The sequence below is a fragment of the Mixophyes fleayi genome, chromosome 5, assembly GCF_038048845.1.
Source record: "Mixophyes fleayi isolate aMixFle1 chromosome 5, aMixFle1.hap1, whole genome shotgun sequence".
NCBI lineage: Eukaryota > Metazoa > Chordata > Amphibia > Anura > Limnodynastidae > Mixophyes > Mixophyes fleayi.
In genome coordinates this window covers 116,161,429-116,233,517 of record NC_134406.1, presented here as the reverse complement: position 1 = coordinate 116,233,517, position 72,089 = coordinate 116,161,429, and the positions used below count along the sequence as shown (strand labels likewise).

Here is a 72,089-nt window from a genome sequence, read left to right as displayed (position 1 = left end):
CCCCTTCCTTTCTCCAGGGCACGTTCCCGAAAGCGTAAATCAACTTTAGTACACAGGGAAATTAGTTCATCAAGTGTAGAAGGCAGATCACGAGTAGATAGCTCATCCTTAATTTTATCGGACAAGCCACTCCAGAAGGCTGCAATCAGGGCCTCATCATTCCACTTCAACTCAGAAGCTACTATTTGGAACTGGACCAGGTATTGGCCCACAGGAAGAGAGTCTTGTCAAAGGCGTAGAATTTCTAAGGATGCTGATGTGGTTATGCAAGGCTTGTCAAAGATCTGATGGAAGGCTGCTGTGAATCCAGAACAAGAGGAAAGCAGAGGATCTGCTTTCCCACATTGGAGATGCCAAGGCTAATGCTTGTCCTGATAGGAGGGAGATAATGTACGCAACTTTGTTTTCTCTGTGGGGAAATTGCTGGGCAGTAGCTCAAAATGGATCTCACATTGATTCAGGAACCGCCTGCACAATTTTGGGTCACCATCAAACTTGGCAGGAGTTGGCAGATAAAGAGATGAGAAGCCATTGCAGGAACTTGAACAGGTGGAGCTTGTACAGAAGCAGAAGAGTCACCTGAGCTGAGAGTAGTTTGAATGCTATTCAGGCGGGAGGACAATTCTTGAAGGAACTGCGTGATTTGTCCCTGTGCGTTTTCCTGGCTCAGGAGCCGATTCACCAGGTTTTGCATTGTGAAAGCTCCTTGGGGCAGATCACCAGCGGGATTCATTAGGCCAGTGCAAACTGTCACACCTGAGGATCTGTCTGTACCCAGACTGGGTTGTGTCTCTGGAGCTGGACTGGTGACTACGTGGACAAAGCTGGGTGGCCTGATAATGTTCCTCTGCACGTAGTGAATGGACTGGTGCAGGTGGTGATTACATTAGCAGGGGAGAGCAAACAGGAATTGGATTGCTGGACCGGACTTGAACCGGAATGCTGGACCAGACTGTAAACCGAATGCTGTAACCGGAATGCTGGAAGAGGATTGCTTTAACCGGAATGGAACTGGAATGCTGTAACCTAACTGGAACCGGAATGCCGTAACTGGAATGCTGGAAGAGAATTGCTGTAACCAGAATGGAACCGGAATGCTAGAAGAGGATTGCTGTAACCAGAATGGAACCAGAATGCTGTGACCGGAATACTGGAAGAGGATTGCTGTAACCGAAATGGAACCAGAGTGGATGGAACCAGATTGCTGGAATCAGACTGGAGCCAGGATGCAGACTGCACTGTCATAGCTGGATAAGACTGCAGCAAGATAGATAACAAGACTGCAAACTGCTGGTAACCAGGTTGGTATCTGAAATACAATGTTGCACTGGCAACAGGTAAGGACTCCAGGAAGTCCTTTTACAGTTATTGTTGATTCCTGATTGGAGACTGCAATCAGCTGGGCAGAAGTAGCACTCAGAGTTGCTGGTATGAATCAGGTGACTATATCCAAGATGGCAGCTCCCATGGACTGGTTTTGGAGGGAATCTGAAATGGAGGCTGCTATCACCTGACTGACAGAGGAATCATGTGACCGCATCCAAGATGGCCACACCGACACTCTGATTTTGGAGGGATCTCTGGAGTGGAGACAGACTAGACTGCATCTTACAGAGAGGTCCAAAACCAGCAGAGCCTGAGGACCGCAGGAACAACTTGGAAAGACAGCGAAGAGGTAAGTGACAGAGCCTGAGAGCTTGGTGTGTGACAGCCTGTATGCCATGAACTGTTACCCTGTACTGTTGTCCAGTGCTCTACGTACGGCGCTGTGGATCCTTTGTAGCATCTCATAAATAAACAATAATCATAATAATAATGATATTAGATTTTGATAAAAAGTCTTGTCATGATGGAGCTGAGATAATGATGTAGAGCTGATTATATTATAGACAAGTAGACCACAGACCATATGGTTAGATAAAATAATGTATTGGGTAAAATAAACAGAAACATATTTGAAAGAATACACAGTATTTCACAGGACACAGCCCACTTCCTCAGGAGCAAAATCTTCAACTTACAGTCTTATTAGGTCTCATCAATGCAGAAAATGCACTTGCCCTCCTCAGTCCTTAGGTAACCATGAAATGTACTTTCAGGGTGGATGAAATGTACTTAAGTGTGTTTAGAATCTTTTTACTTGTAATACTATGTTTTATAGTAAATCTAATGTCATACTTGCCAACTCTCCCGGAAAGTCCGGGAGACTCCTGAAATTCGGGTCAGTCTCCCGGGCTCTCGCGAGAGCTGGCATTTCTCCCGCATCCCGGAATTCCCTTGTTAAAATGCAGTGATTCACTGAGAATCGCGTCATTTTGGCCCCTCCCCCGCGACAAAACATCATTTGACTCGTGGGGGCGATTCGAGCCACCCCACCCCCTCCCGCCCATTAGTAATGCACCTCTCCCGGACGTCGCCTACTGAAAGTAGGCAAGTATGTCTAATGTCCCAACAGCTGAATAACTCAGACACAGCAACTTTTGAATATTCAGAGGATGTACTGTGAAGGTGATCACCTGTCAACTTGTGAATGCTCTTTGTCATTCTTTCAGCAAATGCCCTGATTGACCATTATTTTAGGCGAGTTAATATTGGAAGAAGATGTATTGACCTAAACTAAGACATAAAATCTGTTGATTTTGTTTGTGCTGCCCAAAATGTCATCATGCCACAATAGTTACATTACCACAAATCACCACAATATATAATGTGTTATAGCTTTAATTATAAGTGATGCACTATTCATATTTAGGACTGCAGCATTTCAGTATTCCCCATGTTTTAGTAAATGTTATGCAACACTTCGCATATTTGCATATACTTTTTGTCTTTCAGGATCACTCCATAGCCCAAGCCCCTAGCCTTGATCTTTTGCCCATCTCTTTTCTATCCCTCATTACACTTTGTATTCATCCACCACATTTGCATTGACAGTTTTTTTTCACTCCACTATTTTTGCCAGATGAAATCTATCTCATCTGGCTCTCCTCCAACCATGGTTGTCTCCAATCTATGCTCATGAGCTAATCCTTTAGTTACTATTTTATTTTATATTTTTAAATACATTTTATTAAGCTTTTTACAAAATGTTACAGTAGAAGGACAACATTAGGAAAAACAAGAAGAAGAAAGGATAAAAATGGCAAACGAGGAATAGGGGAGGGGGTGGTAGAAGGAAGATCAGATGGATGTAATAACAATTAGGCAATATAAAGGAATCATTGGCTGAGCATCCAATATAGGAACCCAGACAGTTATGATCAAGGGTGAAATCATGTACAGAGCATGTTGACAATAGACATTGATGACAGGCAGTATGAAAGATAAAAGGTTGGAAAGTGAGAAGGGAATGGGACAGGAGAGATGAGAATGTTAGTAAGGAGAAGAAGAGGGGAGGGGGGAGGTGGGGATGGATGTCCAGAACAGTACCTGGCATATATCAAGTACAGGGTCTACCTTTGGTTCTTAAGCAACAAATTGTGGGAGAGGAAAACATTTAAGCATTGGCCTCATAGTGAGAAAGCCAGGAACTCCACTCAGTGTGAAATGTATTGTGGCTGTCGTTTATGAAACTTGTGATATATTCACATCTATAAGTCTGCCAAATCATGTTGCTCACTGCAGGAAGGGTAGGCAGCCGCTATTTCGCATTTGGCTGTGTTAAGAATATGGTCAGCTAGAGTTATTGTGTATTTATCAGTGTCTGCAACACGACAGTGTAAAAGCGAGTTGGATGATCAGGGTGATAACATCAGGGAGGTAACAGCACTGATCAAGTCTGGACCCTTTGCCAGGATCTCACAATCTTGGGACAGGTGCACCAAATGTCCAGACCACACTGTCTCCAGCAGAGTTTTGAGGAATAAGGGTATATTACATGTTGGAACCAAATACCATCTATAGAGTAGCTAATAGGCGTTCTCTTTAGTGTGCACACAGATAGAGCTCTTATGTCCACCTCCCACTTTAGTTCATAGCAATCCCTATTTGGTTGTTGGTGTACTATGAAAAGGGGGTATAAAGTGGAGATTAGTCTACCTGGAGGGGGCTTACTCAAACAAAATTATTTCAAAGGCGTCTGTAGATAAAATTGTTTAAATACAGGGACAGAACGATCTAGGTGTCTCAGTTGACTTTAGTTGCTACTTTAACATTGACGGAATTTTCTGGCACTATATAAATAAATGTTGATGATGATGATGATGTTGATGATGCTTCATAATGCACTGAACACAGTCTCACTCCAACATAGAGAGTATGCACTATCCAATTTAATAATTCAGGAGAATCTGCTATTAAAATAGGCGGATGACACCAGGGAAGGAACATGGCATTGCTGGCCCCATAGCAAAATTTTGGCCGAGCCTGACAGTGCCACTACTCCCACCTGAACTTGTGTTCCATCTGACACGTGTCATTTGGATTGAATATGAAAAGGCTGTGCAACTTAACAGGCAAATAGGAACACATAAACGCAGACCTGGGCATGCTTCTGAGTGGAAGCCTCGCAAAGGTGACCTGGCATTCTGTTTGCACTTCCTGTAGTAGTGATAGTTTTGCCACTTGATACCACCATTGTTGCATTTGTAAATTTTTAACTCAGATTTAGTTGAAGTTGGGTCATTATCTGCCCTTGATGTGTATTAGGTACAAATCAAGAATTTTGCTTAATGGGATTATTTAAATGACAATAAAGGGTTTCATAGGTATTCCATGCACAGTCTTTCCCTTCCTGCAACAGATCTGGAATTCTGAGGTCTCAGAGATCGGGTCTCATCTCTATAGCTTTAATGAGATGCCCTTTGTACTTTCCAGTTGCACTTCTGCAGAAAAGTGACTTTTTAGATGCACTTCAACCAATGTAACAAAAACCTTCAAACACACAAAAGTGACACGTAAAACAGAGGCCCAAAGTCCCATTTTTCTGATGATTAATATAAGCTGAACCAAGCAGTAGTTTAGGAGAAATGTAATTAATAAAGGGGATGTGGGGTAGACGTGTGTGATTTCTAGACTAAGTGGGATTTTCTCTCAAAGTGGACGAAAATGCACAGTTAGACAATACAGTTGGGCAACATTGGCTTACTCCCAGGAATAAGCTATATCTGCAAAGTCAAGTTCTGTAATACTTGTCTATCTATACAGAACACTGCAAAGAGGTAATTCCTTAAAAACCCCTTACTTTTTTCTTTTACTCTCATCACAATGTTTCACAAATTGCTCTTCTTGGTCTCTTTCCATGGCATTATTTTTAGGACTGTGTCATCTTTCACCCCTCCACCAACACAAACATTTGTCCACATTGCACCTTCATTACTCCACTCACCTCTAGTTAACACCCATGAACTGTTGTCTTATTTATTATCTCTAACAAGTACAGCCTCCACCTGTCGCCAGAAAATAAAAGGTCACACATCTTACAATCCCCTTACCTATCTTTCTCTCTCTCTGCTTCTATTAGCCAGTGATATATCACCTAATCCAGGTCCCCCACACTCCTCACACACACATAAATCAGAGCACTATCGCTCTATAGCAAACCTCAATTACATCACCTGCCTCCCCTCTCTTCCAAAGTCCTTTAGATGTGCCCTTTGGATTGCACACTCCATTTGTAACAAACTTACCTCCATTCATGATCTCTTCCTCTCAAAAAACCTCAACCTTCTGGCAATAACTGAAACATGGATCATGCAATCAGACACTGCCTCACCTGCAGCACTTTCACATGGTGGCCTCCAACTCACCCACACCTCCAGACCTGAAGGCAGACAAGGAGGTGGGGTTGGACTACTTCTCTCCCCACAGTGCACGTTCACAGTTCTACCAAATGTCCCATCACTCACGTTCACATCTTTTGAAGTACATGCTATTCACATTTTTTTTTTTTAAATCCAGTATTTTTATTGAAATTTTTTAAGATATAAACATACCAAAAAACAAAAAGAAAAGAAAAACAATTGCATACATATCAGAATTAAATGACGGAATTTACAAGATTACAATAAAGCATAATAATAATAAATGTGCTATATTCACTCAGGATCATACATCGTAAATGCTTATATATAAGTATGTTACACATGCAGGGTTTATTACATGAACTCAGATACTTATTATAAGAACTGCAGGAGCCATACATTTAAGTAAATAGAGCATCTGTACTAGATGACACAGGATAGAATGGAGACTCTAACCATCTGTACCATATATTCTCAAATTTCTTCAGAGCCTGTCTGCTAGTATAAACAAATCTCTCGTGCCTTATGGTAGTATTAACCAGTGCCTTCCAATTTTTAACCGTGGGACTCGTCGGGGCCAACCACAGCCTCGCCATACAGACCTTAGCCAACATCAATAACTGTGAAATGTACATTTTTTGTCAGTTTATTAACTTTCCCCTTCAATCGGAGCCCAAATAGACAAGTGGCCGGTGAACTAAGAGACACTTCAATTCCAGTAACCTGAATACATCTCCTGATCCTTCGCCAGAAGATTCGTATACATGAACACTACCATAGAAGGTGCCAAAAGTTTGCATTGATTGAATTGCATTTCGGACAGTTAGGGGTAACATCCGGGCGAAATTTTGCCAATCTAATAGGGGTAAAGTAGGCCCTGTGTAAGATAAACACCTGTATTTGTTGAAATTTCAATGATGAAGTATAACCTTTATTACTGTCTGTAACCATTCCCCACTCCTTGTCTGATAAAGCACCAATATCTATTTCCCACTGATTCCTCAAACAATCCAAATCATCTGCAGTGGATTCATACAGAAGACATGAATACATTTGAGAGACCAGACCTCTATAACCCAAGGCCTGTAATTGTTTCTTCAGTGGATCCACCCCAAACACCAATGTCTCCCCTTTAAATTGTGTGTTTAGGGCGTGTCGTAATTGAAGGTAAGAATAAAACATTGTTCTGGGTACAGAGAATTCCCCAACCAACTGTTCGAAGGATTTAAGTACATTTGTGTCATAAAGTTGACCTACTGACACCACACCCAACCGAGACCACTCCCTGGCCCTCTTCACTGTATTCAACTTCTCAAATTTCTTTGCCCCCCAGATAGGAGTACATGGATCAATGTCAGTTTGTTTCATTATTTTATTACAGATTGTCCAAATCTTAACTGCCTGAATCAGGAGCGGAGGAGCCCGCATACCAAGCCGCCCCGCCAGCAGTGACTGTAAGGGAGTGTGATTAGAATTAAATTGGTGTACCAACACCCAATGTAGCTCATGGTAATCGGGGTCCGAAACCCATGCCCTAAGGTGGACCAACTGGGAGGCAAAATAATATAGTTTCAAGTTAGGAAGTGTAAATCCACCAGAAGATCTGGATCTATACAGCGAGCTGAGTTTAACCTTAGCCCTTCCCCCTCCCCAAACTAATGAAATCAAATAGCTATCAATGCATCGGAAAATGGAGGATGGAATATATACTGGTGACTGCTGGAGTATATACAAAAACTTTGGCTGCACCATCATCTTAATTAAATTTATCCTACCGGAGACAGAAAGTGGGAGCTTCTTCCATACATGAGTTTTTTCTTTAATGTATTTGAACTGGGGCCGCAAATTAAGTTCTACATATTCAGCGGGGGTATTAGAGATCCATATTCCCAAGTATTTGAATTTCGATGCCCATTTTAACTGCAAGCCTTCTAGCATTGTCACGGGACACTCCCATCCCAGAGGGAACACCCTAGATTTATCCCAATTAATTTTTAGGCCGGAAAAAAAAACAAATCCATTAACCACCCGCAGCAAATGTTTTAGGGAAGTGTCGTGATCTGAAAGGAACAGCAGCATATCATCTGCATATAATGCCACCTTATCCTCTCTGTGCTCTGATTTAAGTCCCATAATTTCTCTACCATGCCGGATCTTACAGGCCAGCGGCTCTATTGCTAATGCAAACAGGGCCGGAGACGACGGGCATCCCTGTCTAGTACCCCGCTCTAATTGAAATTGTTGAGAAAGATGCCCATTGACACAGACCCGCGCCACTGGATGTGAATACAAAAGTTTAACCCATTTTAAAAATTCCGGGCCCACTCCAAATCGGGACAGTACCTCCCACAGGTATGGCCACTCCACCGAGTCAAACGCCTTGGCTGCGTCCAAGGACACCACAACTTCGCTCTCAGAAGAGGGTGACTGCACCTGCAGGAGAGTATACAGCCTTCTAAGATTGATAGACATGGACTTGCCCGGCATAAATCCCGTCTGATCCGGATGAATTAATTCCAGCACCACTCTACTTAACCTCAAAGCCAGTAATTTTGTCAGAATCTTAACATCATTTGACAAAAGTGAAATCGGGCGGTAGGACTCAGGGTACAACAAATCTTCCCCTGACTTAGGCAGCACCACCACTATTGTCTCTGCCATTGAAGGGTAAAGAGCGCCAGTCTCACCCAGCTCGCTGAATGTATCCAACAACCTAGACACAAAAAAGGGCTGGTGTTTTTTACATAATTCAATTGGGATTCCATCTACTCCAGGGGCTTTACCATTAGGGAATGACATAATAGCTATATCAATCTCTTCAAGAGTAAAGGGTGAGTCCAAAAACTTCCTACTATCATCGGAGAGGACAGGAAGGGAGATACCATTCACCGCTGTAACGTATCCATGTCATATCTGACCTGTGACTTATATGTATTAGTATAATATTTATGAAATACCTCAACAATATCAGGCATCAGATACCTCTTAACCCCACTGTCATCACAGATAAATGGCTACTGCCGCATGCGCCCTCTCCGCCCTTGTCAGATAAGCCAGGAAGCTACCATTTCTATCGCCTTCTGCATATCGTACATGCTTAGAAAACAGAAATTTATGTTTGGATTTCTTAAATACATACTCTACCCACTCTCTCTGGGCCAACTGCCATGTTCCCCTTGCAACCTCAGTTTTGTCCGCAATGTATTGTGCTTCTAAAGATTTACACTTTTTCTCTAATATCTGTTCTTTTTGTCTGGACGACATTTTAATTTCAGCTACGCCAGCAATTAATGTCCCCCTTAGGAAAGCCTTAAAAGCATCCCAAACTATAGGTGGCCTTGCTGTTACCAGATTATCTACAAAGAAGCCTTCCCACTGTGTCACCAATGTCGCTCCTGTACCCATCAAGGAAAGCCAGAAGGGATTTAATTTCCAAAAGGACTGGCCTCTATTAATTGCAAAATCAATAGATAGGCAGAGGGGCGAGTGGTCAGAAATTTCCCTAGCCCTATATTCCACGCTCCTTACCAGCGGTACCAGAGAGTGTGACAGCAGAGCCAGATCAATTCTTGAAAATGCATTATGTGATGTAGAAAAGCAGGAGAATTGGACATCTTCTGAGTGCCTCAAACGCCATACATCTACTAACCCCATTTCCTCAACCAGAGCAGAAAAAGCCGACTTAGAGTTGCCAACTACAGCATTTTTCTTTCGCCATCTGTTCATCTCTCCATTTATCACATTATTAAAATCCCCTATACAAATGGCTGGAACCTCTGGGAACAATGCCATGAATTCTCCACATTTCCTTAATACCTCACCATTATACGGTGGGGGTATATATACAGCTAACAGAATCACCGGAACCCAATTAATGACAGCCTTCATCAGTACAAACCTTCCCCCTGCATCCACTTGAATTTTTTCCAAGGAGAAGCAGAGACGTTTATGTACCAATATAGAGACCCCTCGAGAATTAGTCGTGTACGTAGAGTGGTATGCCCTACCTACCCATGCTTTTTTAAGGGCGAGTATTCTATCACAGTGTAAGTGAGTCTCCAATAGACAAACAATATCAGGATAATTTTTTCTAATTTGTCTTAGTACAAGAGAATGTTTCACAGCATTATTTAGGCCCCGCACATTCCAGGAGAGAATTTTCAGCTCCTTATCAGATGTACCAGAATACATATAATAGTAGTCCCTCTTATCCCACTACCCCGCATCCCACACCCCTGCAGAGCATACATTGATATACTTATAAGCACATATAATCCTTGTCTATATATTTGCGATAACATTAAAAATACCACAACTTAAATAACTTTAATACTAAACCCACACCCCCACCCTGTATAATCCACCCAACTTAAGTATGCCTTAAACCAGTGGTTCCCAAACTTTTGCAGTTCGCGGCACCCTTAGAGTCTGCATAATTTTTTAAGGCACCCCTCCAAAATAATTACCGAGCAGTCCTGTTTTAGAAGTAGTTGGGTCAAAAAATTGTAATAAGTATTTAGGTCAGGACAAAAATGCTTATTTAGTTGTATGCAAAAATGCCCCCTCTGCATCCAGACACTCTGCCCTCAGGCACTCTGCTCCCTCTGCATCCAGACACACTGCCCCCTCTGCATCCAGACACACTGCCCTCTCTCACGCTGCCCCCTCTCACGCTGTCCCCCCTCCTCTGCCCTCTCACAGCTCATCTGCCATGCTGTCCCCCTCCTCTGCCCTCTGTCCCCCTCCTCTGCCCTCTGTCACGCTGGTCCAGCTCCTCTGCCCTCTGTAAAGCTGTCCCAGCTCATCTGCCCTCTGTCACGCTGTCCCAGCTCTTCTGCCCTCTGTCCCCCTCCTCTGCCCTCTGTCACGCTGTCCCAGCTCCTCTGCCACGCTGTCCCAGCTCCTCTGCCACGCTGTCCCCGTCCAGTCACACTGTCCCCCTGCTGTCACTCTCCTCTGTCCCCCTCCTGTCACGCTGTCACTTTCATGCTGTCCCCCTGCTCTGCCCTCTGTCACGCTGTCCCAGCTTCTCTTCCACGCTGTCCTCCTCCTCTGCCCTCTGTCACGCTGTCCCAGCTCCTCTGCCACGCTGTCCCCCTCCTCTGCCCTCTGTCACACTGTCTCCCTCCTCTGCCATCTGTCACGCTGTCTCCCTCCTCTGCCCTCTGTGATGCTGGTCCAGCTCCTCTGCCCTCTGTCACGCTGGTCCAGCTCCTCTGTCCTCTTTCACGCTGGTCCAGCTCCTCTGCCCTCTGTCACGCTGTCCCAGCTCATCTGCCCTCTGTCCCCCTCCTCTGCCCTCTGTTACGCTGTCCCAGCTCCTCTGCCCTCTGTCAAGCTGTCCCAGCTCCTCTGCCACGCTGTCCCAGCTCCTCTGCCATGCTGTCCCCCTCCAGTCATGCTGTCCCCCTGCTGTCACTCTCCTCTGTCCCCCTCCTGTCATGCTGTCAATCTCCTCTGTCCCCCTCCTGTCATGCTGTCACTCTCCTCTGTCCCCCTCCTGTCACTCTCCTCTGTCCCCCTGCTGTCACACTGTCACTCCTCTGTCCCCCTCCTGTCACGCTGTCACTCTCCTCTGTCCCTCTCCTGTCATGCTGTCACTCTCCTCTGTCCCCCTCCTGTCACGCTGTCACTCTCCTCTGTCCCTCTCCTGTCACGCTGTCCCTCTCCTCTGTCCCTCTCCTGTCACGCTGTCACTCTCCTCTGTCCCTCTCATGTCATGCTGTCACTCTCCTCTGTTCCCCTCCTGTCACGCTGTCACTCTCCTCTGTCCCCCTCCTGTCACTCTCCTCTGTCCTCCTCCTGTCACGCTGTCACTCTCCTCTGTCCCTCCCTGTCACATTGTCACTCTCCTCTTTCCTTCTCCTGTCACGCTGTCACTCTCCTCTGTCCCCCTCCTGTCACGCTGTCACTCTCCTCTGTCCCTCTCCTGTCACGCTGTCACTTTCCTCTGTCCCTCTCCTGTCACGCTGTCACTCTCCTCTGTCCCTCTCCTGTCACGCTGTCACTCTCCTGTCACGCTGTCACTCTCCTCTGTCCCTCTCTCACGTTGCCCCCTCTGCCACGCGCCAGCCATAAAACAAACAAACAGAAACACTTACCAATCCGCGCGGCGCCGGGACCCAACATCCTCCTCTCTCACGCAGCCTGTCACTTATATGACAGCTGCGTGAGAGAGGAGGATGCTGGGTCCCGGCGTCGCGCGGATTGGTAAGTGTTTCTGTTGTTTGTTTGTTTTTATGGCTGGCCCGCGGCACCCCTGAGACAGTGCCGCGGCACCCCTGGGAGCCGCAGCACACAGTTTGGGAACTGCCGCCTTAAAACCTAACTAAAGTTACCTTAAGATATTCAGCAGGCCAGCACACTACCAAAAGAGGTCACCTGCCAACCCGCAAAATACCAGAAGATAGAGGAAGAAAAAGGAAGGAAGGAAAAGGGGCGAATTGAGACAAGAGAGGAAAAGAACGGCCTTAAAGTCATGGGCTCTCCAGCCCATTACATTTTTATTTTTTTCTACAGTGGACCTTTCAACATTAGTTTGAAAATCACAGACCCCACATGAGTGAAATAAAAAAAAAAATTTGTACCACAGAAGAGAAATTATATTATGTATAGCAAATACCATGCATAATATCAATGACAAATCAGCAATGTCCAAAGGACTATGAGGAGAGACATAGAAAAGTACTCATCCACCATCAGTGTCCAGCAGCAGCTAGGCGGTACAAAAAAATTGCAGCCTCTCGGGGAGTATCAAAAAAGGATGTACGGCCCTCCGAAACCACCCTCAACCGGGCAGGGAAGATCATGGCATACGGGATCTGTAAATCTCTCAATCTTCTCTTCACCGGAATGAATTGAGCCCTGTTCTTTTGTACATCCAGAGTGAAGTCAGGATACATTGCTACTCGCTGACCATTGTATTCCACTGAACCTTTCTGCCTAGCCAAGCGTAGAATGGTATCTCGGTCACGATAGTGCAACAATTTGGCTATGAAGGTGTGTGGGGGGGCTCCAGGAGGGGGTGCTTGAGTTGGAATACGGTGGGCCCGCTCCACCGCGAATTGGGCTGTAAATGAATCTGTACCAAACAGTTGAATTAATCACTTTTCCAGGAAGGATTCTGGGGAGACACCTTCTGCCTTCTCGGACAATCCAACCAACCGAATGTTGCTGTGACGCAAACGCCCCTCCATATCTGTAAGCTTTTGTTTAAACAGGGAGGCTTGCGACTCCAAACTCTCCAACCGGCCCGCAACTGGTGCAGAAGTGTCCTCCAATGTAGACACACGGGTCTCCACTTCACCCACTCTCTCCCTGATTTTTTGCACGTCTTGCCGGAGAAGAGAGAGGTCCACCTGCACCTCTCCTATTTTATCCGTAACACGCTTTTCAGATGCCCCAATGGCCTGCAGGACCTGCTGTAATGTAACTTCAGGGTCTGCCAGTGGAGCCGACAAAGGGGGTGTAACGTGATGTGATGCATCTCCTGAACCAGAGGCCGCAGTGGAGGAGCGAGCAAAGCGGTTCAATTTTCCCGCTGCAGGTGGACTGGTTATGTTTGCCCATAATTTCACAGGAAAGATGGGATGATATTTATCCTATAAGCTTGTATGCAACCCTGTAGCCTGTATAGCTATAATTACATATAGGTGTACAGCTCAGATTGTATTGCTAGCAGTGCAGTGCAGCCAGTTATCTTCACAGAGAAAGGTATATCTCCTCCAACAACACTGATAATGATAATCAAATAAGTCCAGAGCCCAATTCAGTTACTCCTCACTTGTACAAGGATATAAATGTACCTGTATCAGATGGCTATCACAGGCTGTGTTCACCTGTACACAGGCCAGTATGTGGTATTGCAGAGGCGCTATGTCCCAGCAGTCATCAACTGCCACAAACTGCCTGCAGTATTCCTCCACCCAGAGGCTCAGCACTTTCTCTCCTAGTCCTGGATAAAATGGCGTCGGAGCAGATTGGCGGTAAAATGGAGACTATACCCCGCAGGAGACCATCAGGGAGAACAACAGCCACTAAAGGATCACCTCCGCACCAGCCGAGAGCACCAGCTATTAACTTCTCCGCCGACACAGCCTTCCTCGGCGCTCACCTCCGCACCAGTCAGGCCCCGCCGATCACACGGAACTCCTCTCTCTCTCTGGAGGACAAGAGCACTATCAAAACAGGTACACTATGTACAGCAACTATTGCACAGTTTTGGGTCCAAAAGTTTCTTTATTCCACTATAACGGAGATCAACAGGATATCTGGGATGGAGAGCTTGCAACTGTGCTTGCTACTCCATGCTCGTCCAGGCCATGCCCCCTCGCTATTCACATTTTTAATCCATTCTCTCTACGTGTTGCGGTGATCTATCGTCCCCCTGGAGCACACCAACAATTTATTGAGGATTTCTCTGCATGGCTCCCTCACTTCTTATCTTCAGACATTCCCACCCTAATCCTGGGTGATTTCAACATCCCCATTGATAACCCACCTTCCAAGGCTGCTTCCAAACTACTCTCTCTAACCTCCTCACTTGACCTCTCGCAATGGATTGAATCATCTACTCATCAGGATGGCCATTGCCTTGATCTTGTTTTCTCTAGACTATGTTCACTTTCTAACTTTCTTAACACACCCTTCCCCCTCTCGGATCATCACCTTATCAGCTACACGCTCACCCCCACTGCTCTAACCTCTCTACTGTCTAACTCTACCAAGCCTCCTCATAGCCGCAGAAATCTTAATTCTATTAATATTCAACAATTTTCCACCTCTCTCCAACACCTTCTCTCCCCTATCTCTATGTTCTCCTCCCCTGAGATGGCAGTAGCTCATTTTCACCAAACCTTAGCAACAGCCATTGATCAAGTGGCTCCAGCGACACTACATACTACACGTCGACTTCAATGTCAGCCGTGGCACACTACAGCAATGCGAAATCTTCAAAAACTTTCCCGTAAAGCAGAACGTAACTGGCGTAAAATTCGCACCTCTAATGACTTCTTCGCCATATACTTCTATCTACCGCTCCTATCGAAAAGCTCTGGACACTGCAAAACAAACAAACTTCCAATCTCTTATCTATGCTCAGGCTCCAACCCCAAACGCCTTTTAAGACATTTAAAGCTCTTCTCAATCCTCCCACCCCAAACCCTCCGTCCACTATCAGTGCCCAGGATCTTGCTTCCTATTTCAAGGACAAGATTGATAAGATCAGACTTAAAATGGTATCCTCTTCCTTGACAATCAATTGGTTCAATTCCTTCCCACCAACCTCTGACACCCTCTCTTCATTTGACCCCACAAATGAAGAGGAAATTTCTACTCTCTTCTTATCCTCCTACTCTACCTCCTGTCCTCTTGATCCTATTCCCTCGCAAATTGGTAGATCCCTGTCTCCTGTGATCATCTCACCTTTAACTAAAATCTGTAATATCTCGCTCTCTATTGGCATCTTTCCGTCACTATATAAGCATACAGTGATTACTCCTATTCTAAAAAAACAAGATTCCGACCCAAACTCTCTCTCAAATTATCGTCCCATCTCTCAGCTGCCCCTCCAAGCTTCTAGAGAGACTTGCCTACACTCGCCTCACACGCTTCCTTTCCGCAAACAACCTGTTGGATACTTTTCAGTCTGGCTTTCGTTCTCAATACTCCACAGAGACTGCTTTGACTAAGGTTGTCAAAGATCTGATCACTGCTAAAACTAAACGCCATTACTCTCTCCTAATTCTCCTGGATCTCTCGGCTGCATTTGACACCGTTGACCACGCTCTTCTCATACAAACACTGCAATCCCTAGGGCTTCAAGACACTGTTCTATCCTGGTTCTCATCCTACCTTTCTAATCGCTCTTTCACTGTTAAATTCTCTGGGGCCACCTCTGCTTTGCTTCCTTTATCAGTTGGAGTATCGCAAGGCTCAGTGCTAGGTCCTCTGCTGTTCTCTATCTATACCGCTTCTCTTGGAAATCGAATAAGTTCCTTTGGATTTTAATATCATCTCTATGCGAATGATACCCAAATTTATCTATCCTCTCCTGATCTCTCGACATCTGTGTTGTCCCGTGTAACTGACTGTCTTTCATCTTGGATGTCCTCTCGCCAACTCAAACTTAATCTTTCTAAAACAGAGTTAATAATATTCCCACCCACCAACAAGAGCATACCTGACATTTCTATCTCTGTTGATAACATGACCATAAATCCCACCCCACAAGCTCGCTGCCTAGGTGTAATCCTTGACTCACACCTATCCTTTTTTCCCCACATTGACTCTATATCTAAATCATGTTACATACATCTAAAAAACATTTCCAGAATTCGCACATATCTCCCACAAGACACTGCAAAATCCTTAATTCATGCACTTATCATCTCCCGCATTGACTATTGATATTCCCTCCTTACTGGCCTTCCCAAAAATAGACTCAAACCCCTACAATCTATTTTGCATGCTGCGGAAAGATTGATTTTCCATGCAAATCGTTATTCCTCTGTTGAATTACTCTGTATGTGTCTACACTGGTTGCCTGTTTTCTACCGAATCCAATATAAAATACTCACTAACCTACAAGGCCATCAACAAAGCTGCACCAACATACATCTCCTCTCTTGTCACAAAATATCTCCCAACTCGGCAACTCCGTTCTGCACAAGATCTGCGTCTCTCATCCACCCTCATTACATCCTCCCATTCCCGATTACAGGACTTTTTCCGGGCTGCACCCACTCTATGGAATTCTCCCTCGCACAATAAGACTCTCCTCTAGTCTACAAGCTTTCAAGCGTTCTCTGAAAACCCACCTCTTCAGACAAGCTTATAATATTTCTCAACCACCCTCTTAACCTCAGTACATTACCCTATTACCACCTGTTATACAACTACCCCTTGATCACCATTGTTGTGTGACAGGATCATTTAGCTTATGAGTCACTTTTACCTTTGCAGTCTGGCTGGGCTGACTGCAAATGTAGACTTAACCTCATGTGTCAAACTCCCATTGTCCAATAGATTGTAAGCTTGCGAGCAGGGCCTTCTCACCTCTTTGTCTGTTTTACCCAGTTTGTTTATTAGTTTAATATGTTTGTCCCCAATTGTAAAGCGCTACGGAATATGTTGGCGCTATATAAATAAATGATGATGATGGAAGTAGGATGGACTTTAAAGAAGGAGTATAGATCGGCAGATGTTCCTATTTAAGTAAATGACCCTTAGTGTTTTTACAAATTTGATATAAGTGTTGTAAAGTATATATGTCTTTTATATGTTCACAATGTAACATTACATTTTTTACTTTAACACCCAGTCATGTTACAAATGCTATAACAACTTAAAAAACAATGCACCTATTTTGCTGAAATATGCAGCAACCTGTGAGACATAAACCTAAATATCCAAATAATCAACATGCCCTAATCTTTGTACATTCCCTAGCTGAAAGAAACGCACACGCAACTTAAAACTAGAAAGGAGGTAGACAACATGGTGCCACAGTGGTCAGGTCAAGGGCTCAACTCCAAAAACAACCCTCTATGTGTGTTTTTTTATGTTTTCCTTGTGTTTTTGTGGGGGTGCTCCAATTTCCTTCCACATGCCTAAATTAACCCTAGTGCATGTCTGCGTTTTAGGGAATGTGGATTGCAAGCTTCACTGGGCATGGACTGATGTGGATGATGAAATATTTTCTACAAAGAGCTGTGTAATATGTAGACATAATTAATGTTTAGCTTAGAAAAGACATATGTGGCAGATTATTTCATGGACCTTCATGTAGCTTTTTAAAAAAAAAATGTATGTGGTAACTCTTACAGAAAATAATAAAACTTAAATGCCAACTCTTTTCAAATTTTTGCTAAATAATTCTCCATGGATTGACAAACAATGGCAGAGCTAAGGATGGCTTCTCCATTCATGGTAAGAAAATCCCACATACTATTATCATCATCATTATCGTTTATTTGTAAGGGACCACAAATTCTGCAACTCAGTACAATTAGCATTTAATGCCAATTAAACATAATAAGAAAACATGTAAATATAATTTGCAAGTAGTTATAAATAGCACATGTACAAATACAAATTCCATAAGTACATATTAAACATAAAACATAACACTGTAAATACTCCCATGTCCTCAAAATAATGGCATGGGTGGTGTGGGTGCGTTGATTAGACATATGTCCTAGATTCATACCGTAGGAGGAGCCGGTAACCACCTAACAAGCAAAGAAAAGCCACATACAGTCCTCCAGTTTCAGATTTTGTATGTTTCATTTGTCTTCTTTGCTCTGAGTTTACACTTCTTGAATATCCCTCCCTATTATTTGATATACTTACTGTTCATCTGAGTTTCTTTGTAAGAGAGCCAACTAATACACTATAAATATATGTGTTGTTGTATACTATTTTAAAATGTAAATTACTAAAGAAGTATCGGTTTTGAAAATGTGTTTTCTTAAGATGTCCACACAACTGCAATTTTGGTAGCTGATTTGATCAGTTTCAACCCAACTGCTTCTACATTATTCATGTGACTTCCAAGGCAACCACAGTCACATGACACATGATGTATTGCGCAGAAAGGCTTCTTCTTTTCCCCCCTCTGCCATCATATGACATGCTGAAAGATATGAGTCTGTGTTTGTGTGACAGGCATCCATACTTATCTGCCCTCCGGAAAGATTTTCAAAAGGAGAAAATGGTTTGTAGGAAGACAGCTAAGAAAAATGACAGATGCATGATTAAAAGGTACTTAATTTAGCTATAGAATAAAACGCTTTATGGGAGTGCTTCTTTAAACTGGTCATAATTGAAGAATCATCAGAAGTCTTACCAAACCAGCACAGAATAGCCATTGTTGCAAATACATTGTAACCTGTGATACGCACTGTATACACTATATTTGACTGAATAAAACTAAAATACAGCTGTGTTAAATGATGCATATGTTCCTGAAACACATACTTACACTATTACTTTATTTTAGATAAACCACAGTGTGACGTAAATGTATATTTTACCATCGATACATCTAAGAGTGCGGCATTGAAATATCCATCTGGGAATCTTCTGGATGAAATTAAGATCTTTATTAGAACCTTTGTCACAAATTTACACGCAATGAAAGAGAGGGGCAGTAAAATAAAATGGAGGTATGGAGCTCTCCACTTCTCTGATGTTGTGAAACCTATCATCAGCCTCACAGACCAAACATCTACTTTCATCACAATGGTTAACAAAATGAATGATATTGGACGAGGCACACTTGTTGATTGTGCTTTGAAGGCAACAACTGAAGCTATCCTAAAGGATACTGGAGCAAGTGGGGGTCTGAAATTTGCTATTGTTCTAACAGACGGCCATATTACTGGAATTGCATGTGGTGGAACATTTGAGGCTTCTGAAGCTATGAGGAATGCTGGCATTAAAACATTTGTGGTGGCCACAAGCCTAAACACAATGGAAAGTGAACTACTCACAATTGCCAGCTCCCCTGCAGAAACCTACTGGAATAATTATTTAATTAATGTGAGCAAAGAGGGAAACAGGACTATCAGTAAAATCATTGATATTATGGTAAGTTTAAGTGATGTAATACATTATTAATATGTAAATAAGATGCAATGTTGTAAGTTGTGTACAAATACATATAAGACTGCAAAGAAAATTTAGCACACTTTGTTTTAGAAATTAGACAAGCATTTCTATTACTTTACAATCTAAGGGTAAGTAAGATTTTTTTTTTTTTTTTAAAGATTGATTTTTGTGAAGCTTTTTTCTTTCTTTCTTTCTTTCCTTCTTTCTTTGGGTTATGAGAGACCACTTTGTACAACTACATTGTTAGTTTCCTACATTTGGTCTGTAACATAAATCCTTCTTTTGGTATGAGGAGAATAAACTTTTTTAACCATCTGTCACTGGTTTAAATATACTGTACATACAGTCAAGTCCATAAATATTGGGACATCGACACAATTCTTATATTTTGGGCTCTATACACCACCACAATTGATTTGAAATGAAACTAACAAGATGTGCTTTAACTGCAGACCTTCAACTTTAATTTGAGGGTATTTACATCCAAATCAGGTGAACGGTGTAGGAATTACAACGGTTTCAATATATGCCTCCCACTTTTTAAGGGACCAAATGTAATGGGACAAACTAAACATTCCTACATCAAACTTTCACTTTTTAATACTTTGTTGCAAATCCTTTGCAGTCAATTACAGCCAATTGGGGCATTTTCCCTTCAGTTTTTTCTTCATCAAGTGAAATGCATGCTCAATCGGATTCAGGTCAGGTGATTGACTTGGCCATTGCATAACATTCCACTTGTTAGTCTTAAAAAACTCTTTGGTTGCTACCCGAAATTCGGGTAGGTCTCCCGGACTCCCAGGAGAGCAGGTAAGTATCCCGCATACTGCAACTTGCTTGCCAAAATGACGCAATTCACCGCGCCCTCCAACCACGCCCCCTGCCCGGGATCTCCCGGAATTCACTTTTCAAAGGTTGGCAAGTATGGTATAAAGTCAATTGATGGCACGTGTAAACTCTTTAAGATTGGCAAGGATCACTTATCGTTATAATAGGGATCGTAATATTAAGAAAATCATCAGTGATTGACCACATTGAAATGTTACAAAAGGCTATATTGCTTAATCCCATAAGGATATTTGGACAAACTTACTGGGTGAAAGTACTGCCTGAAAAGGTACGAGGGGGGTTCAAAAACCCTTGAGGAGGGGTTATATCAAAAGCGTAGTGTCAGTGACATATAACAAGAGACAATTTTCATAGTTTATTGTTGTTGCCCAGCTTGTGTATATATGGTGGTTATAGACACATAGGGTTGGATTGGATATTTATCTTCATATTAGGAAGGATCGGAGTACTGCTACTATCCTTATAATTGTGGCAAAAATAGAGTTCTAATAGTCAATCTCTTAATATGGCTAACTGTATAGTATGGATCTATCCTCATGTGTATAAATGGATAAACCAGAGAGCTATGGTCTGTTCACAGGGAGTGATCGTAACTAGATCACATAATAATGACCCATTAGGATAGCCATATTGTATATAATTAGGTGACATGTCATATCTCTCCTCCTAGTACCCTCTCCTTAATTCAGATGTCAATCGCATGTATTGAGGCACACGTATAACTTATTATTTGTCATGCCATGTATAGTAGCAATTAAGATAAATTTCTACTTTGAATGCGGCAATACACCGCGAGCGAGCCCCCCACTTCCGGGTCTGATGTCACCTTGTATGACGTGCAGCCCGACGACCGTTTGGCCTGGTTGGCTTAATCATGGGAGTTACCCATTTGTATCCCAGACATTTGTTTTATACTTTGAGCAACCAATCCTAGTAATATCTTGATTGACAGGTATTGCGTCCAATCAGAGATGTTCCATGTTATTTCTCCGTGTAGACTGTTCTTTATTAATTTTGTTCAGCATACATATAAGTAAAAGCTTTGTTATTTATCCATTGAGAGCCTTTAATTATATATATTGAGCTGTATAAAAGAGGTAGCTGTTGTAACTAAAGATCGCCAGGCAAGCATGATTTTGTTTATATATTTGAATGTATAGATGATATAGTTGTCACCTTTTAATTAATTCAAATTCTTATCTCTAATATATATCTCATTATATCTTATTTCTTATAGCAACCAATCCTCTTAGTAATATCTTGATGGACATATGTTTTATCCGTTTAGGGATGTTCCTTGATATTTCTCTATATAGATTGTTCTTTATTCCCTCTATTCGGCATTCGAAGCCTTTGGTTATATGTATGGAGTTATATATGGAAAGTTGCTATTATAACGTAAATTCGCAGAGTAAGCATGATATTGATTATATATTTAAATGCATGTATAATATATTTGCCACCTTTGAAGTATAATTAACTCCAATTCTTATTTCTAATATTTATCTAATTTAGTCTTATTATTTTTAGCTTGTTAGAAGTGAGAAAATATTGATATTTAGTGATGCTTAACTAAATATTTGTGACTTGTTAAGAATATGTAAAAAATAATCATCATTCTATATGGTTAACAATTATTATTTTAGGGCTTCTTATTGGTTATTTATTAATAAACTTATTGCTATGTTATGTTAATAAATCTCCCTTGTCACAGGGTGAAGGTGAGTATAAATCATGTTTAAGATGGCAAAACATATGTGAATATTAGATGTGACAACCTAGAACCACTGTTAATAAGGTGATATTTTGGAACATAGGTTCCCAAGGAAAATTATGTGTAATGAAAGCATACCTAAAATGATGATAACATAATTTTCCTTGGGAACCTATATTCCAAAATATCACACAGGTTTCTGTTGAACCACTTTGACATTTATTTATTTATCAGGATGGATAAAACAGACCTGGCAGTGTTTTCAGCAATCAAATCAAACATATTCACATAAATAAACACAGTCCCATAACCCTATGTCCCTAACTGGTCATTGGCCAGTCTCCCACCCATAACACAAATTAGCTAGTCATGCCTCCTCCCCAGCACTGCTGTAGCCGATTCAACCATCTCTATACCTTTAGGCTGTGGCTTCCAGGGGAAACCCTTACTCTTCCCTCCTCTAGAAGGTGGCAAAGTATCACAATTTCCACAAAATATTATATATATATATATATATATACACACACATATATACACACACTTAAACATCATACAGTATATACCAAAATATATTTGTTATCTTTCTGACTCAGAAATTCTAATAATAATACAATAAAAGGCACCTTTAACCGCATATTTCTGTATACTTAGGTATCCTATCTACACTCTTCAAACTAAATTAGCATGGTAATCTTATAATGAACCTTCTTAGAAGAGCTGTGTTCCAGTAATAGTTCTAATAGGTTTAAATATTTTCTCTTCTGAAAAAGGTAAAGACTACAGCCATGATGTACAATAATATTGTCTACTGTCTATTACAAAAATATTCAGTTAGGCACATTATTATACTATTTGTCACTGATGGCCAAGGTGCAAATGACAAGTGAGCAACTATAAATCATCCCTGCCGGATGATTTAAATTACACCGTTTACATTAGAGATTTTTTAAACACTCAAATAAATTGTTTAGCTATAATCTGCCCCCCCCCCCCACACACACACACACACTTAAACACACAACCAGCAGAGTTGTGGGATTGCTGCAGTTCAGGAGTAGTCACCCACATCATTGCAGCACCAGGTCTTCTTCATATGGTAGCAATAGGGGGGAAATAGCTTTGTATGACTAGTGCCTGTGAAAGAAACAAACTCAGAGGTGTTTGCTTTTCATATCTTCCACATTGTCATCATGTAAAGAACTGATACAGAGCTAGCAGGGGTGAACAGTCTCAACGTTTGAGAGTCCCTGGCATAGGACCTTCCTTGTTCTACTAATTGGAGAATAAGAGCTGGAGGCTCAACAAAATTGCTGGTGAAAATATCCTTTAAACACACAGTTTTTTAGATTAATGTATTACTGTGCTAAAGATCTTTTTTGGATTTCTCCAATGCGATCATAGGTTTAATTTAAAAAACAGTATTTTGCTTACTCACATACATATCTTTTATTCTTATAGGCAAGCGAAGCTGGATCACAGGTAAAGAATAACTCAAATCTATCTAAAGTTGTATTATGTAAATAGATGTGGCCAATGGTATGTCAGGATACTGACACAATATTATGTCATTTATAGTGTGAGGAAACTTTATGCTTAGCAAGAAATGGAGCTCTTGGTCCCAAAGGATTGAAAGGCTTTAAGGTACATATTTTTATGTAATATTAGAATATAAAATAAATTAATTCTTAATTTTTGCTTGCCTTAAATTATGAATTCAACAACAATTATCCTAACAATTAATCCAAATGATTTTAAATAAAAAATATATACAGTATAATAGAATGATTATACATTGTGAATGCAAATAATGTTTTCAATAAATTATATATAATACACAGGTATCTGTATAAAAGCCTGAAAATAATATCTGTATAAAAAGTTCTGATGCCATCACTTCAGTGTTCAATCTGAAAACTTGTGCATTTTGAGGAAAAATATGCAATCTTATATAAATTATACTGTAAATAAATATAGATATGAGAAGCTATCTCAGATTTCTGTAACCTATCTAAAGGTATTTGGCCTACAGTCTTGTGCATTTATATTATCACAGAAATCCAAAGTTACCTCAAATATAAATATAATTGAAAGTAGGGGGTACATTATCCCATTTGTCAACTGCTAAATGTTGTTATACATTTTATATATAATCTGTTTAAAATTCAGGGCATGAAAGGAAGTATTGGACCACCTGGCAACCCAGGACCACCAGGAGTACAGGTAAAATCATACTGTTACATCCTTGGGAGAAAATTATATTGCATATTAATCCTTTGAGTATCAGATGTTTAGGGGAAAACCCTTCCTAGAACTGCCAGGCAGACTGACAAGATTTTGAAATACATAATTTTAGGTTTTATTTCTAAACCGGGTTCATTGTGCGTGTGTCCTTTCCATGCCTGTTCAAAAGAGCAGGGGCCTCAGGAGGGTGGTCTGTCAGTGACGGTCCCTATCACCTCCTGGAAGATATAAGGGGTAAGTTACATTTATTCTTAACTGTAATTTTATTCATACCAATAAAGAAAAAACTAACTCCAGCAGGAGACGTAGAATAGAAAATAAAATTATGTCTAAGGCTGGTCTCCATATATGCCTGCCTAGTCTTGCTCTCAGGTTCAGAGAAAACATAATCCTTTCCACTTGGTATCAGGCAACAGATCAATTGGATAGTCATATGATCTATGAGGTTCACCTTTTAGAAAACACATCAGAATGTTCCACATAATATGATGGCATACTCTGAGGAACAGCAGACACAACATGAATAGTACATTTTGAAGACAATATGATCTTCATTTGACTATTTTATCTATGTGTCAACCAATTAGGATTATGTTTACACAACCAAAATCAAGACCCAGGAATAACTAGCTCTATGAACTATATTTGGTTTCTATAATAATTTAATAAATCTGAATTGTTATTTTGTGTATTTCTATAACAGTGAAGAGTGAGATATATTTTCCTTTGTGTTATGCTGGTTTTGTGTGTTTTTTATTTTATGAAAATTTTATAGTTTTAGTCATATCTTAAAAAATAACTTTTATACCATCATTTTGTGACCGGTTTGCTTTAAAAAAATATTTACCTGGTGTTCTTTTCAGTAGCTCCAATCTTTGGAGCAGCAGTATCTGTTTTTTATTGTATCTGATTTTATTGCTTATTTTTGTTTCAGTTGGCAAGGAACAATAGTCAAAAAAGCGGAGTAACAGTAATCCTAAAAACAATAGCACCCATGTTAGGAACCAAGGGCCTGATTCATTAAGGATCTTAACTGAATAAACTTCTTATTACAGTCACTTGGACAAAACAATGTTACAATGCAAGGGGTGCAAATTAGCATTCTGTTTTGCACATAAGTTAAATACTAACTGTTTTTTCATGTAGCACACAAATATCAACTTTAAATTTCAGTGTACAAACAAGCTATCAAGTATGTGTGTGCTACATGAAAAAACAGTCAGTATTTAACTTATGTGCAAAACAGAATACTAATTTGCACCCCTTGCGTTGTAACATGGTTTTGTCCAGGAGACTAAAATAAGACGTTTCTTCAGTTAAAATCCTTAATGAATCAGGCCCCAAGTTATTCCAGGCCTGGACTTAGCACAAAGCTACCAGGAATATGTGGTTGTGGATGCTCACTAACCTCTTGGCCTGTAGAGTAGTCATGCTCTAAGATCCTGAGCCACATTCCAGGGTCAGTTTAATGGAAATCAAGGAAAGTAGTTTGGATCGGAGGTTGGCACAACTCTGCAATTAAGGTCTCTCAGTTAGAGTTTGGTGGCATGTCAGATAATTGGATTTGGGGTGAATATTTAGTGAGCAGCATGATGTGCCCTTAGAAGAGGGGAGGTGGCTGCCTCCCCTGCCTCTGCCTCATTCCTGGGAGATAGCACATTAAAGTATTCACATCTCACATCTGGGAAACTGTTCTAAATGGATCTGTTATGGACAGTTATAATGAAATACATAGCATGTCATCTAAGCTTGTTGTGCAAGACTGGACCTACACTAGTTTATGAATCAACCAATCTGCAGTCTGCACAAATCAATTTTTGTTATCTTGGAGACTGTCTAGCCAATGACATAAGCTCTGGCTTTCCACTACTGTAAGATATAAAAACACCTTTTTCTTAAACAATGGCTGATTTCTTGAAAGGTTAGAAAAGAATGCATGCTGGAAAATTAGCAGTATAAATAAATCAGTTCAGATTAGCAGTTAAGCTTATAGATTGGGAAATTGTCCTAAAGTTCTAAAAATAAAAGAAACCAATGTGAATATATAAATAAGTGATGAATAGAAAAATAGAGCATTTAATTTAAAAAAAATCACATTCAAAAATAAATCCGATTGCCAAAGAAAGACTAAATAAAACAATGATATTAGGTCATTAAAGATAGATTAGGGACACAAAGGGAAAAACAAACCTTTGAAATATATTTGTCACTATAACATCAATATTATGCACATCATTAAAAATGTATGGTACTCTGGTTCATCTGTTATGGCTGGTGGCAGCTCAACATCTGTCTTCAGAGAGACGTTGCTACCACTTAAAGTAGTCTCCGGGTTAAAACTTGAATATATTTGTGTTTTATTTACAGGCAAGTAACTAGGAGTGTTTGTTTTGACTGATACCAGTTATCTAAATATCAGAAGCTCAACTGGTGTAGCTGGCTTGTTCTCCTTAGATAGGTTGGGTGTTTCAGCTGTCTCTCTCTCTGATCCTAGATAAGACACATTGTCTGCCACTGGTGTTATCTTTCTCTTGCTGACTTCTTCTCTGAACTGTTCTTCTCTCTCTGTCCTGGTTCATTATTTCCTATCAGTAGGCCCACTCTGGTTGCACCGTTTCTTATGTTCCCCTGCCCAGCCTTCACTGTATGGACTAATTATTTTTTCTGACTGAAATTTCACTAACAAATATATTATCCCTCTATTTTACTACCTTATGCTTACATTAGTAACAATGTTGATCTGTTTTAAAGAACAACTATGCCTTTTCTCTATATCAGTGTCATAACATTCTAAATATTCATATATATTTTAAATTGCTCACAAAACAATTACAATTAGAGATGTTCACTGACCCCCGTGTTCTGGTTTTGGTTTTGTATCTGGATTAATTTAGTGTTTTGTTTTTTCTAAAATCATTATCTGTCTGAAATATTCATGCCAGTTAGACCTTTTGACTTGCTAGTGGGTCTTCTGCCTCTGAAATAAGATGCAGAATATCACAGCAAGGTTTTTAAGAATTTCATAGCTAAGTGTAAATATTATTGGCTTTGCAATGCATGTAAATACATGTTTGTGTAAACAGGTTATATCCTGATGCTAAAAATAGCCTGTGTCTAAACTGTATAAAAGGCACTAGCTTCTGATTTCATCTGACTCTTGCTTCAAATACCTGGTTGGAAACATCTTCAATATTGCTATATTCCTGTGACCTGCAGATTAGACCCAAAATCTAATCCGTTCTCGGCTGTTCTGAGGTTTGGACCCAAAATTTCCAATACCACCGCTCTGCCTGCTACCCCATAGTTTGCAAGTCAAATATAGAGGATGAGGTGCCAATCAAATAGTCATTTTCTCCACCATAGTTTGAAAATCAAATATAGAGCATGAGGTGGAAAAAAGTCATTTTTATACGGTAGAAAATGCCAACTCATGCTCTATATTTGATTTGCAAGCTATACAGGAGAAAAATTACTATTTGGCACCTCATGCTCTCTATTTTATTTTAAAACTATGGTGGAGAAAATAATTATTTTATTGGCACCTCATGCTCTATATTTGACTTGCAAATTGCTAGTCAAATATAGAGCATGAGGTACCAATAAAATATCCATTTTCTCCACCATAGTTTTAAAATAAAATAGAGAGCATGAGGTGCCAAATAATAATGTCCCCACTTCCTGGAATGGGCTTTGGGCACCCCTTTTTAAAAATAAATAAATAATAATTTAAAAAAAAAAACAATTAAATTGGATTTACTCACTGTTTTTTCTCCTGAAGACTGGTCAGCAGGGTTGCTCTTCAAACTTCTACTCTCTTCTCCAATGGCTGCCAAAACACTCCTCGGCTTCTTCACACAAAGGAGGGGGGGTGGAGGGGAGCAGTGCATGTTGGAAAGAGAGGGGCGTCGGGAAATAATTTTACTCACACTGTCTGTCAGTGACAGACAGTGTGAGAACCTGGGGGGGCTGGGGCCCGCACATTGGTGGACAGAGGCGCCACCAAAGAGTGAGGTTATCACATGATCACTGACGTCAGTCAGTGATCATATGTGAATGTCTGCGGCGGACGACCCGGGCACATCGGGAAGAAGAGGACGGCCACTACTCGCCGCTGCATCTCTGACCCAAACCGCTGACTAGACTAGAAAATCTAGTCAGCAGCGCCCTGCAGGTCCCAGCCTAAGGTTGCCTAATGGAAGCGCCGGGCCTGATCCCAGCACCTGCAATCTACACCTCCAACACCAACATCATCAATATGCCCACAAGTGATCAGAGTTAGTCCTGCATCTAAGTTTCTAAGGTGAGATGACTCCTCCCCTATCCAGGACTCTTTAGAAAATTCCTTGAGCGTTAGGCCCACTGCTGCTGCTCCTGCTGTTGGGAATGTATCTTAAACTCAGAAGCAGACCAAGAAGAAGACTACTAGTAGTTTACAACAATTGACTGTTAATAAATCCTATGCAGGAGGAAGCAAGTATGAAAGCTGTCACCCAGTCGCAAAGAGGATCACAGACACCATGGCGACTATGCTAGTATTAGCTCTGCGTTCACTATCCACTATTAATGCAGCTGGTTTTAGACAGTTACTTGAAGTTTTCTGTCCCCTTTACCAAATTCCATCACAACACCATTTTATGAGAAAAGCTATTCCTCACCTCTACCACAAGGTTCGTAAAAATTAAATTATTGGACTACAAAATGCCATTCTACCCACTGTACACATAACCACAGATATGTGGACAAGTGGAACTGAGCAAACTAAAGATTATATGATTGTGACAGCCCACTGGGTTGGTGACTCGCCTTCACCAGCAGAGACAGAAGCAGCATGTACCCAAGAATGTTGCAATTCTCAGAGGCATGCTACTTTTTGTATCATTTGCTTCACCAAGAGGCATATTATTAGTGTTATTATCGTAGATTTGTAAGGCACCACAGTGCTCCACAGCGCCGTACAGTAGGGAAGACAAGGACATACATAAAACAGGACATACGTAAAATAAGAACAGAAAAGGCAGACAAAAATAATGGGGACATGAAAACAAAGGGTATGGAGGACCCTGCTTATTAGAGAGCTTACATTCTAAAGGGAAGAGGGCACAGCTGAAACAAGAGGATCGAGTGTGGCTCAGAGTGGAGATTGGGATAGTTGTGAGGGTGCATTAGTGTGAATAGTGTTATCAAGGATGAGGTCACATCTAAAAAAGAGATGGGTTTTTAAAGAGCATCTTAAGATTGGAAGGCTGTGGGAAAGTCTGATTGAGCGTTGTAGGGAATTCAATAAGTGGGGAGCAGCATGGGAGAAGTCTTGAAGGTGGGAGTGAGAGGTGGTTATCAGGGACGAGACAAGGCGCAGGTCAGAGGTAATACTGCTGACAACCTGTTTGAAAAACTAAGGGATGTCATTGCAACATGGCTTATCCTGCTTGGACTCTCCTGAGGATATGTGATTTCTGGTAACGCCAACAATATTGTTAGAGCATTACAGCGGGGGAAATTCCATCACATTCCCTGTTTTGCTCACACAATTAACTTGGTGGTACAGATCTTTTTAAAAAATGACAGTGACATGCAAGAGATGCTGTCTGTGTCCCGAAATATTTAGGGTCATTTTTGGGATTCTGCAACAGCAAGTAGGAGAATGCAGCAGTGGTAAGAAGAATAGAATTTAGAGGGAATTTACTTTAGTCCAGCGCAGTGGAGAATACTTTCCGTGTTATGCAAGGTGCTGAAACCACTCAAAGTAGTGACCTGTTAAGAGAGTGCAGACACTGTTAGCTTGAGTCAAGTGATTTCCCTAATTAGACTTTTTGAAAAGCAGCAAGAGAAATTGAAGGAGGAAATGAAACAAAGCAATTCTGCTAATTATGTTGGTCTTGTAGATTAAGTACTTTATTCACTTCACCAGGATCCAAGAGTTATCAACATCTTGAAATCATATCATTACATTTTGGCAACTGTGCTTAATCCCTAGTTCTACCCATGTTTTCCTCATTCACTACTATTTTGCTCACTCTACTCCCACATTATTCCTCTAACCTTTCATCCCTCCTATGTGGTTCTAGGCTTTTATTGGTCAGCTACCCTGCTTCAGTTCTGCTCCTGTCTCTTAAATTTATTCAATTAAATAAGTTAAAAAAAAGTTACAATATACTTTATATATTATATAGTTTAAATATATTGCACCTGAATCTTAAAAAATATATATATTTATAATAAAGTAATATATAAAAATATCATACATGCACTTGCCTATATCACATTTAATGTGATCTCTTCTTTCTTTCTTCTCTCTCTACTGTCTTCTCTCTTCTGATCTCTCCAGTGCAGCTATGAAAGTGACGCAGGGACTAGCATAGTATCTTAGTAGGGGATAATGGTGGCAGGTGAGGTATAGCAGCAGGCGACGTCTGGCAGAAGGGAGGAGCAATGTGTTGGTGGGGCCAGTGGCAGTATGGTGTATCTGGAAGGGGGAGGGATTGTGGGAGAGAGGATGTCTGGGAGCAGGAAGGCAGGGGGGAGAATTGTGGCAAATGGGCTGTCTGGCAACAGGGAGAGGGACTGTGGAAGATGGGGTATCTGGCAGAAGGAGTGGGAGTGTGAAAGTGTGACAGAATGGATGTCTAGCAGCGTAAAGGGGGAGAGCACATCACTATAAGAGGGAGCACCACAATGTACAGCCTGAGGGAGGACATATAACTGTACATATGAGGGGGAAGCACACCGCAATGTAAGCAGCCTGAGTGAGAGAACATTTAGATATAAGGGACAGACAGTGGACTGTGCATTCCCCAAAAGTGAACTCATGGATACAAAACTTTCAACTCTATTGCACCTATTATACAAAGGTTGAATCCGTCACATACCCATGCACTGACTGCTCACATGATGAACAATTAAGTTGGGGCTGAGTGATTTCACTCTGGGATGACCTATATTTTGTTCCCAGCGAGTATGAGAGTACCAGCGGGGGTCTCATTGACAGGATAATAGCATGCATTGAAGAATGGAGGGGTCATCTGAAGACCAGTAGATAATCAATAGAAAATAAAAAGTACACCAAATAGCCCAAAAAAGATGAATAATAATAAATCAGCTGTGATAAGAGATCTGTACAAGATAGTACATGGATAAAAATCAACTTTGGCCAGAGATCAATAATGATAGCTAATATGTTGAGAAATAAGAGCTAGACCTATATGTAGAGAGGGAGTGTGTTTGCATGGACACAGATTTGTGCAGTAAATACCCAAACATGCCAACAATTTTCCTTCATAACCATTACCTATTGCAATACGTCATGGCTTTTTTTTTTTTTTTGACTGGGAAGCATGCATTTACAAATAGTGACACTATTTTTTTGTTTGTTTTTTTACACAATTCTCATACATACACTCACATGTTTCTCTTATACATGGACACACAAACACAGTCCATCTCTCATAGACACACACATTTATTATACACACTAACACAAATTCATTTTAACAGTGCTTCTCTAAGGAGCTAGTTACTTATACAGTGTCGGACTGGGGCATGAAGGGCCCACCGGGGGTATTCAGTGATAGGGGCCCACTATATTGGGGTGTGGCCAACTTTAGGAGTGGGTGTGGCCAGTAAAGGGGGTGTGGTCAGGCCATGGAGGACAACTTATAGCACTATTTTAAATGTGCACCTTTTTGGATGCAATGCATTAGACCCTGCCCCCTCTACTGGTAGGGAACTACATAGGACCCATTAATAAAACACTTGTGGTTTGGAAGAAACTCCAGTACCAGCTCCTGTTGTCTCCTAATGCACCAAGACAGTTACTTATGATAAGTGCATCATTTGGTTACCTCCAACAATCGCCACATATGTTGTTATTGCCCATCATGTATTGAGCTTATTAAAAGCCATTACAAGGGCTACACAAACCAAATAATAACATCATCAATTAGAAGACATAAACTGCACAATTAATTTTTTAGTACAATGGTTACCAACCTGTTGTTGCTGTGACATGTCCTGGAATAAAAGTCAATTCATAAAAAAACAAGTGATTGTAATTCTCAACAAATCTCAGTGAAATCCATCTCATTTCATTTTAAATACAGTTGATATATGCCTATAATACTTTCACTATATCACCCCTAAATTCTAAACAGGACAACCATCAAAAAGAATGCACAATAGGCAAAAGAAAAAATATATAAATATAATTATGTTCTCCTATGCATGTGCCTTTCTACACTAACATACAATATAGACCAACATATTATATAACCCTTAATGATTATATTTTCAACTGGATGCAATTGGAATACTAGACTACATGAAAAGCTCCCTTCATTTACCAGATCTTGTATACACAGTCTGATTATTAAAATGACTCGTTATAATTATTTTTCAAGGACTCTTGCAGAATATGCCACTCGTCAAAGACCATGCACACAGCATCAGTGCTACTACGGTTGCGTACTTCACCAATGAATGCTTGTTGGGAAGGGAAATTTTAAAAAACAAAAAAATGAAGAGAATACAGCCCATCCAAAGCCTGTCACATTTATTCCATATATGCTGGTATGCTGCCAGTGTTGTATGAAAGAGAATAATAAATATCAAAGGACGGGCGCAAATGGGGGAAGGGTAAAGAAACACAAGGATTGGGTCAATGAATAAGTCAAGGGGAAAACGGTCCCAAAGTCATTAAAGGATGTTGGTCTTCTAGTTCCACCTATACCAATGTCCCAGATGGTAAACTTACATCAATGTGACCTTTTCTATTCCATACAGTATTTGAATAATGTGTCCTCTTGCTTCAAAAAGCACCACCACAATGTACTTTTACTCCCCTCTAAACCTGTTTCTTCTCCTCACCAGAGTGCACATATGGGAGACCAGGGAGAGAACAGAGAAAGATCTCATGGTGTTTTACGTTCTCTATTTATTAAGTTAAAACATGGGGTTAAAAACACTCACATTTTGTATGTTAAAACCGCTCATATAAAGGTATCTTTCAGTCCATATGTTACCTCGATCAAACGGCAGTATCCAGCTTCTGTATCCCAGCCACGATCAAACTGGCTGGGCTTCAGATAACCCGGGGAAACTCTGCAGCATCAGAGGGGGCGTGGTCTATTGCGTCCAGTGTTGTATGAACCTATGATGACCAAACTGACCTTGGATCAGTATGTTGATATCAGGACGTCCTCCTCCCCTGCTCAAACTGCTGAAAAACACACTACCGTGCCTGGGCTCTCTGCATCTGCGCGGTAGTGTGGTTACAGGAAGTGTCACCGCCGCCGCCATCTAAACAAAGTTCAACATCAAGCTCCGCCCTAACAATGGAGGGGGCGGAGCTTCAACCCCGCTGGGCCTACCGGTGGATTGACCGGCTGTCCGGCGGGCCAGTCCGAGGCTGTACTTATATACCATCCATCCCTTCCCACAACTAAATAAATATCAAATAATACAAGTACTCGGAGCTCCTACTGTTACAAAAAATCTGAGTCATTAAGGAGAGCAAGGCAAAAAAAGGAGTAAATTTGATCATGGAAAAACCATGTAACGATGCAAGGGGTGCAAATTAGTTATACGACATAAGTTAAGTACTGGTTGCTTTTCATGCAGCATACAAATACTTGATAGCTTTATTTTTATACTGAAATTTAAAGTTGATCTTGCACATCCCCTATCCCAACTATAAATCTGTCCCCACATTTTAAATTCATCTTCCCCTCAAATGCAATATGTTTTTTCCATTATGTAAAGTTATTCTTTTTTTTGCTTTGCTCACCTCTCTTTTTTTTTTCTTTTGCTTTACTTTCCTTAATGACTCAGGCCCTCCATTTCATATACATACACGCACACGTTTTTCATACACACTGACACATTTCTCATACACACCAACTCACAAACTCGCATACATTTATCTCATTCTGCTCTGCTGCCTCAATCTTCCTCTGTTGAAGTTGGGTAGGGGATGTGTCTATGCACTGATTGATTTTGTGATGTCATTCCAATTTGAGCACAGCAAAGGCAGTGAGCAGGAAACTGTACTGAAGAGCAGCGGAGGCTTCTCCTGCACTACTTCTTACACTGCTCCAGTGGAAGATTGTGGGGGCCCTGGTGATTGCATTTAGGCCCACTTTCCCTGGGGGCGGTGCTCTCAAGCAGTGGGTCCCAACAGGGTCTCCCAGGTACTCCAGTGGGCCAGTCCAACACTGCAGGTGTCAGCATTTTTCATTGATCATCATAGTTACATCATGTTGCACTAGAAAAGCTGAAAACATTGTGAAAACAGTAACATTTGTTAAGCACATAAGACAAAATCCTTAGACATTTGACGAATGTGTTCACCATAGGTTTAGGTTCGCATTCGATTTATGGTTAACTTTTACATTCAGTTCCAGGAAAATTTAGAAATGTATGTTGAAATGTGAACTAGCTGGACCCATGTCAAATTTCTACTTGCTCAAACAGTTCTAGTATCTCTTTCTTGCGCAAAGGGATTAAACTATATTACGCTGTGATCCATAATAACAGCAATCTAGATTGATTAATTATCCAATTATTTTAAAATTCTTGCAATAAATTGGTGTGTTTCATTTTCTGCTCTAATGTTTGTCAAATATTTTTCAGGGTGATTTGGGAATAGAAGGTCCAATTGGATTTCCTGGCCCAAAGGTAACATATCTTTGTTCTCTAGTATTATACATTAATTGATCCCAGTCATCTGTACATTATTCTTTACTGTTTGTGAGTGAATTTGTTTTATATATTTGTCAAATCCATTTCTCACAATGGCACCTCCTGATACTACCATATTCGAACACAAGCCAATTAGTGAGAGCGATGTTATTAAAAAGGTGATAAATAATGGTATTTTATTTAATGTTTGACAATAAATATACTCAGTGGTAATCATGGCAGATTTCTAAGGTTGAGAGAACACTATGGACTCGTCCAGCATAATCATAATTAACAATATGGATTTAAATAAATATAATATATATATATATATATATATATATATATAAACACACAAACACATTTATTAGCATATATTAAATACATAAAGATGTTTTTTAATGCATACCAGACATAAATTGCCCTTTAATAGGCTATCTTACTTGAATACACATGTTCTGTGCTATCTAGTGGCACGCATAAGTCAGTTTTCCCTATCAGTCAGCGCTTACATCTGCCCTGTAGCTGGTACAAATGATACAGCTGAAACCAAGCATACTTATGAGAAACCCAGGACTTGAATCGGCCGTAACTGCTTTGGAATACCTTCAACACACCCTAAATGTACATGCCCTACATTCATTCATCCCTACTACCTTCCCACATTCCTCCTCAAGTCATTTGCATTCAGACCAACATCAATTACACGCAATTACATTTATTGACGTAAGATCCATTTCTGAGCATGCGCCAAGCTATTTCACGGATGTTATGCTACGCAAATAGAAATGTCTGAACATGAATCAGGCCCTAAATGTACATAATAACAGTATTTTACCACGGTCCAATAAAAACCATGATTTTTGACTCAAATACAGCTTATTCTTGATTATTACCAGTAAACTACATGGACCATATATAGGAAAGCTATTTGAATCATACAAGAGAAATATTGTCATACAAAATTCCTGCAGCATCTATATATATTCAAATTATAATATAGAATAATAATGTGGAAAATGGTGGAATATGGAACATTTTGTATTAGCCTTTGGGCAATTAAAAAAATGTATCAGCTATTTTCTCCTCCTATCCACTACTGCCAAAATTACAAACCCAGTTTTGTTTAGAGATTTCAGGGGAGTGTTTGAAGGATGTGTGTATGGTTGATTTTCTGCCAGCGGCAGTTACTTGGCTGAGGACCACAATAAACAAAAGCTATCCTAATAAGATATTATGTTCTAAAACTGTGGAACAGAGATGAGTAAAAAGGGGAATTTTACTACCACAAGAGACATCCAGGAAGCATGTCTTGTGTTGTACCCCACTGCTTACCTTAGCAGGTGAGCAGTAGGGTCCGCATCCTCTCCTCCTAGAACTGGAAGTGTGGAGCTTGGCTGTGACTCCATAGGCAAGTGCCACACTCCCAGTGTAACACTGACATGGAGGAGCAGCAGCCAGGAGCTTAACATGTAAGTAGCTGCTGGCTGCTTCTACGTCAGGTCATTGGCCAGCTCTCCATGGGGGGGCAGCGCTGGGGCATTAAAAACATTGTGTGAGTGGCATTATGTCACTCATTTAATGTTTTAGTAATCTCTTAACCATTGGCACCATAGGCAACCCCCTAGGTTAAACCTAATGGTAGCGCTGGTCCAGAAAGGAAGTAGGGGAAGATGACACAGTGAAGCAGAAAGCAGAACAACAGGGGGTAGGGACAAAGTGAGAGTGTCAGCACTGGATCAGAGAGAGAGCAAGAAGTTATTGCACTTGGAGTAGACAGAGAGAAGGCATAGCAGGTGCAAGGCAGAGAGTAAGCAGGGAAAACAACTAAGTGGCTATAACAGTTGTCTTTTCCATAATATAATATTTAAAGGGAAAATTTGAAAGCCTACCTAAGTGATGACGTGCTCTTTCATAGAAGCTTCTGACATTTAAAGAGAGCATTCTAGTAGAACTAAGGGTGTTGTCACTTCACATTGAAATCATTAATTTCAGTGAATAAAAGGGAGTGGATATCACATAGTGCTTTAATCACTCAAACGTTTTCAAAATGCAGACAGCAGAGTTTTGGAGGAATATCCAAAGAGCTCAGTAATAGCGCTTTCAAATTGAAATACCATATTTTTCAGCAGCCCGCCACATGGAGCAATTTAAGAACTAATTATAACCTGTGAGTTATAAATGCACTGGGCCCTTTCAGCTGAAATAAAAATGCTAGGAAAATTGTCTGACACCACCATAGAAGTGTGTGTGTGTGTGTGTGTGTGTATGTATGTGTATGTGTGTGTGGAGGGGGGATAAAAGGTATTCTTTTTTTTCCACTGGATTTTTTTTACTAGCCATTTGTTTCTTATATCTGGAATGCTTTGTTATCTTTGACATCTAGAGAGTGCAATTTAGAGATTTTGAAAATATCCATTGTTTTGAACATTGTTAAATTATATACCTATTATAATTTTATATTTTTTAATCTAAAAGGGTTACCCTGGACAGAAAGGAGAAAGAGTAAGTTAGATTTACTCATTCTAAAAAACAAATTAATTGTGTGTATGTTTTGAATAATATATTAACAGTTTATAATGTGTTTTATAGGGAGATTATGGAGATCCAGGAGTAAAGGTACTGTAAATATTATAATTTAGTTGTCAACATTCAATACCTAAACTAACTTTGTTTTCTTCCAAAAGGGGGACCCTGGAAAACCTGGATACAGTGGGGCTTCAGGGGAAAAGGTACAGTAAAAGGCTAGAATTAAATTGCAAAACATTTATTAAAATGTTTTAATGTGGTACTTCACTAGCCAGAGTAATGCACTTCATTAAAGGCAGGCAAGAAACATAACAGGATTAGAGATGGAGGTTAACACATTTGTTATTGATGGGATAATCAACTAGTTTTCCTGTGCAGCACAAAGAAATGTTGATCTTCTTTTATTTATTAGTTGCATTTATTTCTAAAACAACTGAACCCTACATATTGTACCTGACCATGACCATGACAGTTGTGCGCTTATTTGATACCTTAAAAAGTTGTAATCATTTGGCTACTATAAAGAAGAACACTAACCACAAATCTTTAGTGATACATCTAACATGCAACATTTGTGCATAAATTTTAAAAAATCCCTAATAGTACTTTAAGGAATGTTGTTCTATATTTTACTGCGTCAAACTATTATTATCCTTTCAAACTCTGATCATTTTACACACTGACTCAATAGTATTAGTTTTCTACATATAGGATACTAACTACGTGGTCCCCCGCCTCTCTGTAGGTGGATACAACTTACAACTTTACATTTAGTACACAAAATGGCCTTTAACGTTGTTTCTATTAATACGACGTGATCAACACCACTTACAAACATTCCATGTTACTTACAACTTTACAAAAGACAAGCGAAATATTATTTCCTTACAAAAAAAACACTTTTCAAAATTGCAGGACACCCCAGTTGTCCTCTAAAAGATTCCCAACAACATTTTAATAGAGTAGCACTTTTCTTATGCAAATTAATACATTTTATGGTCAATACATAAAAAACGGAAAATATGGGGAGATTCCTTATCTTAGTCTGCAAGAAATAATTGTACCCAATATGGGTTAAACATGATTTTTCTACAATTTTTTTTTAACTAAACTAATTGAGATCCAAAAAGGATGGTCACTAATTGGAGGAGACCTTATGCTCTATACAAGTCTAGACAAAACCTATCTTCTTTCACTCAACAAATGTCAAAAGGCCTGTATGATGAGAGACAAAAATCCCTTCTCTAGAGACTATTCCCATCTATATCAATTATACTCGCTTTTAGAGATTATGGGTTGTATCCACACTACTCAAACACTCTCCCTTGTTGATATCCTCCCTAATATTTGGTCCTATCATTGAATAATTTTTGCAACATTTGATCTCCTAGAGACACTTAGACAGACCTTGCCATCTGTGGCTCTCCAGGTGTTGTGAATCTACAGGTCCCAGGATACATTGCCTGCTATTGACCGGCTATCGTCTGACAGAACATGCTGGGGATTGTAGTTTCACAACAGCTGGGGAGCCAAAAATTGGCCAAGCCTACACTAAGAGGTCTATCATGGAGCCTTAACAGATAATAAGACTCCCTTCGTTTTCAATAACTAATCTCTGATCACATGCCAAAGTGTTTTATCTATAGATGTTAATATAGCACCTACATATCACCCATTGCTTTATAGAAAATATCTAATCATTCACAACAGCTCCTGCCCCAGTCGAGCTTACCATCTATAGTCCCAATCACATAGACAAACATTCACTAGGTTAATTGGCGTCTAACAAAATGGACCCTAACAGTATTTCTTTGGACTGTGGTAGGAAACTGGAACCCTTGAGGAACACTACACAAAGGCAGGGAGAACATACAAACTTCACACAGATATAATCCTGGTTGAAATCAAACCCATGACACCAGCATTGTGAGGCAGTAATGCTAACCACACAACCATGCTGTCCTATACCTAATCCTGATGCTCAGACCACCACTATTTGGGAAGCCCATAAGACAGTAATCACAGGAAATAATAATTAATGTTGCCCCTTGTTGTAAGATACAAAATGACACAATAATTTCACTGACATCCCAGAGGTGATACACAAAATACACACTAACAAAAATTTAAAACAGCTTCTCAAAGTTAAAGAAAAATCACAATGATTACTAGCTACGAAAACCAAATGCAGTTTGTGCTGGTTGACCCAGAATTAAGTAAAGTAAAGAGTAATAAGACAGACAATCTTAGTTAACAAATCAAGAACTAAAAGGTTCACTCAAGCAATCCCAAATATAAGAAGTAAAAAAAGTAAACTAAAACTCGACCCTGCTAAAATTAACAATATATTCAAAGAATTTTATGACACACTAAAAATACAACATCTAAGACTCAGACTTTACTCCCAACAATCAACAATACTTGACATTGTAAAATCTCCGTAAAATCGAAAGTACTACGATAAGAAAACTAAATTCAGAAATGTTAGCAGAAGTAATTCCTTATGTAATTTAATCACAAAAATCATGAACAGCCCAGTCCTGACGAATTTCCAATTTCTTATTATAATAACTTCTCATTTAGCTTAGTACTTTTCCTTGGTGTTTAGGAAAATTCTAATGGAAGAACAAAACCATCCTGAAACAAATGATCAGTGTAAAAATTAATTGTAAATCTGAGGTCTTAGCATTTCATTTACCCACTCTTACTAAGCAATTATTGAAGTTGAATTTTTTGTTCTTATAGCGGGCAAACACTATCCAATAAGGCATCAATATCATTAAAATACAATAATCTGAGCTTTGCCCCATTAATTAATTAACTGCATTTATCAAGACTAAGAGACATGGGGCCTGTGTCACACACCAGGCTCTCAAGTCCTATCACTTACCTCTCCGTTGTCTTTCCAAGCTGTCCCTGCAGTCCTCAGGCTCTGCTAGTTTCAGATCTCTCTGCAAGATGCTGCCCAGTCTTCTCTTTCTTTTCTCTTTTTTAATATTTTAGAAGGTCCTTTCTCTCCAAAGTACTAGTTTTTTCCAGTGCTTCAGAAATAATAGGTTCTGGATATTTTCGTGCTCTGAACCTTCCAGCATATACCCCAAGTTGCGGATTGCACACATTTTGATCAGAACAGTTACGTTTAATTCTACTAAATTGGGATAGTGGAATATTATTCTTCCATTTTTTTAGATGGTTATTGTCACGGGCACTAGGAGTTTTGACCCAGAATTCACCAGATGTAGCTTTACCCACCAGAGGTGCGGAGTCTAACACAGTGGCTGGTCTTCACCAGGAACTCCCGCCAGGAAGTATGGGCTTTAGCGGCTTCCACTGTGCAGGTCGCGGTCCTCTGGGGAGTATGGTGAATATGCGGATACAGCCATACACAATAAGTACACGGATCTGCTCAAGCTGAATAGAAGAGGGAATGCCAGAAGATATATATCTCTGAGTAGTAGAAATAATGATGACCCGGCAAGTATGATGGCCAGTAGTAATGGGAAGAGAGAGTTCCAAGGTGCCCAGCACGCAGGTAACTTAAAACAGGCAGATACTTGACAACTGAAGGAAAGTCTATACGGACAGCCAATAACACAGTGTAGTGGAAGAGTCAGCGACTCGCAGCTATCCCTGCCGGCGCAAAACAGGCGCCGGCAAGACAAAGAGAGACCTAGGTCTTGAGCCAGAGGAACTAACAGTCCGGTGAGTGACAGTTACTACCATAGTGAATATAGCTGTTGGTATCTACATTCTTAATGAATGTTTTGGTCTCAATTTTATTTTCTTTAATTTCCAACACTAAATCTAGAAATTCAATACTTGTCTCATTAATAGCAGAGGTGAATTTAAGGTTAAATTGGTTTACTATTTATATATTGAAAGAAGTCTTGAAATAAGTCAAAGGACCCGTCCCAGATGATTAAAATATCGTCAATGTATCTACGATATATAATAAGGGAATTTGAAAAAGCATTCTCTACATAAATAAATTCCTCCTCCCATTTACCCATATATAGATTGGCAAGGGAGGGCTTAAAGATGGTACCCATTGCCGCCCCGCAAAGTTGTAAATAGAAAACTTCCAAAAATGTAAAATAGTTAAGGGACAAAATGAAGAGAACTAGATCACACAGAAATGTTTTCTGAGTCACGTCTAGATCTCCTTCACCCTCCAGAAAATATCTTATAACTTCAAGTCCCTTGACATGATTGATGAAAGTATATAAGTCTTGGACGTCTAGCGTGACCCATTTATAATCCTGTTTCCAATCCACTGTCTCCAAAATTTGAAGTAGGGAGGTAGTGTCTTTTAAAAAGGCAGGCAATTTAACCACATATTTCTTGAGGAAGATATCCACATATTGGGAGGCAGGTGAAGCGAGAGAATTAATTTCTGCTATTATCGGTCTACCAGGAGGTTTTTGTAGACATTTATGTACCTTTGGCAGGTAATAAAAAATAGGGATAGTTGGAAATTCCTGTAAAAGATATCTAAATTCGTCTTGATTCAGAACATCATCCCTCAAAGCTTTTTCTAAAATATCTCTTAGCTCTTGAATAAAGGTAAGGGAAGGGTCTCCTTCAAGGATCTTATATAAATCTTTATCCCCTAAGATTCTTTCTGCTTCCATAATATAGTCAGTTCTATTTAGGATCACAATACCCCCTCCCTTGTCTGCCTGTTTTATAACGATCGAGTCTTTTTTCATAAGGGATTCAAGGGCTTTCTTTTCCTGAAGAGATACATTTTTCTTAACTTTAGGATTTTTATTCTCATCACATAATTCTTACTTAACAAGTTGAAAAAATACCTCTATATTACCTCCTCTCGACTCTAGTGGATAAAATTTAGATGGTCGTTTGAGGCCTGATTTTGAAGTACTTATACTATCTTTCCCTATTGTGTTTTCATTTTTAAGGAAATGTCTCTTAAGAGTCAAGCGTCGAACAAATTTATTAAGATCAATGAACATTTGAAACTCATTTGGTCTATTTTTAGGAGCAAAGGATAATCCTCTATTAAGTAATTTAGTTTCAGAGGACGTAAATTGATGGTCAGATAACTTGAATATCCCAAGAGCAATAGGACTATCAAATTTATTTAGTAATTTCGCCTTCTTTTTCTTAGATCCTCCCCTACGGCCTCTCCTTCTAAAAACCTTCGTTTTAAGGGTGATGCGATCCTTATATTTTCTCTCAGACCTATTCTTTTTCCTGGGGGATCTTCTCCTGAATTTGGGGTTTTCGCTATATGTATATATATATATATATATATTTATATATATATATATATATATATACATGTATATATATATATATATATATATATATATATATATATTAATTCATACAATATTACACTATTGTGTTTGCATAATTTTGTATTTCATGTTTGGTTAAAGCATTTACTGTAGTTCTTGTTTGTTTCAATTAATAATTGCAAAGATATACACAATGTAATGCATTATGTAATTTTGTTATACTTATTTTTCATCCATAGGGGAAACTCGGTCGTATGGGCTCAACAGGTTGTAAAGGAAGAGTAGGACTTCAGGTGAGAATATTATGATAAAAGATTTTTCAAAGCACATTTTAAAAGTGTGCACCTAAATTATTGTACAGATATTAAATATTTTTTCACAATTTTAGTATTTTTTTGCCAAGAATTAAAAAAAAATTAACAATAACAGGTTACTCTGTAAATTTGCAGCGCAATTATTTTCGGAGGTTAAAGCCTACCATATAATTTGATCCATTATCAGATGTTACATTGTAATATGCCGAAAAAATTCATGACAGCTCACTTGAAATTATTCAGTATATACATTTTGTTTCATAGCCAGGTGCAATCAGTTATTTTCAGTATTCTTTACCATATATGAGTTGCTTGATTTTCTGTCTTTCAATGGGTTTACAGTATATCTTCATAAGTCATGTGACCACAAAGTAGTTGATTAATGCACCTAAAAGGGCATCTAAACTCCCAAATTAAAACTTTTATGTAGAGGGTATAAATGGAAAATGTGCTGTTTGTCCTTTACCGGACACTCTAGTACAGCTCAAGTTTAAAAGAATTGAACAAATTGATGTAGGCACTTCTGGCTCTTAGTTTAATCATGCATGCTCATTTGACTGGTATATAATCATATTGTTGTCTAGCCTCTGTATGGCGCTGCAGACCACCTATGGTGCCTTATAATTTTAGGTTATTATCAGGGACAATAGTAAATGTAGGTAGCACTCAACTCAAATAAAGTCAAGAGCAGCTATTACTAAAAGGGAATATCCTGTCCCTTTAGAATGTCTAGAAAAATAGTAAAGTAATTGCGCTCAATTGGCTTTGTAGTGAGTTTACCTTATAAAGGACTATATATAGTGTTGATGTTTGAAAATATTATCAGGGACAGGCTGGACTGGGTGGCAGGGGGGGATCTGCCCCCTGGGCCAGTCCCATAATGGGCTACCTTGGGCAGGGTCACTGGGCCACCTGCATTTTTCTCCTTTAAAATAGGCTGCTGAGTTGAGTCTTGCCCCCGGGCTGAAGTTTTCCAGCCCTCCCCTGGTTATTAATAATAATATTAATAATAATAATAATAATAATAATAATAATAATAATAATAATAATAATAATAATAATATTGGCACTCTGGGCTGTTATTTAGTCTTGTGGGCAAATTTCTGGCTGGTATAGAATTGTTTGAGTACCTCTGCTAGATACTTTGAAATACTAGATAATTGGGTGATTCTTAAGAATATACTTAAACAATACATAATACAATAAGCACCATCATTTTTTTTTATCAGGGATGTGGGATACTTTGCTAAAACACTTAATCCAGATGTCACTTAAACATCCCTTGTATTTTAATTGACATAAGGGACAAAAATATGTATTTCATCACTGATTCCCAGCCTTATACATCCACTCCTGCATAAAACATAAATATAAAATCAAAGTTCACATTGCTATTTCAATTATGAACAAATAACAAGAGAGATAATAAATAATATATGATTGTTAGGTAATTCAAGGCAAGATGAAAGCAGAGAAGTTCAAACAACTGTGAAATTATTTTGTATATGTAGAAATTATCTAGATAACAGATGATCAGATACAGAGGAAACACAGCTCGCAACTAATTAATGAGCACAGAAAAAGTCACTAGTAATGGTAGTTTTTAAACAGCTGAAGTAATAAAGCTCTTCAGAGACACTGGTAGTCTGTAGTACTTCAAACAGTATAATAGCATCTCTGATAGTAGACATAGTACTCACAGATCCAATCTTGAAAATGGAGGCCATCCAATATAATCACATGAAGGCAGCAAAAGTCTAAATGCAACTGAGACGAGCCCAGAGCCCCTTAGTGCATTATCAACAGACGGTGTGATGCAGAAAGATATATCTACCATTCATTATCATATATATCATTTCACAACCTCAATGCTAAAGGGATTTACCTAACTGCAACACGTGTACATGCCACCAGGCATATAAATGAAAGCAGGTGATACACTTGGCTTTTAACCTGTGAAGATTTATGTATCTCCAGCTATGGGTTGAGGTGAAAAGAATGGCCTAATGTATTATTTTTGTTATAGCCTTCAAGTATGCAGCCACATGTTAACCATGTACACAAGGTCATGCTGCTCTCCTGGCATCCAAGGAAGCCTAATAGTGAATTATTCATGAATAGTTAATATTACAGGAGCAGAACTAAGTACGTGGAACATTTTTAGCACTGTTACAAGTAAACTAATTTTACAACTTCTTTTAGATATGGTAGTGCATAAATGGTGCTACCTAGCTAGTAAGATTATATTACAGTCTTCCTCCAATGTTTTTGCCCACTAATAGAGCTACATAGACTATTTAAACTTATGAAAGTATATAAGATCCATCAAGCACAATGAGTGGCTATTAAAAGACTCATCCATATCTAAAGTGAGAAGGCTGCAAGGCACTGTTGTGGTTCTTGCATATTAATGATGACTGTTATCTTTCAGTCAGACAATGGTGTTCTTCCAGCTTGCAATACCACTTGCTAAGCGATTGCTGCTAACCTCAGTGAAGCAGACGTTTATGCTCCTCTCCTGGTCTCTCAACAACAGGCCAGAGTTTATTCAACAGCGCTGATTATTCTTACATTAACAGGCACATCCTTAGGTGGGTCATATTATCAGGTGGGTTGTCTCCAACCACCTAATTTGGTATACAGGCTTTATAAGGTTTCCTCTCCTGTACACCTATGCCAGTGATAGTTTGTTCTTACCCAGTCTGCTGAACCTGTGCTTCTCTGTGGTGACCCAGACTGTGCATTGCACTTTGCTTCTCTCTTCTGCCCTTTACCTTGGATTGTTTACTGGACTCTGCTTTCGTACGCTGCCTTTCCCTGACCCTGAGACAGGATCCCACTCTTAGATCTATATCTGCATATAAAATTGGAATAAATTTGAAAAACATTTTAGGAATCTGTATTTATCAGCTCAACAATTTAAGTCCCAGTGGTAATGAGGTCTTAAATTTGAATGAGACCTTTAATGCATAATAATTTGCCAAATTGTTTAATTGATCAGCTACATCCCATGATTCAGATGGCTCCAACATCTTCCGAATTTTGGAATGCATTAGTTAGATGAGGAAGATCAATCTTCCTTAATGTAGAGGTGTTACAACTCTGTCTGTTGTTTGTACCTAGCAGCAGTGCCTCATACCACCAGAGGTGCTGCTGTTCTGTCCCTGAACTCTTCTACTTGCCTGAAGGAGTTAATCTACTTGCATTATGCCTGATTAGAACTGCACCTGTCACACTGCTTTTAGTACCTGCCTCTAGCTGTGCTCTGAGCAGTTCATCCGTTTGTTCCTGGCTGCTGCTAACCTGCTCCTGTGCTATTTGGTATATACCTGCTTGACTGAACTTCTGTGTATGACCCCTGCCTGTACCTTGGACCTTGCCTGCTTGCCTGAGACCCCGAATCGTTTGCCTGTACCTTTGACCACGCTGTTTTGCCTGTTGCCCTGACCTTTTGGACAGACTTCTGGACCTTGCTAATTTGCTTGATCTCTGCCTGGCTATTTGGATTTGTTTGTCTGATCACTGCTTTATCCCTGAACTCTGTCTGCTCTGCTGGACAGCCTTGTACCTTCTGGACTGGAGTAAAACTTATAATACCTGTTCCTGCTATTTTTTCTATACAGTCTCCTTAGGAGCCTGTTCTTATCAGTGGATCTGAGTAATCTTTGTTTGTGTATTTACCTGAATATAGACACTTTGCTTTATACTTCTGTTGCTCTTCGTGAATACACTGGGATTCATAACAAGAGGAAGCTATCTGATATTTTTTTGTCATTTTCTCAAGAGAATGTATAGCTCAGCAAACTCGCCATCAGGTTTTATGCGCAAACATAGTACTAGAGAGTAAGGTTTGAACCCTAAGGTGGATTCTATTTGTTTTATTTATTGAGTTGTGTTTTTCATGATTTCTTAATATAAAATATATATTTTGGGAAATATTTTCATTTATTATACACTACAAGGCATCACTGTTATACATTAGAGGACTTCTTGGTGGTTTGATGATTTATTATGAGTGTCTTGGTGATCACTAGATGTTTCTTTATAGTACTATTTTTATGAGTAGTCATAAAAGTTGTGCAACATTATATTAAGGGAGCTGTGCTGGAATGAAGAGAGTATATGGAGATTGTATGTATCAGATTTCGGAACCAAAAGGAATAATTATGTGCTTATATGAAGTTCGATATGTTATTTGTTTTTTTCCATCAGCAGTGCCTCTGAATATTATTTTGTCATTTTGTATGTTTTTAATATGCCATATAAGTCTGTGCATAAATATTATGGGTTGTTTGTGTTGTTTTTTCATGTAAGGGGGAAGAAGGACTACGTGGTAATGTTGGACTCAGAGGAATGCCAGGATCTCCTGGAGATAAGGTACTTAACGGCACATAATATTGTCTAAACTGTGGAGGAATTTACATTTTACTGGACTTTTGTAATATTTCTTGTGCCTGGTCTTTTCTCACACATAGAATCATGGTTGTGTTGCAAGGTAAGGAAAATCTTGCTATAAACATTAATCTTGGAAGAGCACTATGGGTAAAATGTATTATAACATTATATATTATACAAAGTGGGATAATTGCCTATCACTTTATAAGGTTTAGGTGTAACTTTAGATACCCTGTATATAGATAGATAAACAAGACTTTACATGAAATATATTTATAAATCAGCAGAAAAAAATACATTTGAATGCAGCTTTATTACATTTTAGATAAGAACACGTTTTTGCTTTCCTGATCCTGTCCTGTGTGTCCATAAGTGCTCAATAAAAACCTTCACTTAGAGAATGACATTGCTCAGTATAAAAACATTCCAATTAGGTATATTTCACACATTGGAATTAGTTAAGGCATTATCATTTATATATGAAGATCTTCCTTATGGGCTGACTTTTAGTTGCCAAATTCCCTGACCAAACCATGTTGCACAGGGTACAGATGGGAACATTTTCTTGCATGCAGGACAAATACTGCGCTCGCATGTTGCACATACATACTGTACAGCTGTATTTTTACACTGCATTTTAGAGTTAGGCCCCTGCTACCTCAAAACTCCTCAACCATTCTGATGACACAGCACCAAAGGCTAGAGGGTAATATGAGGACATAGCTGTTATATATGTTCAAGAAAGGGTCAGAAAAATTCTTAGCTGAAATAAATAAATTACAATAAACTTAAGGATAATAGTGGATCCAGGGAGAAATAGGACTGCAATATTGGGTTAGGAGGGATTTTTCCTGATTGAAACAGATTGGTGGTTGCTTTATCTGGATCAATTTCAAATATAAGATAGGGATTGCAGGAGATCCAAATAGGTTGAACTTGATGGACTGTTGTCTTTTTTCTACCTCATCAACTATGTTACATATGAAAGAATGAGCAGTCGTTCTTTCTTTATGCTTTTCTTTTTTTAACCAAGTTGAGTCCTCAATTCTTTAATAAGTAAATGTTAATTCCAAGTGCATAAGTTCAGTGGAAAACAGGTAATATATGATTATACATTTTGGAATACATATGTGTATGATTAATATTATGTAGTATGTTCACTGTATTTTTTATTATAGGGGTTTCCTGGAATACAGGGCCGTTCAGGCCCACCTGGACCTAAGGGAGATGGAGGTGACATGGTACATTATGCATTAGTAGTTTAATAGGACCTTTTTACATATCAAATGCCCATTGCATTGTCCAAAGTGCTACAAATGCATTTAACAATGCACCTATCTTGACTCTTGAAACTAATGGTTTTGCTTGCAATCTAGGGGCCTTCAGGATACCGGGGAAATGTTGGCCTTCCTGGAATAAAAGGATTAAATGTGAGTAAAGGGAAATGTCTCTTCAATTATTTTTATTGATGTATTTTGATAAAAGAAAAAGTACACAAAAAGGTCTATTTGCTTTTATACCAGAATTTCATTTTGATGCTGGGCTACCAGCTTCAGCCATGAAGCTATTCTATGAAGCACAAAACTAGCCTCCCCTTGCCAACATATCACAGGGCCTGAGGATGTGGCTTTCCTACTATATGTGCTTTATTAGGCAAATGGTAGAAATGGCACACAAATCATTGCTTCCATGCAAAAATCCTTTTAATGTTGCAAGCATTCATGTCAGTCTGGGAATATGAAAAATACGGGCATGGTCAAAACTATAGGTGCTATTAGACCAGTATTGGCATTCTTTTGTATGCACATTGAAATATATACAAAAAAGATGATAGTTTAATGACCTATCATACAATACAGAGTTATAATCAAACGCATCACTTCCTATATGACCAGTATTGAATGCAGAGTCTATTCTAGTGAACAATACAGACATTATTCTAGTGGCTGATATGCAACAAAGAAATTATTCTAGTTAGAATATACAATACACAAAGTAATGACAAATGTACAATACACAGAAGTTAGTGACCAGTAATGATCTATGGATCATAATAAAATCATAAAATGTATCAAGTTGGCGTAACGTTTTCCTCCTGTCCGGCCTCCATGCATGCTATCTATATGTGAGATAAATAAAATTTTTACTTTTGTTAACCTGATTTGCAATCATTTATTTGCTAGACCGCATTCTATCGATGAACATATAATATACTGTAGAGATCATTCTAGTAACCAATACGCAATACACAGAGCATTTCAATAACTGCTATACAATATAGACAGTATTCTAGTGACTGATATTCAATATCACTATTCTAATGATGGATATATAAAATACACAGCAATGGTGAGTGAAAAGAATTTGACACCTACACCTATATATATAACAAGATTGTCATTAGTTCAGTAAACTATCCCTGCAATAGGCAGCAAAGATGAGCAAATCAGCCTTGAGAGTTATACTGGGACAAATCTGCTGGTTAGCTGGAGAACACGAGTTCAGAAAAACAGAACAGCTATGTGTGATACCTAGTGCCCAAACACCATGACAGTCTCACTTTAACTAATATAGTTACTTTGAACTTTGTACATCTAGACTGAACTGCCAATTGTCCAATAATATTTTCAGCTCTCTCCATGGAGAATATATTTGAGGTTCAGTTGTAAAAGGACACTGTGCTCCATGTGTTGTGTCAATGGAAAACTTCACTCTGGATTGTTTGCACTCACCATTAATTTCTGGGAGTGAGTAATGGAGAAGCAGAGTGGGGTAAGCAAATTTAGTTATTGCTAGTTTAGATCAGAATTTCTTAACTCCAAGTAGTCACCCACCCATAACAGTTCATGTTTTCAGGGTTTCTACATTCATATACTTGACTGTTTTAGTATATATATATTACCTGTTTCCACAGACAGAAGTCATCAAAACTTGAGAACTGGATTTAAGAAAGACTGGTTTAGATGATATGAACGCAGGCTAGGATTTAAAAATAAGAAGGTCTAGTTTAATGATCTTTTGTAAGCAAAATGACAGGAACTGTAGTTATTATTATGTTAATTTAAATGTCTGTTTTTCTTAGGGAAAACTGGGCCGTGTTGGAAATGCTGGTTATCAGGTATGCACTAGAAGTTCTTTTCATGCATATGCATTCACATAGTCTGAGGTGGCAGGTAATGTGACCCTCAATGTAGCCCATTCTTTGAGTACTTGAAATAAAGGCACAGGAAATGTACTTTCTGTATATGAGGCTGTGGCTGGGGCATGATAATTACTTTTAAATTTACAAATAAATTGCAATAATGAGCTAATATATATGGAAGCCCTAAGAAAAATACAATGAAAATAGAAGGACATTAAGAATAAATGCATGACTAACAACATAAATCTTTGAAAAATACTGAATGTTGCCACAGAAGAAATGTGATCAAAGTGACTTTGAATTAGGGATGTGCACCGGCCACTTTTGGTGTCTCGTGTTTTGTGTTTTGGATTCGGATTTGCTTGAGGTTTTGGGTTCGGATTTGTTTCGCAAAACACCTGACGAAAGGTTTTGGTTCGGATTTAAAGTTTTGGATTCGGATTTATTTTGAAAAAAACATAAAAAGTGTTAAAATCAAGTTTTTTTGGTTTATTTTCACTCCTACGCTATTATTAACCTCAATAACATTCATTAGCAATCATTTCCACTAATTCCCAGTCTATACTGAACACCTCACACCTCACAATATTGTTTTTAGTCCAAAACGTTTCACCGAGGTAGCTTTCTTGACTGCATAGTGCAGTGGTCCCGATACACAATTTGGTACCGGGGCCACAATATATCACCCTCAACTGGTCTCAATTCCACCAAAAAAGTATCTGGACTGCATAGTGGAGTGGTCCCCACAATATAATAAAAAAAATCCTTAACTGGTCTGAATTCCACCAAAAAAGTATCTGTACTGCGTAGTGGAGTGGTCCCCACAATATAATAAAAAAACCCTCAACTGGTCTGAATTCCACCAAAAAAGTATCTGGACTGCGTAGTGGAGTGGCCCCGGTACCCAATTTGATACCGGGGCCACAATATAATAAGAAAAAACCTCAACTGGTCTGAATTCCACCAAAAAAGTATCTGGACTGCGTAGTGGAGTGGTCCCCACAATATAATAAAAAAACCCTCAACTGGTCTGAATTCCACCAAAAAAGTATCTGGACTGCGTAGTGGAGTGGTCCCCACAATATAATAAAAAAAACCACAACTGGTCTGTATTCCACCAAAAAAGTATCTGGACTGCGTAGTGGAGTGGTCCCCACAATATAATAAAAAAAACCTCAACTGGTCTGAATTCCACCAAACAAGTATCTGGACTGCGTAGTGGAGTGGCCCCGGTATCCAATTTGATACCGGGGTCTCAATATAATAAAAAAAACCTCAACTGGTCTGAATTCCAGGGAACAGATGGCGGACACCGGATGGACGTCTAAAACCAACATAGCAGTTAAGGGCGCAGTTCCTCTTTTTTGTGACTGCACAAACAATTAACGTAGTAATATAAATGACAGGTTGTTTTTTTTTTAAATATAGAAAGAAAGAAGGTAGTACTAGAAATGGCAGTTATTTATTTTTTTTTAAAATAGAGAAAGAAAGAAGGTAGTACTAGAAATGGCAGTTATTTAGTTTCTTTTAAATATAGAAAGAAAGAAGGTAGTAATAGAAATGGCAGTTATTCGAATCCCCAGGAGAGTCTAAGTGGGGTGAGCCACAGAGAGATTATTTCCCTCAGTTTCTCTAACAGGTTGTCAGTGTTGTGCCTCTTCTTAAAACCTGTGATACATAACTACACACACTCGGCAAAGCTTTTACAAATTATCTGCGGCACAGGAGAGTACCACTGGACTGTACTTTAATAGCAGTACCTATTATTTTTGGGTACAGCAACAGTGAATGATCATAGTTAGACTTTTAAATAGCAGTACAAGCTAGATTTTTTAAAATTTTGTAATATTTTTTTCCAATTATTTTTGGAAAAAATTTTATTTATTTTTTTAAATAAATTTTTTATCATTTTTTTTTTTAAACTTTTGGATAACTTGGAAATAACAATGCCCTTAGCAGAACAGACCACAGGACACAGGAAACACAGAAAGAAAGAAGGTAGCAATAGAAATGGCAGTTCCTCTTTTTTGGTACTGCACAAACAGTGATGAAAATAAAGGTGGAGCTGGTGGCATGTCACGGTCCTCTTCAGAGGACAATCTCCTGACCAGCAGGTCTTTGCACTGCTGTAGACTTGTGTCCGCCGGAAACAGAGACACAACATACGCTTTAAACCAAGGATCGAGAACGGTGGGCAGAATGTATTTCTCTGACTTTAAAAGACTGACCACCCTCGGATCCTGGCAAAGCGTACGAAGGGCTTCATCCACAAGAGCTACATGCTTGGTGGAATCGCAATGGTGTACCAGCTCCTCCCTCACTTTCTCCAGCTGCTTCTGCAAAAGCCTGATCAGGGGAATCACCTGACTCAAGCTGGCAAGTTCAAATAGCTGCAGAACCTTGCACAACACGGAAATCATTCTCCAGTGCGCTTGACTCAGGCGCATCCCCACTCCTTTTCCTATGTTGTAGGTGGCTGTGTAGGCTTGAATGGCCTTTTGATGCTCCTCCATCCTCTGCAGCATATAGAGGGTGGAGTTCTAGCACGTCACTACCTCTAGTTAATTTAGATTGCAAGGCTTATAAATACTTTGAAGATAAAAAAAGCAGACTGTGGAGCTAGAAAGTGAAATTAAATGGACCACGTTACTTTGGTGGCTATCTATACACTTGTAGTTGAATATAAAAAAAGCAGCCTGCATAGACTGTAGAACTAGAAATTCAAATATACAAAGAAATGGACAAAGGCAGTTTGGTATCTGTCTGCATCAGATCCCCTCTCCACTAGGAGTAAAATAGAAAACTATTCAGCCGTTATATAATCTAGAATATAAATAGAAATTGAGAAAGGCAATTTGGTATCTGTCTGCATCATAATCATCAACATCCTCCTCAGCGCCAGCTACATCAATATCCTCCTCCCGTTGTACAACATTCACACCTTCATTAGCCAAATCTGTAACTGGACTGTAAGTGATCCTTCCAGCATATGCAGAGGGCGTGCTGCAAATGCTGGATGGAGTCACCTCTTTCCGTACAGTGATGGGAAGGCCAGGCTTCACAACCACCAACACCCTTGGACTCGCCTTGGGGATTTGTGATGTCATCTGTTTAGAAGGCAGAGTTCTTTGCTGTTTTGTTGTTGTTGCTGACAGCATAACTCTCTTAAATTTTTTGTAGGGGGGGGAGGAGGAGGGCTTAGATCCTTGGGTGAAGCTGGACCACTAGTCATTAAACACGGGCCAGGGCCTAAGCCGTTCCTTGCCACTACGTGTCGTAAATGGCATATTGCCAACTTTACGTTTCTCTGCTGATGATTTTAAGTTTCTCTTTTTGCTACTTTTTGAGAACTTGGGCTTTTTGGATTTTACATGCCCTGTACTAGGAGATTGGGCATCGGGCTTGCCAGATGACGTTGATGGCATTTCATCGTCTATGTCATGACTAGTGGCAGCAGCTTCAGCATTAGGAGGAAGTGGGTCTTGATCTTTCCCTACTTTATCCTCCAAATTTTTGTTTTCCATTATATGTAGCACAAGAGAGCGTACCCCTAAGCCACACACACTAGGCAAAGCCTTTAAAAATTATATGCGGCACAGGAGAGTACCACTGGACTGAAGTTATACAGCAGTACCACTGGACTTATACTGCAGAATCAGTGAACTTTGTAATATAGCAGTACCACTGGACTTATACTGCTGAATCAGTGAACTTTGTAATATATCAGTACCACTGGACTTATACTGCTGAATCAGTGAACTTTGTAATATAGCAGTACCACTGGAATTATACTGCTGAATCAGTGAACTTTGTAATATAGCAGTACCACTGGACTTATACTGCTGAATCAGTGAACTTTGTAATATAGCAGTACCACTGGACTTATACTGCTGAATCAGTGAACTTTGTAATATATCAGTACCACTGGACTTATACTGCTGAATCAGTGAACTTTGTAATATAGCAGTACCACTGGACTTATACTGCTGAATCAGTGAACTTTGTAATATATCAGTACCACTGGACTCATACTGCTGAATCAGTGAACTTTGTAATATAGCAGTACCACTGGACTTATACTGCTGAATCAGTGAACTTTGTAATATAGCAGTACCACTGGACTTATACTGCTGAATCAGTGAACTTTGTAATATATCAGTACCACTGGAATTATACTGCTGAATCAGTGAACTTTGTAATATAGCAGTACCACTGGACTTATACTGCTGAATCAGTGAACTTTGTAATATAGCAGTACCACTGGATTTATACTGCTGAATTAGTGAACTTTGTAATATATCAGTACCACTGGACTTATACTGCTGAATCAGTGAACTTTGTAATATAGCAGTACCACTGGACTTATACTGCTGAATCAGTGAACTTTGTAATATATCAGTACCACTGGAATTATACTGCTGAATCAGTGAACTTTGTAATATAGCAGTACCACTGGACTTATACTGCTGAATCAGTGAACTTTGTAATATAGCAGTACCACTGGATTTATACTGCTGAATTAGTGAACTTTGTAATATAGCAGTACCACTGGATTTATATTGCTGAATCAGTGAACTTTGTAATATATCAGTACCACTGGAATTATACTGCTGAATCAGTGAACTTTGTAATATAGCAGTACCACTGGACTTATACTGCTGAATCAGTGAACTTTGTAATATAGCAGTACCACTGGACTTATACTGCTGAATCAGTGAACTTTGTAATATATCAGTACCACTGGACTTATACTGCTGAATCAGTGAACTTTGTAATATAGCAGTACCACTGGACTTATACTGCTGAATCAGTGAACTTTGTAATATAGCAGTACCACTAGACTTATACTGCTGAATTAGTGAACTTTGTAATATTTCAGTACCACTGGACTTATACTGCTGAATCAGTGAACTTTGTAATATAGCAGTACCACTGGACTTATACTGCTGAATCAGTGAACTTTGTAATATATCAGTACCACTGGAATTATACTGCTGAATCAGTGAACTTTGTAATATAGCAGTACCACTGGACTTATACTGCTGAATCAGTGAACTTTGTAATATAGCAGTACCACTGGATTTATACTGCTGAATTAGTGAACTTTGTAATATAGCAGTACCACTGGATTTATATTGCTGAATCAGTAAACTTTGTAATATATCAGTACCACTGGAATTATACTGCTGAATCAGTGAACTTTGTAATATATCAGTACCACTGGACTTATACTGCTGAATCAGTGAACTTTGTAATATAGCAGTACCACTGGACTTATACTGCTGAATCAGTGAACTTTGTAATATATCAGTACCACTGGAATTATACTGCTGAATCAGTGAACTTTGTAATATAGCAGTACCACTGGACTTATACTGCTGAATCAGTGAACTTTGTAATATAGCAGTACCACTGGATTTATACTGCTGAATCAGTGAACTTTGTAATATAGCAGTACCACTGGACTTATACTGCTGAATCAGTGAACTTTGTAATATAGCAGTACCACTGGACTTATACTGCTGAATCAGTGAACTTTGTAATATATCAGTACCACTGGAATTATACTGCTGAATCAGTGAACTTTGTAATATAGCAGTACCACTGGACTTATACTGCTGAATCAGTGAACTTTGTAATATAGCAGTACCACTGGATTTATACTGCTGAATTAGTGAACTTTGTAATATAGCAGTACCACTGGATTTATATTGCTGAATCAGTGAACTTTGTAATATATCAGTACCACTGGAATTATACTGCTGAATCAGTGAACTTTGTAATATATCAGTACCACTGGACTTATACTGCTGAATCAGTGAACTTTGTAATATAGCAGTACCACTGGACTTATACTGCTGAATCAGTGAACTTTGTAATATATCAGTACCACTGGAATTATACTGCTGAATCAGTGAACTTTGTAATATAGCAGTACCACTGGACTTATACTGCTGAATCAGTGAACTTTGTAATATAGCAGTACCACTGGATTTATACTGCTGAATCAGTGAACTTTGTAATATATCAGTACCACTGGAATTATACTGCTGAATCAGTGAACTTTGTAATATAGCAGTACCACTGGACTTATACTGCTGAATCAGTGAACTTTGTAATATATCAGTACCACTGGACTTATACTGCTGAATCAGTGAACTTTGTAATATAGCAGTACCACTGGACTGAACAGGACACAGCACAGGACCCAGCAGCACCACTGAACTCAGAAGGACAGAGCACAGGACACAGCACCACTGGACTGAACAGGACACAGCACAGGACCCAGCAGCACCACTGAACTCAGAAGGACAGAGCACAGGACACAGCACAACTGGACTGAGCAGAACACAGCACAGCACTGAACAGCACAGCACAGCACAGAACTGAACAGCACAGCACAGCACAGCACGAGATATAGCAGGACAGAGGACCACCTAACACAACCTCCCTCTACCCTGATCAATGCCCGAGTGAAGATGGCGGCGACTAGCGGGGAATTTATAGGATCCGAGTATCGTGAGATCCGACAGCGGGATTATGACTCAGAGCCTCGGTTTCAGTTTTGCAATTGGCGGGAATACCCGGATCTGTCTCGGATCCGGCTCGGATCCACAACGTTCGGGTGGGCTCGGATTTCATAAATCCGAGTGCGCTCATCCCTAATTTAAAGCTGCTCTAACATCTAAAGTGGTAAACATTTTGTTCACAGCTTTAAAATGGCTGCAGTTGGATGGGGAAATCGGAGTGAGTGAAAGGACCAGAATCTATTGATCAAAAGCCGCAATGTTCACAATTGCAGATTATCATTGGTTCTCACCCTCTTACTCACTGCAAAGCCTCACACAGCCCAGTTTTCATCCAGAAAAAAACTCACTAGCTCTGGGAAATATATGCAATTGGCGGGAATACCCGGATCTGTCTCGGATCCGGCTCGGATCCACAACGTTCGGGTGGGTTTGGATTTCAGATATCCGAGCCCGCTCATCTCTACTTTGAATGTGGAATGATTGTTGGTGCCAAACAGGGAGGTTTGTGTATCTCAGCAATTGCTGATTTTCTGGGATTTTCATGCACAACAGTCTCTAGAGTTTACAGAGAGTGATACACAAAAAACAAACATCCTGTGAATGGCACTTCTATGGGTGAAAACGTCTTGTTAATGAGAATTATCAAAGGAGACCAGACTGGTTCAATCTGACTTGAAGGTGACAATAACTCCAATGGTATTTGGTCTGCTCATCAACTGAACCTCTTGACCATGACATCATGTTTTTATGCATTGAGTTGCTGATACACGATTGGTTGGTTAGATATTTGAATTGACAAACAGGTGTACCTAATATAGTGGCCGCTAAGTGTACATTTTATGCCAACAAACAACAGATGTCTTCAGTGTGTATGTAGCACGTATGTGTTGATCAGTCTTTCTATATGGAGTCACTGGACATATGCAGTACATTAGAGATATGACACTTAAAGAAAACAGAAATAATAAGCGCCATATTTGGATAATTTATTTTTTATTATAGAGGTTAATGAGTTTAAACAGAAGCTTTAACACTTGGTCTCACCAACAGTATTTGTTTTGTAGACCGCCTCACAGGGGTTTAGATGAAGTTTTAATGTATTTAATCAATTTTATACATTAACCAGTTCTCCTGTTTGGAGATCCTCAACATCAGGGGAGGGCTGGCAGACTTTAGCCCAGGGAGCAAGCACACAGCACTGGCCCATAAATAGCAGCCCAGCCTTAAAGGCTGTTTGTCGGTACAATATATATTACATAAAATAAAAAGAGGCTGTTTTAGTGTTACTTAATCAGACGTATTTTATTATTATAAATTATAAATACTGAAAATAAATAATCTAACCAAAAACATATATATGCATAAACAACCTTTAGAAAAATGCACATCATGAAAAATGTTATGTAAACATACAACCAGGGATGAGCGGACTCGGATTATCGCAATCCGAGCCCACCCGAACAGTGCGGATCCGAGGGCGATCCGAGCACTGTTCGGGTATTTCCGGCGCTGAGAAAAACTGAAAACGAGGCTATGAGTCCAAATCCCGCCGTCGGATCTTGCGATACTCGGATTCTATAAATTCCCCGCTTGCTGCCGCCATCTTCACTTGGGCATTGATCAGGGAAGAGGGAGGGTGTGTTAGGTGGTCCTCTGTCCTGCTCTTTCTCGTGCTGTGCTGTGCTGTGTCCTGCTCAGTCTAGTGGTGCTGTGTCCTGTGCTCTGTCCTGCTGAGTTCAGTGGTGCTGTGTCCTGTGCTGTGTCCTGCTCAGTCCAGTGGTGCTGTGTCCTGTGCTCTGTCCTGCTGAGTCCAGTGGTGCTGTGTCCTGTGCTCTGTCCTGCTAAGTCCATTGGTATGAAAAAATTCTAAAACAATTCTGAAAAAAAAATTATAAAAAAATTATAAAAAAAGTATAAAAAAATTAGTACTGCAATATCTAACTATGTTCACTGTTCCTGCAGTAAAAAGGAATGTCTACTGCAATATCTAACTACGTTCACTGTTCCTGCAGTATAAAAAAATACTACTGCAATATATAACTACGTTCACTGTTCCTGCAGTCCTGAAAAATTAGTACTGCAATATTTAACTACTTTCACTGTTCCTGCAGTCCTGAAAAATTAGTACTGCAATATTTTACTACGTTCACTGTTCCTGCAGTCCAGAAAAATTAGTTCTGCTATATTTAACTACGTTCACTGTTCCTGCAGCCTAGAAAAATTAGTACCTCAATATTTAACTACGTTCACTGTTCCTGCAGTAAAAAAAAAATAGTACTGCAATATTTAACTACGTTCACTGTTCCTGCAGTCAAAAAAAATTAGTAATGCAATATTTAACTATGTTCACTGTTCCTGCAGTCAAAAATTGTTAAAGTGCGCATGTCCTATTTCACCAACATAAGGGTGGGTGGGAGGGCCCAAGGACAATTCCATCTTGCACCTCTTTTTTTGGCATTATGTGCTCTTTGGGGCCTAGCTTTTGAAACTGCCATCCTGTCTGCCACTGCAGTGCCACTCCTAGATGGGCCACGTGTTTGTGCGCCCACTTGTGTCGCTTAGCTTAGACATCCAGCTACCTCAGTGCAACCTTTTGGCCTAAAAACAATATTGTGAGGTGTGAGGTGTTCAGAATAGACTGGAAATTAGTGGAAATGAATGTTATTGAGGTTAATAATAGTGTAGGAGTGAAAAAAAACCCAAAAATATGAGTGGGGTGTTTTGGCAAAACCAATCAGAACCCAAAACCTGAAGCTAATCAGAACCCAAAACCCAAAACACAAAAAGTGCCCGGTGCACACTCCTACATACAACATATGTAAACTTGAGTCAGATTGATCAGAAATCAAACATATTAGCAGTAGAAAAGAGACAAAACTGCTGCCAAATTAAATGTCTTAAAACAATGAAGATTGCTCACACAGTTAACAAAGATCTCATCAGTGGTGAACTTTCACGGACAATTTCCAGCACATCTTGAAATTGAACTAGTTCCAAAAGGTCTTGCTCTACAGACATGATCATAAATGCATCAACCAGGTCTTGTCCCATTGTAACTTGCAGTCTTGTTTTTATGATCTTCAGTTTGTTGAATGCTCTTTCACATGCCACTTGTGTGAAAGACAAAGTCAGCAGGTACTCATATGCCACAGAGAGATTCTCATAAGCAGCTGAATAAAGATTGTACTTTAGAAGTAATCTGTGACAGCAAAGGAAGCAATTTTTACACAATTTGCAATTTGTTTTGTCATCCTCTTTATCAGCAGATATACCCCATTCTTCTTCATCCCCTTCACCTTCTGGAGTTACCTCTTGTCTTCTTGTTTCATTCAAGTGTCCTGTCAGCTTAGGAAAGAGGTTAGCAAAATGTATAAGTTCACTACTAAGAGACTCTTCATTAATTTAGCCAATTCAGAAATCCTTTTTAGAGTGCCCTCTTCAAGAAGTGTTGGATCATTTTCAATATTTTCAAAGAATCTATGATCCAAATACTGGGTGTCCAGCACCAATTGTTTATTTTCAGAAAATCTCTCTGAAGACTTGCTAAAATTTGGTCACAAATTGGTCTGTACACTTCCATACGAAAACGGTTGGATGTTCATCTGAGATCTCGCCTGCCATTCATTTCTTTCTGCCAACCCTTCTCACTGGTATCTCAGTTTCAATCTCAAGGAAAGAGATTGTTTCACAATTGGCTATAAGGTCATTCATTTTTGATGCAAATTGTGTAGCCTTTTATGTAATATTATCAAAATCAATTTTCTTTAGCTGGTTAATGGCATTCTCAACCATTTTCCATGCCACCAGAAAGTCAAGACCACTGGTTTGTAAGTATTTTGAAACTGGTTCAATCACATAAAAAATGGCAAGGAATACATCTGCTGTTAAAATGGTCTTGAACTCGCACAGTTTTTTTATATAAAGTTGTAGCTTCAGAAGTGGCCCTTGAATAACAATTTCCCAACTGTGAGATTGTAAATAAAACTTCAGTAGCATCCAAATACAGGGACTGCCTCTCTCCAAATACCCAATTAAGGGCCTTCTCCTTTTCCCACCATCTTGTCTCGTCAATTTTCTGCAATCTTAAAAGCTTTCCTTGTCCTTGTCTTTTATGAAGTTGTTTGGCCCATATGTTCATAAGTTTGTGGGAATCTCCAATAAAAGATGCCATGCAATTTAACAGACCAAATAATTTTTTTGCTTCAAGGACTTCACAACAATCAGAAATGCATAGATTAAGGATGTGGCTATAGCACCAAATGTAAATGGAATCAGGCACTACTTTAGCAATCTGTGCTCGTAAGTCTACATATGAACTCCTTATGTTTGCTGCACCATCAAATGACTCACCAGCAATTTTATGGTACTCAAGCCCAAGCACTTGAAAATTAGCCATCAATAGTTCATTGAATCCTCGGCCTGATGCATCAGTAACCGGGAGAACAGAAATCAGTCGCTCTTGGATCGCTTCTTTTTTTACATACCTAATGACAACTGTTGCTTGATCTACAATTCCTGCATCTTGTGTGGAATCAACTTGAATGCTAAATATCTTTGAACCAATTTCTGAAACTATTAATTGTTTAATATGATTATCAATTGCCATAATCACTTTAGTTACAGTCTTGTATGATAAAAATGTCACTTGACTTCAACGACCAACTGCTCCGGCTTTTCCTCTTTCCTGCAAACGTGTTTTCCTTTTTTCACTCACTCGAATACAATTTTCAAGGTGATTTTTTTAATGGGACATCATAATGGGATAATGTCACAGATTTAGGGTATTTGCTTACTGATTTTTGCACTACTCACCCAAGAGGTGCGGAGTCTAACGTGTTCCTGGTTTTCACCAGGGACCCCCGCAAGGAAGTGTGGTCTTAGCTGCGGGAACACGCAGGTCGCGGTCCTCTAAGGGAGTAATCAGTGAAGCAGTAGAGGAAAGCGGTGTCGTACAGGCCCAGTCCAAACCGTGAATTCAGGAGATGTCCAAGGGAAAGTTCAAAGCCGTAGTCAGGGAAGCCGGGTCGAGGTCAGAAGCACAGGAGGAAGCGTCAAATATCAAGCCGAGGTCAAGTTCACAGGGAGCACAGAACAGGGGTAGTAAGTAACAAGCCGGGTAATACACAGGAAGCGCTGGAAACGGTACACAGGAACGCTGGAGCTAGGATGAGACCTAATACTCTGGCACTCTCCATGTGCCAGAGTGAGGTTTTTATACAGGTGCGGACCAATCACTGGCGGTGGTGACGCTAAACACCACCGCCGGAGTTACTAGGAAGCGTTCCGTTGCCTAGCAACGGAACGCGCGACCGCTGACCCGGAAGTACGCTCGGTTGCCTGGCAACCGAGCGCTCTGTCACAGAAGCAGACGTCCGTCTCTGTGCGGCAGGCATAGCACGGAGACGGCGTCTGACAGTACCTCCTCCCCTACTTTGTTGGATAGATCTTTGTTTGAAGAACTGTTTCAATAACCGTGGGGCGTGGAGATCTTCTTTTTGCACCCAGGATCTCTCTTCTGGCCCAAAGCCTTTCCAATGTACTAAGAATTGGTGTCGTCCATGAAGGATACGGAAATCCAGGATACGACTAACTTCAAATTCTTCACCTTCCGTAGTACGTACAGGAGCTGGACGATGAGGCGACTGATGAAATTTATTGAGTACAAGTGGTTTGAGAAGAGAGATATGAAAGACATTGTGGATCTTCAGGGAAGAGGGTAACCGGAGTCTGTAGGTTACTGCATTGATCACATGTGTTATAGAAAAGGGACCAATATAACGGGGAGCCAATTTTTGAGAAGGTACTCTTAACTTAAGGTTACGTGTGAATAACCATACTTTGTCGTGAACCTGTAAAAGAGGGACCAGTCTCCGATGGCGGTCTGCTGCTTGCTTATAGCGTAGGGAAGTCTCTTGGAGTCTAGCTTTTGTGTTAGACTAAATCTGAGAAAGGTTCCGCATGACATCCTCCACTGCGGGAACTGACAAGGAACTTTGGCTGGAAAAATCTGGGAGGGTGGGTTGGGAACCATAAACAATAAAAAATGGAGAGGCACCAGTAGACTCGTGATGATGAATATTGTGAGAAAACTCCGCCCAGGGTAAGAGATTAGCCCATTCTGCTTGATTATCTGAAGAAAAACATCGTAAGAAGACTTCGAGATCTTGGTTAACCCGCTCTGTTTGACCATTGGTTTGCGGATGATAACCTGATGAAAACTTGAGGTCAGACCCAAGTATTTTATAAAAGGCCCTCCAGAATTTGGAAACGAATTGCACTCCACGGTCAGAGATGATCTCACGAGGACATCCATGAAGTCTAAATATTTCTTTAATGAAGATAGAAGCTAACTGAGAAGCAGATGGTAGAGCAGACAAAGGTACAAAGTGGGCCATTTTAGAAAATCTGTCCACAACAACCCAAATAGTGGTGTATCCATTGCTGGGGGGAAGGTCTGTGATGAAATCCATGGATATGCTTTGCCAAGGGAAATCTGGAATGGGAAGTGGTTGAAGGAGTCCAGAAGGGGCCATTCTGGGGTTCTTACAACGGGCACATGTATCACAAGAAGCCACAAAACTTCGTACATCTGAATGTAGTGTCGGCCACCAATATCTCTGACGAAGAAATTCAAGAGTTTTCTTAACACCAGCGTGTCCTGCCAATTTAGAGGAATGCGCCCAGCGGAGGGCTTTAATTCGTAAATTAGGCTCTAAGAAGGAACAGCCCCTTGGGGGTGTCTTGGCCGTGGTTTTGGTAAGGGCGATAACCCTGGTAGGATTTAGAATGGGTAGAGGTTCCGAGGAAGTACAGAGATCCGTGTTGTCAAAAGATCGAGATAGAGCATCAGCTCGGATGTTCTTGGATCCTGGGTGGTAGGTCAGGATGATATCAAAACGTGCGAAGAACGATGCCCATCGAGCTTGGCGTGGATTAAGGCATCGAGCCTCGCTAACATAAAGCAGGTTTTTATGATCGGTAAGGACCGTTACTGGATGACGTGAACCTTCAAGTAAGTGTCGCCACTCCTCTAGGGCAGCCTTGATAGCTAGTAACTCTTTGTCACCAATTCCATAATTCTTCTCGTGGGATAAAATTTTTTTGGAAAAGAACCCGCAAGGTAAATGAGAACCGTTTTTGGATTTTTGGAAGAGTACTGCCCCCACACCTATAGCAGAGGCGTCAACCTCTAGAAAAAAGGGTTCAGATTGATCCGGTTGAGACAGGGCTGGAGCGGATGAAAAGGCCTGTTTCAGGAGATTAAATGCCTTTAGGGCTTCTGGAGACCAATTCCTGGGGTTGGCTGATTTTCGTGTCAGCGCTGTTATAGGTGCAATAATGGAGGAGAACCCTTTAACAAATTGTCTGTAATAATTGGCGAATCCAATAAACCTTTGGATGGCCTTGGTTCCCTGGGGAAGAGGCCAATTGGTAATGGCAGACACCTTTAGTGGGTCCATGCTTAATCCTGCTCCGGAAACAATGTACCCAAGGAAAGAGATTTGTTCCACTTCAAAGATACATTTTTCTAATTTGCAGAAGAGTCGATTAGCTCGTAATCGGAGTAAGACTTCCTTCACATGGTGTCGATGGGAGGCAATGTCTTGGGAAAAGATTAGAATGTCGTCCAAATAGACAACGACGAAGTGATATAAACAGTCTTGGAAGATTTCATTAACGAAGGATTGAAATACTGCGGGGGCGTTACTAAGCCCGAATGGCATGACTAGATATTCGAAATGTCCGTCCCGCGTGTTAAACGCTGTCTTCCACTCGTCTCCTTGACGGATCCGTACTAAATTGTATGCCCCTCTGAGATCTAGTTTGGTAAAGATGCGGGCTTCACTAATCTTGTCAAAAAGGTCCATAATAAGGGGTAATGGATAACAGTTCTTGATAGTAATTTTATTTAGATGCCGATAATCAATACACGGGCGTAAGGATCCGTCTTTCTTCTTAACAAAGAAAAATCCTGCTCCGGCTGGAGAAGATGATTTTCTAATGAACCCTCGGGCTAGGTTTTCAGATATGTATTGTGACATAACTTCGGTCTCCGGTAAGGACAGGAGATACGTCCTACCACGAGGAATTTGTTTTCCCGGGATTAATTCAATCGGACAGTCCCACGGGCGATGGGGTGGAAGAATCTCTGATCTTTGTTTGGAGAAGACGTCCTTAAAGGCTAAATAGACCGAAGGTAATGTACAGGTTTTAGAATTCGTCTGAGTATGACAGACTTGAAAGCGGTATGAGGGAATACATTGCTTATGACACTGCGGGCCCCAGGAAATTACCTCCGCACGAACCCAGTCAAATTGAGGAGAATGGTTCCGGAGCCAAGGAAGGCCCAGTATCAGTGGGTTAATAGACTGTGGTAATACTAGGAATTGGATCCACTCTTGATGTAAGGCTCCTACCAACAATTGAACCGCACTCGTAATGCTGGAGATGACACCGTTGCTGACACGGTTACCATCCACGGCAGTGAGGGTAAGCGGTTGGGGCAGATCTTGAATGGTTAACTGGAGCTCTGAAGCAAGAGAGGCCGAAATAAAATTTCCTGCGGCACCGGAGTCCACGAAGGCAGAGATATGTTGGGGTCCTTTAGTAGTCAAGAGCTGGACAGGCATGAGAAACTCGAGATTGGAGGTGGAGTAGGGAGTGGAAACGGTGACTCCTAAGGCGGCCTCCCTCTTACCGTCTAGGAGGAGGCGTTTCCCGGTCTCTTGGGACAGAGACTTAGAACGTGACCAGACTCCCCACAATATAGACATAATCTCTGCTTGAACCGTCTCTCGCGTTCTTCAGACGTTAGTTTAGAGCGGCCAAGCTGCATAGGTTCTTCAGTGGAAGATATTGGGTTTTGAAATTGGGGAGCCAAACGGGGAGTCCGTCTTGTAGAGGACCTTTCTGAACTTCTCTCTCTGAAACGAAGATCGATCCTGATACATAATGAAACGAGGGCGTCCAACTCCGAGGGGAGTTCTCTGGTAGCCAATTCGTCCTTAATTCGATCGGTAAGACCCTGCCAGAAGGAAGCAATGAGGGCTTCATTGTTCCATCGAAGCTCAGAGGAGAGAGTCCGAAATTGTACGGCATACTGCCCGACAGACATAGAACCTTGTCGCAGGTTCAATAGGCTAGATGCGGCAGAAGAGACTCTGCCCGGTTCGTCGAAGACCTTCCTGAACATGTCAATAAAAGCTGCGGAGTCCTCCAGCAAAGGGTCATTGTGCTCCCATAACGGGGATGCCCAGGCCAGGGCTTGCCCACTAAGTAGCGAAATTATGAAGGCTACCTTGGTACGTTCCGAGGAGAATGCTGTAGAGTTACACTCGAAGTGAATGGCACACTGGTTAAGGAACCCTCTACATCTTTTTGGATCCCCGTCAAACTTATCGGGGGAAGGTATTCTTAGTCCAGTAGTGGCGGCTGGAGGGGCAGCAGGAGCCGCAGGGGACACTGCAGAGCGAGAAGGAGCCGCAGATGGTTCCGTAGGAGGGGTTTGTTCTGCCCGTAGAGAGTCCAGGCGAGATAGGATTCCCTGCACACACTGGAGTAAACGAGCCTGGTCCGCCTCCTGCTGTTCCACTCGGCGGCCCAGGTGGATAATGAGGTCCCGAGTCATGGCCAGAGTATACTGTCACAGATTTAGGGTATTTGCTTACTGATTTTTGCACTACTCGCCCAAGAGGTGCGGAGTCTAACGTGTTCCTGGTTTTCACCAGGGACCCCCGCAAGGAAGTGTGGTCTTAGCTGCGGGAACACGCAGGTCGCGGTCCTCTAAGGGAGTAATCAGTGAAGCAGTAGATGAAAGCGGTGTCGTACAGGCCCAGTCCAAACCGTGAATTCAGGAGATGTCCAAGGGAAAGTTCAAAGCCGTAGTCAGGGAAGCCGGGTCGAGGTCAGAAGCACAGGAGGAAGCGTCAAATATCAAGCCGAGGTCAAGTTCACAGGGAGCACAGAACAGGGGTAGTAAGTAACAAGCCGGGTAATACACAGGAAGCGCTGGAAACGGTACACAGGAACGCTGGAGCTAGGATGAGACCTAATACTCTGGCACTCTCCATGTGCCAGAGTGAGGTTTTTATACAGGTGCGGACCAATCACTGGCGGTGGTGACGCTAAACACCACCGCCGGAGTTACTAGGAAGCGTTCCGTTGCCTAGCAACGGAACGCGCGACCGCTGACCCGGAAGTTGCCTGGCAACCGAGCGCTCTGTCACAGAAGCAGACGTCCGTCTCTGTGCGGCAGGCATAGCACGGAGACGGCGTCTGACAGATAACAGCAAAATAATTTCTAAAAATTTACCATAATTCATTTCTCTGTTATTAAGATTGTAGAGTGATGCATTAGTTCCATGGGCACAAAATGGCAAGCCTTGTTTCCCAATAAGTTTTTACCATATCAAATATGCGTTTCATGACTTCAATGTTTTGAAGTATCTCTTTTTTTCGTCTTGAAGCTTGATCCCTGTTTATTAATGTGTCAATGCTTCTGTTCTTCCTTACAATAAAGTATGCATTAGCAGCATCACAATGGCTTTTTGAAGATTCATGCTTATTTACAGCTTGATGGCAGTGTCTGAAATTTGTACAGCCACTAACTAATGGTGACACGGCATCTGAAAAGTGATGCATATGCTGCAGAAAAATGCTTAAATTTTTCGATTTAGTACCCGAAATGTTAGCCAAGAGTGCCTAACGTTCTCCATTTTGTTGTTTTCGATAATAGAAATCAGCCTCTTTAAATGGAATGTTGTCACAACCCATGGTAGTTGGTTGATAAGGTGCTGCTCAACAAATGCATTTTTTTCTGCAATAGAGCTTGTTGGAGAAAGCACATATGACAGACTTGTAGATTTTACAACCACGCCCAAGTCATGGCTCTCTTCTACTATGATACACTCTATCTCAGGAGGGCTCCAAGTCTCTTCCTGGGAATGACTGTGTGGCTGTAGTTGAGAGCTCAGTTGAGAGCTGCTGTCAAGGAAACCCTCCAAATCACTGACATTGGCTTCTAAATCCTTTTCCGTCTCATATAACACTGCTGGAGGGTTTATATTATCACTTGTGCCAGCAATAATCTCTTCGGTCTGGCTTTTATGTGGTACATCGGTTGCCTGAAATAAACTTTGTGTTAAGAAAGCCCCAGATATTTAAGTTATGTAAGTTAAGTTATGTAGCTTTAAAGCTGCACTACCACCAAGACAATTGTAGGACCACCTCCTTCAACACAGTCCTGGGGACTGGTTAGTGCAGAATATATTTCCCAGAGCTAGTGAGTTTTTTTCTGGATGAAAACTGGGCTGTGTGAGGCTTTGCAGTGAGTAAGAGGGTGAGAACCAATGATAATCTGCAATTGTGAATAGATTCTGGTCCTTTCACTCACTCCGATTTCCCCATCCAACTGCAGCCATTTTAAAGCTGTGAATAAAATGTTTACCACTTTAGATGTTAGAGCAGCTTTAAATTAGGGATGAGCGCACTCGGATTTATGAAATCCGAGCCCACCCGAACGTTGCGGATCCGAGTCGGATCCGAGACAGATCCGGGTATTGGCGCCAAATTCAAATGTGAAACTGAGGCTCTGACTCATAATCCCGTTGTCGGATCTCGCGATACTCGGATCCTATAAATTCCCCGCTAGTCGCCGCCATCTTCACTCGGGCATTGATCATGGTAGAGGGAGGGTGTGTTAGGTGGTCCTCTGTCCTGGTAGATCTCGTGCTGTGCTGTTTAGTTCTGTGCTGTGCTGTTTAGTTCTGTGCTGTGCTGTGCTGTGCTGTGCTGTGCTGTGCTGTGCTGTGTTCTGCAGTATCAGTCCAGTGGTACTGTGTGCTGTGCTCTGTCCTTCTGAGGTCAGTGGTGCTGCTGGGTCCTGTGCTGTGTCCTGTTCAGTCCAGTGGTGCTGTGTCCTGTGCTCTGTGCTTCTAAGGGCATAGTTATTTCCACAATATTCCCCTGTGTTTAAAAAAATAAAAAAAAGTTTTTTAAAAAAATACCAATAACTACTTTAATTTTTTTTAATTACCACAAAATTTGCACAACCAATCCTGCAGTATAAGCCCATTGGTACTGCAATATTACCAAGTTCACACATTCAGCAGTAAAAGTCCAGTGGTACTGCAATATTACAAAGTTTACACATTCTGCAGTATCAGTCCAGTGGTGCTGTGTCCTGTGCTCTGTCCTGCTGAGTTCCGTAGTGCTGCTGGGTCCTGTGCCGTGTCCTGTTCAGTCCAGTGGTGCTGTGTCCTGTGCTCTGTGCTTCTAAGGGCATAGTTATTTCCCCATTATTCCCAAGTTTTTAAAAAATAAAAAAAAAGTAATAAAAAATAAAAAATTTAAAAAAAAAAAAATATATATAATAATTATAACCAAATTTGCAAAACCAATCCAGCAGTATAAGTCCATTGGTACTGCAATATTACAAAGTTCACACATTCTGCAGTATCAGTCCAGTGGTGCTGTGTCCTGTGCTCTGTCCTGCTGAGTTCCGTAGTGCTGCTGGGTCCTGTGCCGTGTCCTGTTCAGTCCAGTGGTGCTGTGTCCTGTGCTCTGTGCTTCTAAGGGCATAGTTATTTCCCCATTATTCCCAAGTTTTTAAAAAATAAAAAAAAGTAAAAAAAAATAAAAAATTTAAAAAAAAAATAAAATATAATAATTATAACCAAATTTGCAAAACCAATCCAGCAGTATAAGTCCATTGGTACTGCAATATTACCAAGTTCACACATTCTGCAGTATCTTGTGCTACATATAATGGAGACCAAAAATTTGGAGGATAAAGTAGGGAAAGATCAAGACCCACTTCCTCCTAATGCTGAAGCTGCTGCCACTAGTCATGACATAGACGATGAAATGCCATCAACGTCGTCTTCCAAGCCCGATGCCCAATCTCGTAGTACCGGGCATGTAAAATCCAAAAAGCCCAAGTTAAGAAAAAGTAGCAAAAAGAGAAACTTAAAATCATCTGAGGAGAAACGTAAAGTTGCCAATATGCCATTTACGACACGGAGTGGCAAGGAACGGCTTAGGCCCTGGCCCGTGTTCATGACTAGTGGTTCAGCTTCACCCACAGATCTTAGCCCTCCTCCTCCTCCCCCCCCCTACAAAAAATTGAAGAGAGTTATGCTGTCAGCAACAAAACAGCAAACAACTCTGCCTTCTAAAGAGAAATGATCACAAATCCACAAGGCGAGTCCAAGGATGTTGGTGGTTGTCAAGCCTGACCCTCCCATCACTGTACGGGAAGAGGTGGCTCGGGAGGAGGCTATTGATGATGTAGCTGGCGCTGTGGAGGAACTTGATGATGAGGATGGTGATGTGGTTATTGTAAATGAGGCACCAGGGGGGGAAACAGCTGATGTCCATGGGATGAAAAAGCCCATCGTCATGCCTGGTCAGAAGACCAAAAAATGCACCTCTTCGGTGTGGAGTTATTTTTATCCAAATCCAGACAACCAATGTATGGCCATATGTAGCTTATGTAAAGCTCAAATAAGCAGGGGTAAGGATCTTGCCCACCTAGGAACATCCTCCCTTATACGTCACCTGAATAACCTTCATAGTTCAGTGGTTAGTTCAGGAACTGGGGCTAGGACCCTCATCGGTACAGGGACACCTAAATCCCGTGGTCCAGTTGGATACACACCAGCAACACCCTCCTCGTCAACTTCCTCCACAATCTCCATCAGATTCAGTCCTGCAGCCCAAGTCAGCAGCCAGACTGAGTCCTCCTCAATACGGGATTCATCCGAGGAATCCTGCAGCGGTACGCCTACTACTGCCACTGCTGCTGTTGCTGCTGTTAGTCGGTCATCTTCCCAGAGGGGAAGTCGTAAGACCGCTAAGTCTTTCACAAAACAATTGACCGTCCAACAGTCGTTTGCCATGACCACAAAATACGATAGTAGTCACCCTATTGCAAAGCGTATAACTGCGGCTGTAACTGCAATGTTGGTGTTAGACGTGCGCCCGGTGTCCGCCATCAGTGGAGTGGGATTTAGAGGGTTGATGGAGGTATTGTGTCCCCGGTACCAAATCCCCTCGAGATTCCACTTCACTAGGCAGGCGATACCAAAAATGTACAGAGAAGTACGATCAAGTGTCCTCAGTGCTCTTAAAAATGCGGTTGTACCCACTGTCCACTTAACCACGGACATGTGGACAAGTGGTTCTGGGCAAACGAAGGACTATATGACTGTGACAGCCCACTGGGTAGATGCATCCCCTTCCGCAGCAACAGCAACAGCTGCATCAGTAGCAGCATCTACAAAATGGCTGCTCATGCAAAGGCAGGCAACATTGTGTATTACAGGCTTTAATAAGAGGCACAACGCTGACAACATATTAGAGAAAATGAGGGAAATTATCTCCCAGTGGCTTACCCCACTTAGACTCTCATGGGGATTTGTGGTGTCAGACAATGCCAGTAACATTGTGCGGGCATTAAATATGGGCAATTTCCAGCACGTCCCATGTTTTGCCCACACCATTAATTTGGTGGTGCAGCATTACCTCAAGAGTGACAGGGGTGTGCAGGAGATGCTTGCGGTGGCGCGCAAAATTGCTGGACACTTTCGGCATTCAGCCAGTGCCTACCGCAGACTAGAGGCACATCAAAAAACCATGAACCTGCCCTGCCATCACCTCAAACAAGAGGTTGTGATGCGCTGGAACTCCACCCTCTATATGCTGCAGAGGATGGAGGAGCAGCAAAAGGCCATTCAGGCCTACACAGCCACCTACGACATAGGCAAAGGAGTGGGGATGCGCCTCAGTCAAGCGCAGTGGAGACTGATTTCCGTGTTGTGCAAGGTTCTGCAGCCATTTGAACTTGCCACACGAGAAGTCAGTTCCGACACTGCCAGCTTGAGTCAGGTCATTCCCCTGATCAGGCTGTTGCAGAAGCAGCTGGAGAAAGTGAGGGAGGAGCTGGTAAGCCATTGCGATTACACCAAGCATGTAGCTCTTGTGGATGTAGCCCTTCGTACGCTTTGCCAGGATCCGAGGGTGGTCACTCTTTTAAAGTCAGAGGAATACATTCTGGCCACCGTGCTCGATCCTCGGTTTAAAGCGTATGTTG

General features: G+C 40.5%; 1 long non-coding RNA gene across 1 annotated transcript; it reads left to right on the top strand.

Annotated features, from left to right (window-relative positions):
* The first annotated feature begins 42,800 nt into the window (after window positions 1-42,800).
* Window positions 42,801-48,568, top strand: LOC142157730 (uncharacterized). Its single transcript, XR_012692590.1, has 3 exons — window positions 42,801-42,910; window positions 47,246-47,308; window positions 48,505-48,568. It is a non-coding gene; the product is annotated as an uncharacterized LOC142157730 (long non-coding RNA).
* The last annotated feature ends 23,521 nt before the right edge of the window (window positions 48,569-72,089 follow it).